General features: G+C 26.3%; 4 protein-coding genes across 6 annotated transcripts in view; 2 read left to right on the forward strand and 2 right to left on the reverse strand.

Moving 5' to 3' along the window:
- Positions 1 to 7,028: 7,028 nt before the first annotated feature.
- Positions 7,029 to 9,012, reverse strand: LOC145829975 (uncharacterized). The gene is made up of 4 exons (XM_082937865.1): positions 8,863 to 9,012; positions 8,449 to 8,590; positions 7,879 to 8,069; positions 7,029 to 7,467 (listed from the first exon to the last, which is right to left on the reverse strand). The coding sequence occupies exons 1-3, from the start codon at positions 9,005 to 9,007 to the stop codon at positions 7,934 to 7,936; spliced, it is 423 nt and encodes a 140-aa protein (XP_082793991.1). The 5' UTR covers positions 9,008 to 9,012; the 3' UTR covers positions 7,029 to 7,467; positions 7,879 to 7,933.
- An 11,097-nt stretch (positions 9,013 to 20,109) lies between these two features.
- Positions 20,110 to 40,726, reverse strand: LOC145850018 (pecanex-like protein 4). 3 transcript variants are annotated; one of them, XM_082955156.1, is made up of 17 exons: positions 40,416 to 40,726; positions 40,006 to 40,163; positions 38,499 to 38,792; positions 37,443 to 37,613; positions 36,914 to 37,063; positions 35,923 to 36,213; positions 34,612 to 34,771; positions 33,833 to 34,059; positions 32,521 to 32,690; positions 32,289 to 32,461; positions 31,938 to 32,086; positions 30,032 to 30,120; positions 29,517 to 29,840; positions 22,069 to 22,278; positions 21,657 to 21,798; positions 21,081 to 21,276; positions 20,110 to 20,670 (listed from the first exon to the last, which is right to left on the reverse strand). In XM_082955156.1, exons 1-17 carry the CDS (start codon positions 40,680 to 40,682, stop codon positions 20,410 to 20,412), a joined length of 3,432 nt encoding a protein of 1,143 aa, XP_082811282.1. In that variant the 5' UTR covers positions 40,683 to 40,726; the 3' UTR covers positions 20,110 to 20,409. The 3 variants fall into 3 exon arrangements, with proteins under 3 accessions (XP_082811282.1, XP_082811281.1, XP_082811283.1); XM_082955155.1 differs by having other exon boundaries at positions 36,914 to 37,087; XM_082955157.1 differs by lacking the exon at positions 38,499 to 38,792 and having other exon boundaries at positions 36,914 to 37,087.
- Positions 40,727 to 47,040: 6,314 nt separating this feature from the next.
- LOC145849715 (G-patch domain and KOW motifs-containing protein-like) lies at positions 47,041 to 58,365 on the forward strand. Its single transcript, XM_082954747.1, has 5 exons — positions 47,041 to 47,416; positions 53,094 to 53,202; positions 55,173 to 55,268; positions 56,342 to 57,021; positions 57,836 to 58,365. Exons 1-5 carry the CDS (start codon positions 47,169 to 47,171, stop codon positions 58,035 to 58,037), a joined length of 1,335 nt encoding a protein of 444 aa, XP_082810873.1. The 5' UTR covers positions 47,041 to 47,168; the 3' UTR covers positions 58,038 to 58,365.
- Positions 58,366 to 66,964: 8,599 nt separating this feature from the next.
- The window catches only part of LOC145828614 (uncharacterized), a 7,398-nt gene continuing 2,273 nt past the window's right edge, over positions 66,965 to 72,089 (forward strand). The window contains exons 1-10 of the mRNA XM_082936371.1: positions 66,965 to 66,968; positions 67,203 to 67,345; positions 67,509 to 67,610; positions 67,784 to 67,921; positions 68,500 to 68,693; positions 69,061 to 69,192; positions 69,504 to 69,720; positions 70,954 to 71,210; positions 71,592 to 71,688; positions 71,811 to 71,922. Of these exons, the coding sequence (XP_082792497.1) occupies positions 66,965 to 66,968; positions 67,203 to 67,345; positions 67,509 to 67,610; positions 67,784 to 67,921; positions 68,500 to 68,693; positions 69,061 to 69,192; positions 69,504 to 69,720; positions 70,954 to 71,210; positions 71,592 to 71,688; positions 71,811 to 71,922 (1,396 nt within the window). The remainder of the gene's footprint in view (positions 66,969 to 67,202; positions 67,346 to 67,508; positions 67,611 to 67,783; positions 67,922 to 68,499; positions 68,694 to 69,060; positions 69,193 to 69,503; positions 69,721 to 70,953; positions 71,211 to 71,591; positions 71,689 to 71,810; positions 71,923 to 72,089) is intronic.

Raw genomic sequence — 72,089 nt, forward strand, 5'->3', positions numbered from 1 at the left:
ATTTTAAGATTAAAACGTTATAAGAGTGAAGTATATACTATAGTTCAAAATATTATCATATTTAACTATTGATCTTGATCAAATTTTAGTATAAATCTAAATTTTATAATATATTGCTAATATAAAGATAATATTTAAATAAAAATTCAAAAATCTTATATTTAACACTATTATAAATATTTACTAAAATAAAATTGTTTTACAAATTGAAGTTGAATAAATATAAACCGAATAGGTATAAAATTAAAGCACCTGTTGTTTATAGATAAAATAATTAAGAAAAAGATCATATTATAAACTTAAACAATGGACTTATACTGACAATGTATTTTATACACTGATTTTTTTTTATTTAATTTAACCTATATATACTTTAAACCTTACATAGTAAAACTTAATTCTAGTATCACAAAAAAATATATTAAAGTTCGCGGAAAACATTAACAAATAAAAACACCAAGTCAAATATATAGAGTCTTGGAAACAAATTTTATACCTAAAATAATGAAACTTGGGAAAAATGGATAATTCATTCAATTTGAGAATGTGTGCTGAATTTTTTATTTATCTGGTTTATAATTATTAAACAAAATTATCAAAAGCAGTTTTTATAGTTATAATAATATAGATGGTTTAACTAGCAAATCACTAAATATTTACACTAAAAAAAGTTTATTTAAACTATTCAAAAATTCCAGCTTTAAAGCTACAGTAGACTCTGGACTATTTCAAACACATTCTTTGAATATATATTTTTATTTTATTCAAGCTTACATAAACCAATACTTTATTATTGACTCAATATTTTATAGAAACGATAGTTCTAATGAACAAAGATAAATACTTAAACCATGGGTCAGTAAACTGCGGCCCTATTAGCATAAATTTGGTACCAAATTTGTACATTTCTGCTAGAAAAATATTTTTTTAACTAATAAAAAAGGCTTTATTGGTAAAAACATTAATTTAAAAACTATTAAATGCTAGTGTTGTGTTAATGCTTATTTTACTACATTTTTGATTAAAAAATTAAAATGTCACTGATATATACTATTATTTTAAAACAACTGCAGCCGTTGGAAGACTTTTTTCTATACAGTGCAACCCGCAAACAACTTTTTCTAACAAAATTGGCCAGCGACTTATAAAAGACTGTCGATCTCTGATGTATATATATAAAATCAGACAAATATGAACTTATTGCTTAAACTTGTATCTAAGCATTCTAAACATCCTTTATGACGTTTGCACCAAATTGATATCCAAAAAACAATTTGAAACGGAAAAACATAAAAACAAACTGTAAAAAGTGTTTTTATACTTTCATTGCAATTATCAAAATGAATATATCAAGTGGTCAAAAGTCTTCGGATTTTCTGGATCAAATCATGAAACGAATGGACGAGACGATTGGGTCGATCGGCGAATCTAAAAAAGTTCCTAAAGTCGAAGAACTTCCTCAGGATGGACTTGAAGATCGTGAAAAGCTTGTTCTTAGGTTCTATCGTTTCGAAGGCCCAATTGTTGACTGTGCGAACGAAGAGGAGCTCTTAAAACAGCTTGAAAGAAGGTGCGAGTGGAAGGTTACTCTCCCGTCAGCTCTTCAAAACGATGAAGCCAAGGAAAATATCGAAAACGAAAAAACAAGTCTGATGAGATTATGTTTACCATGGACAAAATTTTAAAACCGTGGTCGAAGGCGAGCATGGAGAAGATGCGAATGATGAAGGAAAGAGAGCAGGCGGAGGTGTCGCGACTGCGCAGGCCGGATTACGGGTGCGACCCGGAGATCAAGACCAAAGAGAGCAGGTTCCTTTCAGACGCGGAACTTTTAAAACCGTGCGCGAGCACCACACAAAAGAAACGGGTCTCAAACTACTTAAAACCCGAGAAAGCAGGGAACATCAAAGCTGTGCAAAAAGAAGCGGTTTCTTCAAAAACTCCAATTGTTGCAAAGCGTAACATTTGCGGTTTTAAAAGGAGCAAAAAGAATCTTCGGGATTTCGTTGTCAGCAAGACTGGGTTTAGAAATTTCAATACCAACAGAAGCAAAGATTTCAACAACTTGAAGGCTTCCGCTACATCGAAAAGGCAGCTGGCTTACAAACACTTTCAGTTGCCATCTGACAAACAAAGTTCCGAGCAAGTAGACCGGCAAAGGGCTTACAAAAAACGTCGTTTCTTCTTAGAACAGAACAATCTGAACAAGCAGATGATAAAATATACAAGCTACCAAAATTCAAACAAGCCCGATTTCACTTGCCGGAAAAAAACGAGGCCTAGCTGTTTCAACCCACGAAAACGAAAATGTGAGTGGTTAAAAGAAAAAGCTGATAAAAAGCGTGCCGTTGAAATTAAATTCAATTCCCAGGCAAACGCCAGACAAGCTTCTACAAAACCGATCGATGCAAAATATGAGAAGAGCTTGAAAAGGTTTATGGACAACACTAAAGCAAATTTGGTCAAAGACCAGAAATCCTCGACAAAATTGATCGGATTCATTCCTCTGACCAATTCTCGCAAGCGAAAATTTGAGTCTAAGATCTGGTTCAGAAAAAACAAGTTAGTTAAAGCAAGTTTTTAGTATTCATACTTCACTTGATAAACTTAATAACAAAATTTGTAATTAGTAAAGTTTTATTTTTGAATTATAATTTATTTAAAAAAACTAATTTAGCTAAGTTAATTGTTTTTTAGTATCTTTTTATACATTAAACTCTAGTCTTTTGTTCAAAAAAAAAGAAGCTTTTAAAAAACTTTAGTATGGTTAAGGGTAAGTAGTTGTTGTAAGAAGTTTTTGGCATAAATAAAACATTATTTTTTCACTTGGTTTATCAATTTTATTTGCTTAAACAAAGCATATACTTTTGTTAAATACTTTAATTTGTTTTAGATAACCATTTTTTATGCTATTAGAATAAGAACTTCCATCAGGGTAGATTGAAAACTCTGTTTTTTTCAGCCAATCAGAACAAAATTGCTTTTGTCTAAATAGACTAACTCCCTTTTTTTTTGATATTCAAAGTTTGCTTAATATCACTTAAATTTTAAAACAACCAAGACAGCTTAAACTTTTAGTTATCGCTCAAATAATTATGTTAAACAACTCAACTAACTTTCTATAATTCTGAAAAAAAAAATCCTTCAAACTGCTTGTTAAGCACTAGTGTTTTATAATTTATTTTAAATACTCTTTACTATTTGTTTGAAATGTTTTATTTAATGCTCTGAAAACATCCTAAATATTTTATTTCTGGTTTGAGTGAAATATTTATAACATTTTTTTATTTGTTATATACGTTTTATTATTTATCAATTTTTCATTAAATCTTTGTTTCAAAAAGTTTAGCTAGAGTTAAGTTTATTATCGTTGATTGTTTTATAGAGGGTTACAATGAAAAATCAGTTTTTAAATTAATAATCGATTCGTTTGGTTATTTATTGTAAAAGTAATACTAATGAAAGGCATAGGGGAGGTCCACCTAGTAAAATACTTTTTAATGTTAGTGTCAGGTTATAAAAAGTTAGTTATTTAAACTTTTACAATTATATTTTTTAAACTCATATCGTTTAAAGTTAGTTTCAGGTTTAAAAATTTAAGGTTTTTTAAGTAATATCATTTAATGTTAGTTTCATGTTAATTTTTTAACTCAGGTAAACTCAGGTAAATTCAGGTGGTGAGGTTTACAATTTTGAAATACTAGTAAGGTATTTTAAAGCTGTAAAAAGTGCACACTTAATAACAACTGAAAATTACTAAGTATGCATCAACTAACTTAAACAATTTTTCAATTGTTATTATTTCCTTCACGTGGTCCTCGATGTAAGTAGAGTGTTAGAAACAAAGATTCAAAACATGAAAACAAATAGTTAATGTTTTTGGACTTGTTTTTAACATTTGAAACTAAAGTGCCTAATTACTGGTTTTATATTCTTAAAAGTACTAAGTTTAAAAATGACTCATCTTAAAGTGTTATTTTGAACTAAAAAAGGTATTACAGTAACCTCTCGCTTATATACGCATATTGTGTCCACAGAAAAAGTGCGTAAAGATACGAGAGGTATCAAATATACTTACTATAATGGCTGTTTTTTTTTAATTGTTCTAGTTAAAAGCAGACTGGGACTTTCCACTTTAAAAAATTTGTTTACTTTATTTTTAAATATGAAAACAAAAGAAAAACTATAAATTTAGTAGAAAAAAAAGAATTTAAATTTACATAAAATAACAATACTTGTAGATTAATTTTACTAATTGTAATAATAAGTAGATTTTATCTTTATCTTTATTTATATGTTACTTATTTGATACTTAACATTTATATTCTACTTAGAAAATTCGGTTTATAATTAAGCATTTGTTTGCAATTAAAAAATGGTGTGATGTCTATATACAGTGGTGTATTATTTATTTGTATTTTAAACTCTCATTATTTCATTATATTTTCATTATTTGACACAGTCATATTTCTTTCAGATATTTATTTTAATCTCTTATTGTTAACGAAATTTCTGGAATACTGAGGTATAACTAAATGTTTATCAATCAATCAAGAAACATAAGTTTACAAAGTCTTAAGATATAGAGAGGTGACTTAGCATTTAAAAACATAGTTCAATGTAAAAAATACTATAAACTTAATTTGTTCAATATTTAAAAAAATAATTATTTGAAGTTTTTAGAATTCTAAAATGCGTAACTAAACGAGAGTGCGTAACGTCAAGAGTGCGTAAAGATGCGAGAGGTTACTGTAATTATGAATAAGATAAACTTTCATCATACTCAAATATTGATAACCGTAGTTTAGGTTATCAGTTTGGCAATATGGACGTCAATTTTTTTTTGTAGAAAAAAACGGTTGGTTCTTTAACAAAGGCTTCAAGCTTAAACTTTTTATGAGTTTTTTTAAGAATAAAAAAATCATGAAATTTTGAGATATATTCACTTTTTTAATAATTTTAAATACAAACTTATGAATCATTGATGTCAATTTTCTCAGATATTTGAAAAATCTTTATTTTCTAAATAAAGATTTCAAACTTATTAGAAATGCTGTTACTTGGGTTTAAATGATTTACAAGACGTCGGCAAATTGTGACCAACGGGCCAAATGTAGCAACGAAATCAAACATACGCAGTTCGAATTTTTTAGGTTAGTTTCAGTTTTTGATTTGATATTTTTTTAAAGTAAATTATTCAGCATGAGATGTCTTTCTTGTTATTAGAAGTACAGCAGTAATTTTTATTTAGTTTTAAAGCACTGATGTATATATTTTGTCTTTAAAATAATATAGCATAATAATATTTGTCTCTAAAACAAAAGTCAACATATGCTGGGGTTTAATGCTGAGGCAGGGCTCTTTTAAAAAAGTGGTTATTTTTGCAGACTTTAATGAATGAGTCTCTAATTTTGAAAAAAAGTTACCCATGCAATTTAATTTCTTTAGTTATCATAATTCTTACTTTCAATATCAATAACAACACTTCTGGGTTTTTATAATGATTTAACTACACTAAAGAAGTGATAAAATTTTTACTTAACTTTTAATATTTTCATCAATAATTTTCTTATTAAAGACTTAATTTGTAGGGATCATATAGGAGTTCTGTCGATATACACACTATCACAGTGGCATTTGAACTTATGAATTACTTTACTTTTTTCCAGGTCGGCAGTAAGATTCTTATAAATTCCATTCAAAGGTTTTCTTGTAAAATAACTAACTATGCAATGCCCTATATACTTAAGACTGCCATATTTATGTAATGAAGCAACAGCTCTTAAAAAGAATGTCAAAAACACCGTCAACTCTACTTTTAGATCTGTACAGCTAAGAATTAGTCATTTTACATAAAAATCAAAATATTTTTGAATGAATCATGTCATATATGCAGTACAAAAATATTATAATAATTTTTTTTATAATAACTAACTTCATAACAAAACTGTTGTAAAAAATATTTTAGTATACTATATAATCACAATTACATAGATAAAACTCTTATAAATACAAGATACGAAAACTGTCAAACAAAACTAAGTAATTGAAGACAAACAAGATTTTTTTTCTTACGGTGTTTTATTCTTTATATAATTCAGTAAAAATTGTATAATTAGAAAATAAACTTATGGAAGTTATAAAAAACGTAATAAAATTTAAATTGAGACAAAAATTTCATTAAGAAACTACTTTTGTATATGAAATTAAGTTATTGAAAGTTTTTACTAAAATAGTCTATTTTTAAAAAATTTTAAACTTTGAATTAAACTTGAACTTTATAACTTTTTGGTACTAATTTAAACCAAATTAGTAAAAAAGTTATCATATACATGCAGTAATGAACTATATTTTACGAATCTAATTTAGTGTTGAAACAATTATTTAGTAAAAATCGTATAAATTTGTATTTTAGTTTATTTTTATCAGATAAGCATTTTTTTTATAGTTATTTTTTTTTATTGAAACTAAAAACGAAAAAAAAAAAACTTCTATAAGCTTTAAAAACAGTTATTTCTTCAATCTCATGTACAGAAGTTTCGCATATCACAGTGATTTATAATAAAATATATTTATTCAAACTTGGTTAATATTTGTAGAATTATTTTAAGTAAAATTTTTCTTAATCATGAAAATAATAAAACAGTTTCTTTTAACCTTTTTTAAAATTCGATGGCTTCTTAACAATTTAAAATAGAGCTTAACAACTTAAATTTAAAACAGTGATATTTTGTTTCTGGTAGTGTTAAATTTTAAAAGTTAAAAACACTTTTAAGTTAATGAGGTTTGTTAAAAGTCTTATTTAAAATAACAAGTTTCGAAATTTCACATTCACAATGAAAATATTTAATAAAGACATATAATAAATTTAAATTGAATCTTATTGTTATGTATTCATCTTTAACTAAAAAAACCTATCAAAAACTTAAACTTAACTACTTTAAACCAAGTAAAAAAAAACAGTCAATACCTAATATAACAAAAATAAACTTAAGTACTATCTTTATATGCAGCTAGTAAATAAAAAAGATCTAACAGAAAGTAAATTTTGAGTCATTAGTAAATTTAAATGTTAATGTTATGTAAATTCAGGAGATCCTAAGCAAATCAAGTTATCTGCTTGAAATACCTGAGAAAATGGTCAAATCTACATTATGCTTCAATTTATCTATCATTAATAACATAATCTTCATTTAATAGATCAGGTCATCGTGAAACAGTCGAAACTGTTGTAATTGGAGATTGGTAGATGTGATACCCCAACGGCTGGTCGGCGCACTGAGTCAAAATATTCCTGAATAATACCGGATGCGCCTGAATGCTCAGTCTCTCTTCGTCGTCGTTAGTGGCGTACAAGAGCTCGAAGTTCAAATTGGCCCAGATGGAGCGCACCACGCTCGAGCTGACGCTGGCGATGCTGGTTTCCACCTTGTTGTGACGCAACAAGGTTCGGGCTTTGTACTCGTTCTGTGATATATAAATATAATATGTAATATAATGTTAAGCTACCCTATAAAATAAGTCATGTATGAGTTTTAGAAAACTGAATGTACATAATGTATTATGTATTGTTTAATATAAGGGTAAAACATTTACCATATAGTTTTTAATTAATTAAAAATTCAATAGTAAAAATACATGTAAGTTTTTACTCTTCTTTTAAACAGGTTAAAGTAAATTTATAACAGCTACATTAGCGGACAATATAATAAATTTTTTACTATTGCTTAAATTAAAAATATGTAACAATTTTATTTTCAATTATATTTTAGACTCCAAAAAGATAATTCATAGACTTTAAAACAAATTCATACAAATGATAAAAATTCTAATGAAAGAAAAAAAGAAGAACCTAACAAAACATTAACTGTTATTTACCAAGTGTTTGTCAAAATAAACGGTAAATAGTTGACTGGTTCCACGTTTGATGTGATCACACCTGTGACGTCATAATGCCTACGTGATTGTCGACGTTATCATATTCTTCCAGATCAAGAAGAACATCTTCAGCTTTCGGATTGTCATCAGAAGCCATTATAACTCGATCGTACATTAGCTTCAGCGAATACCTGTCAGAACAAGTAACTAGTTGAGACAAATTCATACTGCGTTTGCAATGGTTTATATGAATAATATATATAAAACATTGCAATGTTTTGAAAATTATTTATTTAAAAACGTATAACAGAGTTAAATTTTTAAGTTAATTTCATATAGACCTCAACAATATAGGTTGGTAAATCAATAAAAACCCCTTATTAGTCTTACGGTAATGCGAAAGAACTTGCAATATTTAGTTAAGTTTAATATAGAAAATATTTTTAAAGTTAGTTTTATTTACCTTAGAAAAGTCATTACAAAAAGAAGATATATTTGATACGACAGTATATTTAAAACAAAAGTTTAAGTAGAAAAAAAAAACTTTTATACTTATCATTTAAAGAACACCTTAATGCAGTTTGTGAAAGTTGGAATATTTGAGGATAATTACGCATGAAAATTTCAGCTTGTGTAGTCATAAAAGTATTTGCTTCATCAAGAAATCCTTTACAAATGGTTTGAGCTGATATTTTTTCAGTGCCTATATTTGCTGCAAAATACATTAATCTATTTCCAAAATTAACTTTCAAATGTGAGTTAAGGCTCTCGTTTAAAATTTTTATGAAAGTAAAATGATATCCCTATTAAAATAAAATAAATTTACAAAAAAATGTTCAAGCTTTAATTTTTTGACCAAACAAAGTTTCGAGAATTGTTTTTTTTTTTACAAATAAAATATTAAGAAACTCTGCATTTTCTTCTTAAATTTAAATATTCAAAAAATAACATAAGATCCAAATTACGTAAAAATTTTTTTCAAACCTTGGCTTATCATAAGCACGTATGAAGTGAAAACAACTTTTTCAATTTCTTTTTTAATTGTGGCATCATCACATTCATTGAAGTTATCAAAAATTACCTTAAAATAATCATCGGGTAGTTGGAGCAGGCCCCGCTGCTCTTTCATTTCACTTTTTGACACAAGATCGTGCAAGCAAATTGAATTTTCACCATTGTTTGATTTTAATTCAACTGAAAAAAATTATAAAATTATTTATGTTTTATTATAAAGATTTAAATAATGTAAATGTTATAAATGTTTGTGATTAACATTTCTTTTGATCTTTAAACATTTATTTTAAGATTAAAACGTTATAAGAGTGAAGTATATACTATAGTTCAAAAATATTATCATATTTAACTATTGATCTTGATCAAATTTTAGTATAAATCTAAATTTTATAATATATTGCTAATATAAAGATAATACTTAAATAAAAATTCAAAAATCTTATATTTAACACTATTATAAATATTTACTAAAATAAAATTGTTTTACAAATTGAAGTTGAATAAATATAAACCGAATAAGTATAAAATTAAAGCACCTGTTGTTTATAGATAAAATAATTAAGAAAAAGATCGTATTATAAATTTAACCAATGCACTAATACTGACAATGTATTTTATACACTGATTTTTTTTTATTTAACTTAACCTATATATACTTTAAACCTTACATAGTAAAACTTAATTCTAGTATCACAAAAAATATATTAAAGTTCGCGGAAAACATTAACAAATAAAAACACCAAGTCAAATATACAGTCTTGGAATCAAATTTTATACCTAAAATAATGAAACTTGGGAAAAATGGATAATTCATTCAATTTGAGAATGTGTGCTGATTTTTTTATTTATCTGGTTTATAATTATTAAACAAAATTATCAAAAGCAGGTTTTATAGTTATAATAATATAGATGGTTTAACTAGCAAATCACTAAATATTTACACTAAAAAAAGTTTATTTAAACTATTCAAAAAATCCAGCTTTAAAGCTACAGTAGACTCTGGACTATTTCAAACACATTCATTGAATATATATTTTTCTTTTATTCAAGCTTACATAAACCAATACTTTATTATTGACTCAATATTTTATAGAAACGATAGTTCTAATGAACAAAGATAAATACTTAAACCATGGGTCAGTAAACTGCGGCCCTCTTAGCATAAATTTGGTACCAAATTTGTACATTTCTGCTAGAAAAATATTTTTTTAACTAATAAAAAAGGCTTTATTGGTAAAAACATTAATTTAACAACTATTAAATGCTAGTGTTGTATTAATGCTTATTTTACTACATTTTTGATTAAAAAATTAATATGTCACTGATATATACAATTATTTTAATACAACTGCTGCCGTTGGAAGACTTTTTTCTATACAGTGCAACAAACAACTTTTTCTAACAAAATTGGCCAGCGACTTATAAAAGACTGTCGATCTCTGATGTATATATAAAAAATCATACAAATATGAACTTATTGCTTAAACTTGTATCTAAGCATTCTAAACATCCTTTATAACGTTTGCACCAAATTGATATCCAAAAAATATTTTGAAACGATAAACATAAAAACAAACTGTAACAAGTGTTTTTATACTTTAAAAAAAGATATCAACCGTAGTTTAGGTTATCAGTTTTGGCCATAGGGAAGTCAATTTTTTTTTGTAGAAAACTTTGTATAATTTTTTTTTGTTGGTTTTTAAACAAAGGCTTCAAGCTTAAACTTTTTATGAGTTTTTTTAAGTATAAAAAAATCATGAAATTTTGAGATATATTCACTTTTTTAATAATTTTAAATACAAACTTATGAATAATTGAAGTCAATTTTCTCAGATATTTGAAAACTCCTTATTTTCTTATTAAAGATTTCAAACTTATTAGAAATGCTGTTATTTGGGTTTAAATGATTTACAAGACGTCGGCAAACTGTGACCAACGGGCCAAATGTAGCAACGAAATCAAACATACGCAGTTCGAATTTTTTAGGTTAGTTTCAGTTTTTGATTTGATAATTTTTTAAAGTAAATTATTCAGCATGGGATGTCTTTCTTGTTATTAGAAGTACAGCAGTAATTTTTATTTAGTTTTAAAGCACTGATGTATATATTTTGTCTTTAAAATAATATAGCATAATAATATTTGTCTCTAAAACAAAAGTCAACATATGCTGGGGTTTAATGCTGAGGCAGGGCTCTTTTTAAAAAGTGGTTATTTTTGCAGACTTTAATGAATGAGTCTCTAATTTTAAAAAAAAGTTACCCATGCAATTTAATTTTTTTAGTTATCATAATTCTTACTTTCAGTATCAATAACAATACTTCTGGGTTTTTATAATGATTTAACTACAGTAAAGAAGTGATATAATTTTTACTTAACTTTTAATATTTTCATCATTAATTTTCTTATTAAAGACTTAATTTGTAGGTATCATATAGGACGTTCTGCCGATATACACACTATCACAGTGGCATTTGAACTTATAAATTACTTTACTTTTTTCCAGGTTGGCAGTAAGATTCTTATAAATTCTATTCAAAGGTTTTCTTGTAAAATGACTAACTATGCAATGCCCTATATACTTAAGACTGCCATATTTAGGTAAAGAAGCAACAGCTCTTGAAAAGAATGTCAAAAACACAGTCAACTCTACTTTTAGATCTGTACAGCTAAGAATTAGTCATTTTACATGAAAATCAAAATGTTTTTGAATGAATCATGTCATATATGTAGTACAAAAATATTATAATTCTTTTTTTTATAATAACTAACTTCATAACAAAACTGTTGTAAAAAATATTTTAGTATACTATATAATCACAATTACATAGATAAAACTCGTATAAATACAAGATACGATAACTGTCAAACAAAACTAAGTAATTGAAGACAAACAAGATTTTTTTTCTTACGGTGTTTTATTCTTTATATAATTCAGTAAAAATTGTATAATTAGAAAAAAAACTTATGGAAGTTATAAAAAACGTAATAAAATTTAAATTTAGACAAAAAATTTATTAAGAAACTACTTTTGTATATGAAATTAAGTTATTGAAAGTTTTTACTAAAATAGTCTATTTTAAAAAAATTTTAAATTTGAATTTAACTTGAACTTTATAACTTTTTAGTACTAATTTAAACCAAATTAATAAAAATTATCATATACATGCAGTAATAAACTATATTTTACGAATCTAATTTAGTGTTGAAACAATTATTTAGTAAAAATCGTATAAATTTGTATTTTAGTTTATTTTTATCAGATAGAACATTTTTGTTATAGTTATTTTTTTTTATTGAAACTAAAAACGAAAAAAAAAACTTCTATAAGCTTTAAAAACAGTTATTTCTTCAATCTCATGTACAGAAGTTTCTCATATCACAGTGATTTATAATAAAATATATTTATTCAAACTTGGTTAATATTTGTAGAGTTATTTTAAGTAAAATTTTTCTTAATCATGAAAATAATAAAACAGTTTCTTTTAACCTTTTTTAAAATTCGATAGCTTCTTAAAAATTTAAAATAGAGCTTAACAACTTAAATTTAAAACAGTGATATTTTTTTTTCTGGTAGTGTTAAATTTTAAAAGTTAAAAACACTTTTAAGTTAATGAGGTTTTTAAAAGTCTTATTTAAAATAACAAGTTTCAAAATTTCACATTCACAATGAAAATATTTAATAAAGACATATAATAAATTTAAATTGAAACTTATTGTTATGTATTCATCTTTAGCTAAAAAAACCTATCAAAAACTTAAACTTAACTACTTTAAACAAAGTAAAAAAAAACAGTCAATACCTAATATAACAAAAATAAACTTAAGTACTATCTTTATATGCAGCTAGTAAATAAAAAAGATCTAACAGAAAGTAAATTTTGAGTCATTAGTAAATTTAAATGTTAATGTTATGTAAATTCAGGAGATCCTAAGCAAATTAAGTTATCTGCTTGAAATACCTGAGAAAATGGTCAAAACTACATTATGCTTCAATTTATCTATCATTAATAACATAATCTTCATTTAATAGATCAGGTCATCGTGAAACAGTCGAAACTGTTGTAATTGGAGATTGGTAGATGTGATACCCCAACGGCTGGTCGGCGCACTGAGTCAAAATATTCCTGAATAATACTGGATGCGCCTGAATGCTCAGTCTCTCTTCGTCGTCGTTAGTGGCGTACAAGAGCTCGAAGTTCAAATTGGCCCAGATGGAGCGCACCACGCTCGAGCTGACGCTGGCGATGCTGGTTTCCACCTTGTTGTGACGCAACAAGATTCGGGCTTTGTACTCGTTCTGTGATATATAAATATAATATGTAATATAATGTTAAGCTACCCTATAAAATAAGTCATGTATGAGTTTTAGAAAACTGAATGTACATAATGTATTATGTTTTGTTTAATATAAAGGTAAAACATTTACCATATAGTTTTTAATTAATTAAAAATTCAATAGTAAAAATACATGTAAGTTTTTACTCTTCTTTTAAACAGGTTAAAGTAAATTTATAACAGCTACATTAGCGGACAATATAATAAATTTTTTACTATTGCTTAAATTAAAAATATGTAACAATTTTATTTTCAATTATATTTTAGACTCCAAAAAGATAATTCATAGACTTTAAAACAAATTCATACAAATGATAAAAATTCTAATGAAAGAAAAAAAAAGAACCTAACAAAACATTAACTGTTATTTACCAAGTGTTTGTCAAAATAAACGGTAAAAAGTTTATTTAAACTATTCAAAAATTCCAGCTTTAAAGCTACAGTAGACTCTGGACTATTTCAAACACATTCATTGAATATAAATATTTTTTTTATTCAAGTTTACAAAAACCAATATTTTATTATTTACTCAATATTTTATGGAAACAATAACTCTAATAAAAATAAATAAATACTTAGACCATGGGTCAGTAAACTGCGGCCCTCTCAGCATAAATCTGGTACCAAATTTGTACATTTCTACTAGAAAAATAATTTTTAAAACTAATAAAAAAGGATTTTTTGGTAAAAACATTAAAGCTTTTAACTTAACAAGTATTAAATACTAGTGTTATATTAATACTTATTTTACTACATTTTTGATTAAAAAATTAATATGTCACTGATATATACTATTATTTTAAAACAACTGCAGCCGTTGGAAGACTTTTTTCTATACAGTGCAACCCGCAAACAACTTTTTCTAACAAAATTGGCCAGCGACTTATAAAAGACTGTCGATCTCTGATGTATATATAAAAAATCATACAAATATGAACTTATTGCTTAAACTTGTATCTAAGCATTCTAAACATCCTTTATGACGTTTGTACCAAATTGATATCCAAAAAACAATTTGAAACGAAAAACATAAAAACAAACTGTAACAAGTGTTTTTATACTTTCATTACAATTATTTAAATGAATATATCAAGTGGTCAAAAGTCTTCGGATTTTCTGGATCAAATAATGAAACGAATGGACGAGACAATTGGGTCGACCGGCGAATCTAAAAAAGTTCCTAAAGTCGAAGAACTTCCTCAGGATGGACTTGAAGATCGTGAAAAGCTTGTTCTTAGGTTCTATCGTTTCGAAGGCCCAATTGTTGACTGTGCGAACGAAGAGGAGCTCTTAAAACATTTTGAAAGAAGGTGCGAGTGGAAGGTTACTCTCCCGTCAGCTCTTCAAAACGATGAAGCCAAGGAAAATATTGAAAACGAAAAAATCAAGTCTGATGAGATTATGTTTACCATGGACGAAATTTTAAAGCCGTGGTCGAAGGCGAGCATGGAGAAGATGCTAATGATGAAGGAAAGAGAGCAGGCGGAGGTGTCGCGGCTTTGCAGGACGGATTACGGGTGCGACCCGGAGATCAAGACGAAAGAGAGCAGGTTCCTTTCAGACGCGGAACTTATCAAGCCATGCGCGAGCACCACACAAAAGACGCGGGTCTCAAACTACTTAAAACCCGAGAAAGCAGGGAACATCAAAGCTGAGCAAAAAGAAGCGGTTTCTTCAAAAACTCCAATTGTTGCAAAGCGTAACATTTGCGGTTTTAAAAGGAGCAAAAAGAATCTTCGGGATTTCGTTGCCAGCAAGACTGGGTTTAGAAATTTCAATACCAACAGAAGCAAAGATTTCAACAATTTGAAGGCTTCCGCTACATTGAAAAGGCAGCTGGCTTACAAACACTTTCAGTTGCCATCTGACAAACAAAGTTCCGAGCAAGTAGACCGGCAAAGAGCTTACAAAAAACGTCGTTTCTTCTTAGAACAGAACAATCTGAACAAACAGATGACAAAATATACAAGCGATCAAAATTCAAACAAGCCCGATTTCACTTGCCGGAAAAAAACGAGGCTAAGGTGTTTCAACCCACGAAAACGAAAATGTGAGTGGTTAGGAGAAAGAGCTGATAAAAAGCGTGCCGTTGAAAATAAATTCAATTCCCAGGCAAGTGCCAGACAAGCTTCTACAAAACCTATCGATGCAAAATACGAAAAGAGCTTGAAAAGGTTTATGGACAACACTAAAGCAAATTTGGTCAAAGACCAGAAATCCTCGACAAAATTAATCGGATTCATTCCTCTGACCAATTCTCGCAAGCGAAAATTTGAGTCTAAGATCTGGTTCAGAAAAAACAAGTTAGTTAAAGCAAGTTTTTAGTATTCATATTTCACTTGATAAACTTAATAACAAAATTTGTAATTAGTAAAGTTTTATTTTTGAATTATAATTTATTTAAAAAAAACTAATTTAGCTAAGTTATTTGTTTTTTAGTATCTTTTTATACATTAAACTCTAGTCTTTTGTTCAAAAAAAAAGAAGCTTTTAAAAAAATTTAGTATGGTTAAAGGTAAGTAGTTGTTGTAAGAAGTTTTTAGCATAAATAAAACATTATTTTTTCACTTGGTTTATCAATTTTATTTGCTTAAACAAAGCATATACTTTTGTTAAATACTTTAATTTGTTTTAGATAACCATTTTTTATGCTATTAGAATAAGAACTTCCATCAGGGTAGATTTAAAACTCTGTTTTTTCAGCCAATCAGAACAAAATTGCTTTTGTCTAAAAAGACTAACTCCCTTTTTTTTGATATTCAAAGTTTGCTTAATATCACTTAAGTTTTAAAACAACCAAGACAGCTTAAACCTTTAGCTATCGCTCAAATAATTCTGTTAAACAACTCAACTAACTTTCTATAACTCTGAAAAAAAATCCTTCAAACTAGTGTTTTATAATTTATTTTAAATATTCTTTATTATTTGTATGAAATGTTTTATTTAATGCTCTGAAAACATGTTAAATATTTTATTTCTGGTTTGAGTGAAATATTTATAATATTTTTTTATTTGTTATATACGTTTTATTATTTATCAATTTTTCATTAAATCTTTGTTTCATAAAGTTTAGCTAGAGTTAAGTTTATTATCGTTGATTGTTTTATAGAGGGTTACAATGAAAAATCAGTTTTTAAATTAAAAATTTATTCGTTTGGTTATTTATGGTAAAAGTAATACTAATGAAAGGCATAGGGGAGGTCCACCTAGTAAAATACTTTTTAATGTTAGTGTCAGGTTATAAAAAGTTAGCTTATTTAAACTTTTTCAACTTTATTTTTTTAAACTCATATCGTTTAATGTTAGTTTCAGGTTTAAAAATTTCAGGTTTTTTAAGTAATATCATTTAATGTTAGTTTCAGGTTAATTATTTAACTCAGGTAAACTCAGGTAAATTCAGGTGGTGAGGTTTACAATTTTGAAATACTAGTAAGGTATTTTAAAGCTGTAAAAAGTGCACACTTAATAAAAACTGAAAATTACTAAGTATGCATCAACTAACTTAAACAATTTTTCAATTGTTATTATTTCCTTCACGTGGTCCTCGCTGTAAGTAGAGTGTTAGAAACAAAGATTAAAAACATGAAAACAAATAGTTAATGTTTTTGGACTTGTTTTTAACATTTGAAACTAAAGTGCACAATTACTGATTTTATATTCTTAAAAGTACTAAGTTTAAAATTGACTCATCTTAAAGTTTTATTTTGAACTAAAAAAGGTATCAATTATGAATAAGATAAACTTTGATCATACTCAAATATTGATAACAGTAGTTTAGGTTATCAGTTTGGCCATATGGACGTCAATTTTATTTTGTAGAAAAAAACGGTTGGTTCTTAAACAAAGGCTTCAAGCTTAAACTTTTTATGAGTTTTTTTAAGAATAGAAAAATTATGAAATTTTGAGATATATTCACTTTTTAAATAATTTTAAATACAAACTTATGAATAATTGAAGTCAATTTTTTCAGATATTTGAAAACTCCTTATTTTCTTATTAAAGATTTCAAACTTATTAGAAATGCTGTTACTTGGGTTTAAATGATTTACAAGACGTCGGCAAATTGTGACCAACAGGCCAAATGTAGCAACGAAATCAAAAATACGCAGTTCGAATATTTTAGGTTAGTTTTAGTTTTTGATTTGATAATTTTTTAAAGTAAACTATTCAGCATGGGATGTCTTTCTTGTTATTAGAAGTACAGCAGTAATTTTTATTTAGTTTTAAAGCACTGATGTATATATTTTGTCTTTAAAATAATATAGCATAATAATATTTGTCTCTAAAACAAAAGTCAACATATGCTGGGGTTTAATGCTGAGGCAGGGCTCTTTTAAAAAAGTGGTTATTTTTGCAGACTTTAATGAATGAGTCTCTAATTTTGAAAAAAAAGTTACCCATGCAATTTAATTTCTTTAGTTATCATAATTCTTACTTTCAGTATCAATAACAATACTTCTGGGTTTTTATAATGATTTAACTACAGTAAAGAAGTGATATAATTTTTACTTAACTTTTAATATTTTCATCATTAATTTTCTTATTAAAGACTTAATTTGTAGGTATCATATAGGACGTTCTGCCGATATACACACTATCACAGTGGCATTTGAACTTATAAATTACTTTACTTTTTTCCAAGTTGGCAGTAAGATTCTTATAAATTCCATTCAAAGGTTTTCTTGTAAAATGACTAACTATGCAATGCCCTATATACTTAAGACTGCCATATTTAGGTAATGAAGCAACAGCTCTTGAAAAGAATGTCAAAAACACAGTCACATGGTTGCCACTCATCTAGATGAGAAAAATTTCCTGACTTTTCCTGACTTTTTCCTGACTTTTTACCAAAATTTTCCTGACTTTTCTAAATCAAACTCTTAAATTAAACTTATTCTAAAATACATAATCTAACACTTGAAACTATATAAAGCTTTCATTCTAGTTTTAATACAGGTTAAAAACAACAGTTTTTTGCTGAATTCTATCATCAAACTTCCAGTACATCACTTAAACCATCTGTGTATGATTGATGTTTGTAATAAGCAGCTCTATCAGCAAAATACTTGTATTATTACCTTAAAAACACAGCTTGTCTGAAAAAAGACACAAATTTTTAGCATTTACTAGCATGAATGTATCTAGGTAAACTAACAACATATAAGGAACTTTGTCATCTTTATATTTTTGAAAAAATATAAAGATGTAAAGTATACACATTAACTTGTTACATAAAATACTAAACTAACTGCTTAGTTATAAAGAACTCAATTATTTACTTAAACAAAAAACAATTTGATTCTAAAATTATGCTAGATAAACTTTTGTGTATATACCACAGTTTCACTATGGAAGTGTCCTTGCTACAGACCATCAATACTAAAAAGCTTACAAAATCTGCTTGTTCAAGTAGGGTACTTGTTTAATATGTTAATAGAAAATTATTGCAGTTTTATAAAGGATATTTTTCAAATTTATACCAGATGATGGCATTGGAAATAAAATTAAATATTTTTGTAAATTTCTAGGAAAATTTTGGAATTTTTTTTCTGACTTTAAAGGACTTTTACCATTTGAAGGCTTTGGAAAACAAGGAATTTTGTAAATTTAAACTGACAAAATCTGACTTTCTTTTTTAAATTTTATCAAATTTCCTGACTTTTCCTGACTTTTTTTCAAAACCCCCCATTTTTTCCTGACTTTTCCTGACTTTTGTGATTTTTTTAAATTTTTCCTGACTTTTCCTGATTTCCTGACTTTTCCTGACCGAGTGGCAACCCTGCAGTCAACTCTACTTTTAGATCTGTACAGCTAAGAATTAGTCATTTTACATGAAAATCATAATGTTTTTGAATGAATCATGTCATATATGTAGAACAAAAATATTATAATTCTTTTTTTTATAATAACTAACTTCATAACAAAACTGTTGTAAAAAATATTTTAGTATAATACATAATCACAATTACATAGATAAAACTCGTATAAATACAAGATACGATAACTGTCAAACAAAACTAAGTAATTGAAGACAAACAAGATTTTTTTTCTTACGGTGTTTTATTCTTTATATAATTCAGTAAAAATTGTATAATTAGAAAAAAAAACTTATGGAAGTTATTAAAAACGTAATAAAATTAAAATTGAGACAAAAATTTCATTAAGAAACTACTTTTGTATATGAAATTAAGTTATTGAAAGTTTTTACTAAAATAGTCTATTTTTTTACAATTTTAAACTTTGAATTTAACTTGAACTTTATAACTTTTTGGTACTAATTTAAACCAAATTAGTAAAAAAGTTATCATATACATGCAGTAATGAACTATATTTTACGAATCTAATTTAGTGTTGAAACAATTATTTAGTAAAAATCGTATAAATTTGTATTTTAGTTTATTTTTATCAGATAGAACATTTTTGTTATAGTTATTTTTTTTTATTGAAACTAAAAACGAAAAAAAAAACTTCTATAAGCTTTAAAAACAGTTATTTCTTCAATCTCATGTACAGAAGTTTCGCATATCACAGTGATTTATAATAAAATATATTTATTCAAACTTGGTTAATATTTGTAGAGTTATTTTAAGTAAAATTTTTCTTAATCATGAAAATAATAAAACAGTTTCTTTTAACCTTTTTTAAAATTCGATGGCTTCTTAATAATTTAAAATAGAGCTTAACAACTTAAATTTAAAACAGTGATATTTTGTTTCTGGTAGTGTTAAATTTTAAAAGTTAAAAACACTTTTAAGTTAATGAGGTTTTTAAAAGTCTTATTTAAAATAACAAGTTTCGAAATTTCACATTCACAATGAAAACATTTAATAAAGACATATTATAAATTTAAATTGAATCTTATTGTTATGTATTCATCTTTAACTAAAAAAACCTATAAAAAACTTAAACTTAACTACTTTAAACCAAGTAAAAAAACAGTCAATACCTAATATAACAAAAATAAACTTAAGTACTATCTTTATATGCAGCTAGTAAATAAAAAAGATCTAACAGAAAGTAAATTTTGAGTCATTAGTAAATTTAAATGTTAATGTTATGTAAATTCAGGAGATCTTAAGCAAATCAAGTTATCTGCTTGAAATACCTGAGAAAATGGTCAAAACTACATTATGCTTCAATTTATCTATCATTAATAACATAATCTTCATTTAATAGATCAGGTCATCGTGAAACAGTCGAAACTGTTGTAATTGGAGATTGGTAGATGTGATACCCCAACGGCTGGTCGGCGCACTGAGTCAAAATATTCCTGAATAATACCGGATGCGCCTGAATGCTCAGTCTCTCTTCGTCGTCGTTAGTGGCGTACAAGAGCTCGAAGTTCAAATTGGCCCAGATGGAGCGCACCACGCTCGAGCTGACGCTGGCGATGCTGGTTTCCACCTTGTTGTGACGCAACAAGGTTCGGGCTTTGTACTCGTTCTGTGATATATAAATATAATATGTAATATAATGTTAAGCTACCCTATAAAATAAGTCATGTATGAGTTTTAGAAAACTGAATGTACATAATGTATTATGTTTTGTTTAATATAAAGGTAAAACATTTACCATATAGTTTTTAATTAATTAAAAATTCAATAGTAAAAATACATGTAAGTTTTTACTCTTCTTTTAAACAGGTTAAAGTAAATTTATAACAGCTACATTAGCGGACAATATAATAAATTTTTTACTATTTCTTAAATTAAAAATATGTAACAATTTTATTTTCAATTATATTTTAGACTCCAAAAAGATAATTCATAGACTTTAAAACAAATTCATACAAATGATAAAAATTCTAATGAAAGAAAAAAAAAGAACCTAACAAAACATTAACTGTTATTTACCAAGTGTTTGTCAAAATAAACGGTAAATAATTGACTGGTTCCACGTCTGATGTGATCACACCAATCCTGTGACGTCATAATGCCAACGTGATTGTCGACGTTATCATATTCTTCCAGATCAAGAAGAACATCTTCAACTTTCGGATTGTCATCAGAAGCCATTATAACTCGATCGTACATTAGCTTTAGCGAATACCTGTCAGAACATGTAACTAGTTGAGACAAATTCATACTGCGTTTACAATGGTTTATATGAATAATATATATAAAACATTGCAATGTTTCGAAAATTATTTATTTAAAAACGTATAACAGAGTTAAATTTTTAAGTTAATTTCATATAGACCTCAACAATATAGGTTGATAAATCAATAAAAACCCCTTATTAGTCTTACGGTAATGCGAAAGAACTTGCAATATTTAGTTAAGCGTTAATATAGAAAGTATTTTTAAAGTTAGTTTTATTTACCTTAGAAAAGTCATTACAAAAAGAAGATATATTTGATACGACAGTATATTTAAAACAAAAGTTTAAGTAGAAAAAAAAAACTTTTATACTTATCATTTAAAGAACACCTTAATGCAGTTTGTGAAAATTGGAATATTTGAGGATAATTACGCATGAAAATTTCAGCTTGTGTAGTCATAAAAGTATTTGCTTCATCAAGAAATCCTTTACAAATGGTTTGAGCTGATATTTTTTCAGTGCCTATATTTGCTGCAAAATACATTAATCTATTTCCAAATTTAACTTTCAAATGTGAGTTAAGGCTCTCGTTTAAAATTTTTATGTAAGTAAAATGATATCCCTATTAAAATAAAATAAATTTACAAAAAAAATATTCAAGCTTTAATTTTTTGACCAAACAAAATTTCGAGAATTGTTTTTTTTTACAAATAAAATATTAAGAAACTCTGCATTTTCTTCTTAAATTTAAATATTCAAAAAATAACATAAGATCCAAATTACGTAAAAAAATTTTCAAACCTTGGCTTATCATAAGCACGTATGAAGTGAAAACAACTTTTTCAATTTCATTTTTAATTGTGGCATCATCACATTCATTGAAGTTATCAAAAATAATCTTAAAATAATCATCGGGTAGTTGGAGCAGGCCCCGCTGCTCTTTCATTTCACTTTTTGACACAAGATCGTGAAAGCAAATTGAATTTTCACCATTGTTTGATTTTAATTCAACTGAAAAAAATTATAAAATTATTTATGTTTTATTATAAAGATTTAAATAATGTAAATGTTATAAATGTTTGTGATTAACATTTCTTTTGATCTTTAAACATTTATTTTAAGATTAAAACGTTATAAGAGTGAAGTATATACTATAGTTCAAAAATATTATCATATTTAACTATTGATCTTGATCAAATTTTAGTATAAATCTAAATTTTATAATATATTGCTAATATAAAGATAATATTTAAATAAAAATTCAAAAATCTTATATTTAACACTATTATAAATATTTATTAAAATAAAATTGTTTTACAAATTGAAGTTGAATAAATATAAACCGAATAAGTATAAACTAAAGCACCTGTTGTTTATAGATAAAATAATTAAGAAAAAGATCATATTATAAACTTAACCAATGGACTTATACTGACAATGTATTTTATACACTGATTTTTTTTATTTAACTTAACCTATATATACTTTAAACCTTATATAGTTAAACTTAATTCTAGTATCACAAAAAAAATATATTAAAGTTCGCGGAAAACATTAACAAATAAAAACACCAAGTCAAATATACAGTCTTGGAATCAAATTTTATACCTAAAATAATAAAACTTGGGAAAAATGGATAATTCATTCAATTTGAGAATGTGTGCTGATTTTTTTATTTATCTGGTTTATAATTATTAAACAAAATTATCAAAAGCAGTTTTTATAGTTATAATAATATAGATGGTTTAACAAGCAAATCACTAAATATTTACACTAAAAAAAGTTTGTTTAAACTATTCAAAAATTCCAGCTTTAAAGCTACAGTAGACTCTGGACTATTTCAAACACATTCTTTGAATATATATTTTTCTTTTATTCAAGCTTACATAAACCAATACTTTATTATTGACTCAATATTTTATAGAAACGATAGTTCTAATGAACAAAGATAAATACTTAAACCATGGGTCAGTAAACTGCGGCCCTCTTAGCATAAATTTGGTACCAAATTTGTACATTTCTGCTAGAATTTTTTTTTTTTAACTAATAAAAATGTAGTAAAATAAGCATTAATACAACACTAGCATTTAACAACTTTTAAATGCTAGTGTTGTATTAATGCTTATTTTACTACATTTTTGATTAAAAAGTTAATATGTCACTGATATATACAATTATTTTAAAACAACCGCAGCCGTTGGAAGACTTTTTTCTATACAGTGCAACAAACATCTTTTTCTAAGAAAATTGGACAGCGACTTATAAAAGACTGTCTATCTCTGATGTATATATAAAAAATCATACAAATATGAACTTATTGCTTAAACTTGTAACTAAGCATTCTAAACATCCATTATGACGTTTGCACCAAATTGATATCCAAAAAATATTTTGAAACGAAAAACATAAAAACAAACTGTAACAAGTGTTTTTATACTTTCATTGCATTACAATTATTAAAATGAATATATCAAGTGGTCAAAAGTCTTCGGATTTTCTGGATCAAATAATGAAACGAATGGACGAGACAATTGGGTCGATCGGCGCATCTAAAAAAGTTCCTAAAGTCGAAGAAATTCCTCAGGATGGACTTGAAGATCGTGAAAAGCTTGTTCTTAAGTTCTATCGTTTCGAAGGCCCAATTGTTGACTGTGCGAACGATGAGGAGCTCTTAAAGCAGTTTGAGAAAAGGTGCGAGTGGAAGGTTACTCTCCCGTCAGCTCTTCAAAACGATGAAGCCAAGGAAAATATCGAAAACGAAAAAATCAAGTCTGATGAGATCGTGTTTACCATGGACGAAATTTTAAAGCCGTGGTCGAAGGCGAGCATGGAGAAGATGCGAATGATGAAGGAAAGAAAGCAGGCGGAGGTGTCGCGGCTTTGCAGGCCGGATTACGGGTGCGACCCGGAGATCAAGACGAAAGAAAGCAGGTTCCTTTCAGACGCGGAACTTTTAAAACCGTGCGCGAGCACCACACAAAAGACGCGGGTCTCAAACTACTTAAAACCCGAGAAAGCAGGGAACATCAAAGCTGAGCAAAAAGAAGCGGTTTCTTCAAAAACTCCAATTGTTGCAAAGCGTAACATTTGCGGTTTTAAAAGGAGCAAAAAGAATCTTCGGGATTTCGTTGCCAGCAAGACTGGGTTTAGAAATTTCAATACCAACAGAAGCAAAGATTTCAACAATTTGAAGGCTTCCGCTACATCGAAAAGGCAGCTGGCTTACAAACACTTTCAGTTGCCATCTGACAAACAAAGTTCCGAGCAAGTAGACCGGCAAAGAGCTTACAAAAAACGTCGTTTCTTCTTAGAACTGAACAATCTGAACAAGCAGATGATAAAATATACAAGCGATCAAAATTCAAACAAGCCCGATTTCACTTGCCGGAAAAAAACGAGGCCTAGCTGTTTCAACCCACGAAAACGAAAATGTAAATGGTTAGAAGAAATAGCTGATAAAAAGCGTGCCGTTGAAAATAAATTCAATTCCCAGGCAAGTGCCAGACAAGCTTCTACAAAACCGATCGATGCAAAATATGAGAAGAGCTTGAAAAGGTTTATGGACAACACGAAAGCAAATTTGGTCAAAGACCAGAAATCCTCGACAAAATTGATCGGATTCATTCCTCTGACCAATTATCGCAAGCGAAAATTTGAGTCTAAGATCTGATTCAAAAAAACAAGTTAGTTAAAGCAAGTTTTTAGTATTCATATTTCAGTTGATAAACTTAATAACATAATTTGTAATTATAAAAGTTTTATTTTTGAATTATAATTTATTTAAAATAACTAATTTAGCTAAGTTAATTGTGTTTTAGTATCTTTTTATACATTAAACTCTAATTTTTTGTTCAAAAAAATAGAAGCTTTTTAAAAAACTTTAGTATGGTTAAGGGTAAGTAGTTATTGTAAGAAGTTTTTAGCATAAATAAAATATTATTTTTTCACTTGGTTTATCAATTTTATTTGCTTAAACATAGCATATACTTTTGTTAAATACTTTAATTTGTTTTAGATAACCATTTTTTATGCTATTAGAATAAGAACTTCCATCAGGGTAGATTGAAAACTCTGTTTTTTTTAGCCAATCAGAACAAAATTGCTTTTGTCTAAATAGACTAACTCCCTTTTTTTTTGATATTCAAAGTTTGTTTAATATCACTTAAGTTTTAAAACAACCAAGACATCTTAAACTTTTAGTTATCGCTCAAATAATTATGTTAAACAACTCAACTAACTTTCTATAACTCTGAAAAAAAAAATCCTTTTAACTGCTTGTTAAGCACTAGTGTTTTATAATTTAATTTAAATATTCTTTATTATTTGTTTGAAATGTTTTATTTAATGCTCTGAAAACATGTTAAATATTTTATATCTGGTTTGAGTGATTAATCTATAATATTGTTTTATTTGTTATATACGTTTTATTATTTATCAATTTTTTATTAAATCTTTGTTTCAAAAAGTTTAGCTAGAGTTAAGTTTATTATCGTTGATGGTTTTATAGAGGGTTACAATGAAAAATCAGTTTTTAAATTAAAAATCGATTCGTTTGGTTATTTATTGTAAAAGTAATACTAATGAAAGGCATAGGGGAGGTCCACCTAGTAAAATACTTTTTAATGTTAGTGTCAGGTTGAAAAAAGTTAGCTTATTTAAACTTTTTCAACTTTATTTTTTTAAACTCATATCGTTTAATGTTAGTTTCAGGTTTAAAAATTTCAGGTTTTTTAAGTAATATTTTTCAATGTTAGTTTCATGTTAATTTTTTAACTCAGGTAAACTCAGGTAAATTCAGGTGGTGAGGTTTACAATTTTGAAATACTAGTAGCGTATTTTAGAGCTGTAAAAAGTGCACACTTAATAACAACTGAAAATTACTAAGAATGCATCAACTAACTTAAACAATTTTTCAATTGTTATTATTTCCTTCACGTGGTCCTCGCTGTAAGTAGAGTGTTAGAAACAAAGATTAAAAACATGAAAACAAATAGTTAATGTTTTGGACTTGTTTTTAACATTTGAAACTAAAGTGCCTAATTACTGGTTTTATATTCTTAAAAGTAATAAGTTTAAAAATGACTCATCTTAAAGTGTTATTTTGAACTAAAAAAGGTATTACAGTAACCTCTCGCTTATATACGCACATTGTGTCCATAGAAAAAGTGCGTAAAGATACGAGAGGTATCAAATATACTTACTATAATGGCTGTTTTTTTTAATTGCTTCTAGTTAAAAGCAGACTGGGGACTTTCCACTTTAAAAAAATTGTTTACTTTATTTTTAAATATGAAAACAAAAGAAAAACTATACATTTAGTAAAAAAAAAGAATTTAAATTTACATAAAATAAAAATACTTGTAGATTAATTTTACTATTCGTAATAATAAGTAGATTTTATCTTTATCTTTATTTATATGTTACTTTTTTGATACTTAACATTTATATTCTATTCTACTTAGCAAATTCGGTTTACAATTAAGCCTTTGTTTGCAATTAAAAAATGGTGTGATGTCTATATACAGTGGTGTATTATTTATTTGTATTTTAAACTCTCATTATTTCATTATATTTTCATTATTTGACACAGTCATATTTCTTTCAGATATTTATTTTAATCTCTCATTGTTAACGAAATTTCTGGTATACTGAGGTATAACTAAATGTTTATCAATTAATCAAGAAACATAAGTTTACAAAGTCTTAAGATATAGAGAGGTGACTTAGCATTTAAAAACATAGTTCAATGTACAAAATACAATATACTTAATTTGAAAAAAACGGTTGGTTCTTATACAAAGGCTTCAAGCTTAAACTTTTTATGAGTTTTTTAAAGAATAAAATAATCATGAAATTTTGAGATATATTCACTTTTTTAATAATTTTAAATACAAACTTATGAATCATTGAAGTCAATTTTCTCAGATATTTGAAAACTCCTTATTTTTTAATTAAAGATTTCAAACTTATTAGAAATGCTGTTATTTGGGTTTAAATGATTTACAAGACGTCGGCAAACTGTGACCAACGGGCCAAATGTAGCAACGAAATCAAAAATACGCAGTTCTAATTTTTTAGGTTAGTTTCAGTTTTTGATTTGATAAGTTTTAAAGTAAATTATTCAGCATGGGATGTCTTTCTTGTTATTAGAAGTACATCAGTAATTTTTATTTAGTTTTAAAGCACTGAGGTATATATTTTGTCTTTAAAATAATATAGCATAATAATATTTGTCTCTAAAACAAAAGTCAACATTTGCTGGGGTTTAATGCTGGGGTTTAATGCTGGGGTTTAATGCTGAGGCAGGGCTCTTTTAAAAAAGTGGTTATTTTTGCAGACTTTAATGAATGAGTCTCTAATTTTGAAAAAAAGTTACCCATGCAATTTAATTTCTTTAGTTATCATAATTCTTACTTTCAATATCAATAACAACACTTCTGGGTTTTTATAATGATTTAACTACACTAAAGAAGTGATAGAATTTTTACTAAACTTTTAATATTTTCATCATTTGTTTTCTTATAAAATACTTGATTTGTAGATATCATATGGGACGTTCTGCCGATATACACACTATCACAGTGGCATTTGAACTTATAAATTACTTTACTTTTTCCAGGTCGGCAGTAAGATTCTTATAAATTCCATTCAAAGGTTTTCTTGTAAAATGACTAACTATGCAATGCCCTATATACTTAAGACTGCCGTATTTAGGTAATGAAGCAACAGCTCTTGAAAAGAATGTCAAAAACACAGTCAACTCTACTTTTAGATCTGTACAGCTAAGAATTAGTCATTTTACATGAAAATTAAAATGTTTTTGAACGAATCATGTCATATATGTAGTACAAAAATATTATATTTTTTTTTTTATAATAACTAACTACATAATTAAACTGTTGTAAAAAATATTTTAGTATAATATATAATCAAAATTACATAGATTATACTTTAAATACAAAAAAAATTCTTGGTAATAGTTTGTTCAAAAAACCTTAACGAAAATGTTTGTTGGAATATACAATAGTAAAAAAAAATTTCATACCTTAATACTACTTAACTTTATTTTATTTATTCAACTGACGAAATTTTCTATGTTTTAAACAACTAACACAGTTCCACGAAGTTCTAGTAAAAATAAGTACTGCAAATGGGTAGAAGACAAAGAAAATAAATATGTGTATGTACAATTCAAAATTAATCGTTCGTTAATAGAGATCCTAGCGAGGCAAGTTCACTGGAATATATAACAACAAATGTTACTACTAGTTATTAATCTATAACAATTATAGCTTTTATTTAGTAAATACATATATTCATCTTCTATTCTTTTTGCAGTATTTTTTTTCAGAACTCCGTGGAACTGGTTCAAATGTTTAGATTGAATACAAAAGCAGAAATTAACAAATTGTACAAAAAGTAATAAAAAACCTCAAGGCGTAATTTAAGAACAGGTACGAGACAACTAAGTCTTTTGCAGTATTTTTTTTCAGAACTCCGTGGAACTGGGTCAAATGTTCTAGACTTAATACAAAATCAAAAACTAACAAATTGTACAAAAAGTAATAATAAACCTCAAGGCGTAATCTAAGAACAGGTACGAGACAATTAAGTCTTTTGCAGTTTGTTTTTAAACAAACAAACTGCCAAAGTCCAACAAGTGATTAAGAAATGCAACTAAATTTAAACTGATTGAAATTTAATAATGACTTTTGATATGCCGACAAGTAGGCATAAGTTCTTTCTACTAGTTTAATAAGTTTTTGTCCTTCAACAGCTTGAACAATAGCAGTAGCTTCTTTTATGCACAACACATTTTATAAACCGCATTGTTGGATAGGATGTAGGCTGTGCTCTGTTTTAAATACCCTAAGTTGTTTTGAACTCAATATTTTAGCACATTAAGCTACAATCGTACTTAAAAGTATCATTTGTTCATCTACTTTACAGTGCATTATTATTCTTAATCAACTGCTGCAGAAGCCAGATGCCAATACTTAAATTTATTTGTTATAATTGAGATGTACAAGATATAAATATACTTGAGTTAGTTTATGTTGCTCAGCACCCCTATGAGGTCATGACGCTACGCCCCTGCTTGGTAGTTTAGTTAATTTCAAAAGTTCAGCTGGTCAATACAACTCTGTACCAGAAAAATTTTTGTTATTTTACTTCGCGAAAAAAGCAAAATATTTCATATCAACTATTATTTAATTATGAATATATCCAAATTCATAAGTTCTACTAACAAGTTTCAAACGCGTCTTCTTTTCGTTCTGTCAAAGCGGGGTCTTCAAAAACTTGAGTGTTGCTCACAACCGGAAGCCCAAGATGTGTGACGTCGTCAAATGCAGTCTCGTTGGAAGATGACGTAATTGCGTCCCAGAAATCATCGTTGGCAGTGACTACGTTCGGAGGTGGACTCTGTGGAGTGGCAACTCTGGAAGGGGTAGCAGGAGTAGAAAATTGTTCCGGAAAGAACCATTTGTGCCTGTGACGCAACAGCAACCAAGCTAAACTGGTGACGTAATCGATTTTGAAACGTTGCATAGCGTCAAGGTTGTTGATTATACCTGAAAAAAAACTGAGTTAAAAAACTCTGATGACTTTTTCAGCTAAACAAAATTTGTTGAAAAAACTAAAAGTATGTAGTACTTTACTAAAAGTATACAAAACAGCGAATTAAAAAAAGTATTTTATTAAACCAAACACTATTAATAGTAACTTTAAATTAAGTATATGTTTAAGGCATAAAACTAATTACCATTTAAACTTGTAGTGGCATCCGTGTAACTTTCTAGGTCAAAATTGTCTAACAGCTTTAATGCTGACATCAATCCATGCTTGTTAAAACTGTTAATTTTTTATAGTTGATGAAAATTAGCCTTAATCTATTTACAATGAGAATAAATCTTTTAAGTACAGCTAGCAAGTTGATAACTCAAAAAGTTTTTACTAAGGTTGTTAGAACAAAACTAAAAAAAAGAAGTTCAAGTGTCAATTATTTGCTTTTTAAAAGAAAAAAATATTTATAAGACAATAAAACTTTTCAGAAATCTAACAAAAAGCGCATTTTGAACTAAATTAACTCAATAAAAGACTTGTATTAACTTTGCAACAATTTAATTAAAACATATAAATATTAAAGATTATTTAAGTGGTAAAAACTAGGTTTTAAAGGAATGAATAAAATTAAGGCTTAATAAAAAACATATTTAAAAATTATTATTAGTAAACGTATAAACAGAGTTAACAGGTTTTTTTTTAAACTTAATTTGGTAATAAACATAAAAAAAACATTTACTATTTTAATCTATTTTTTGCATTTAGTTTGATATTGGAATAAGATATTAAAGAGAAAACAAGCGATTGATGTATTTTGAACCAGTGAATTATTTCGATCTTAATGCTTAAAGAGCATTTTTTATTGAAAAAAAAACTGAGGGTTGCCATACTTAGGCAAAAAAGTGAAAAAAAGTTTGCATAGGTTCATGGAAAAATTTTGAAAAAAAAAAAGTCTAAATTAAAAAAACTACTCTTAATCAGGCTAGAATACTTAAAGCAATTATAATAATAATAAAATTGGTCTAAAATACAGAAAAAACAAGTATTAAAAAAAAAGTTTGTTTTGAAAAAAATATCAGACTTAGATTAAGGTAATAAATCAAAAAAAAGTATCTAAAATTTTTATATAACCTGAAAAACTTGTACTAGCCTAAGTATTTCTGTAATATTAAACTAGTCTGAATGTGTGGCAACCCTGAAGCTAATAATTTAGAAATTAAGATTTATGAGACTACTTGTACACCTAACTTAAAATAAAATTCAGTTGCGATATTATTTGACCAAAATTATTTAGTATAACAATAAAATCAAACAAAAATGTAAAGTTTTTTTTTGCGAAACAGGACCTTATATGAACTATAAAAAAAAGTATTGATAAAAAATTTAGTAATTTAAAACAAACACAAAGTTGTTGATAAAATGTTTTTACTGAAAATAAAATGAAGTTTATATTAAAGTAAAATCTCTTGAACTTTACTGTAAATATTTTACATTATTGGAAAAGATATGAGTATTTTGAAAAACAATTTCACACTAAAATTAGTTAAATTTAAACTATTTTATTTTGTAAACAGATTACAAAACTATTAAAAAAATTTATATAAAATAAAATTGCCTGATCAACAAACTTTAACTGCTTTTTTGAAGCATTAAATATCAATTATAGAGTGTGAGCTTAACTAATTTATACTTGAAACATATTAAGTTAACCAAAACCCATAAAACTATATACTTCAAAAAAATAAATTAATTAAAAGAACAATATTTAATAACAAAATTGTTCTGACTTATATAAAGTTTATTTAATCTGTTCCAAAATTACCAGTAAAAAACCTACTGACGCCCTTTTAAATTTACAACTGTGCAAAACGGGTGGATAGCACTTTTGCACGGCGTCACTTTGTACGTATTTATCCTGACCCTGAACCTAACCATAACTGTAACCTTAACACTAATGCAGACCCCAACCCTAGCCCTAAGCCTAGCCTCTTGCAAAATTAACAGCCCGTCTTCGTGTAAAACAGCATCAAAAAATATAACTGTTTTAAATCTACCAACCATCCAAGTTTTATTTGATTAAAGATTGTTTTACAATAGAAACCAACTACGATGTTTTGACTCGATCATCTGATTGGTCGAAAGCGAGAGCGCACAAATCATCAACTTGAGTGATTTCAGCGGCATGGCAGCTCGTTTCTTCCAATTCCAAACCTTTGCAAACCATTGTTCTGTAGTTGTAACCACCTTCTAGCATCTACGAAAATTTATAACCTCATTCAGTACACACAATTTACAAGGCAGATACAATTAGCAATGAACAAACAGTTACATTTTAATAAAAATATTTGAAAATTTAAACATTATAATTTGTTCTAATCGTTCTAAAAATACTTCAAGCTTTATTAGATGTGTAAAAATTAAAAACACTAACCTAATAATAAAAATACAAAACTAACCTGAACAAACATGGTACGCTGTTGGGAGCGCAGTAAATAAAACTGCAGGTTGGTACATCCTGATATAAAAGGCACGTAAGCTCCATAACTTTCACCCTTAACAATTTTGTTCTTGACGCCGCGAAACATGTGATCATAAGTTGCACTTTCCCCGCTCACCAAACTTTGCTGGTCTAAAATATAGAAAATGTACTTATACCAACAAGTAGATAAAAAAAACAAAGTGTACTACTTTTCTTTGTTGATGGCCAAAACTTGCTTGGTCGTGGAAATGCTAGAGTGAAAATGGGAAGGGTGAAAAGGGGAAGCACCGAAGTTGAAAGCGCAGCAGCTACAGCGGCTATGCACAGAAGAAGCGGCGAAAATAAAATGTTCAGCACGAAAATTTTCAAAGAACTTTTTCTGTAAATTAATAAAATGTGAACACGTATTTGATTTCACACTTCAGACACCGAACTCAATAATTAAATCAAATACATAAACACAATAAAAGACTCTATTTTAAACTAATCTTACAGTGTAGTTAGTAGAAAATAATAACTAATAAATATGTAAAAACATTAAGTAGGAAATATTTAATTTGTATTTTTAACTGATAGTAATTTTTCTTTATTTATTTAAAGAGGGTTTATAGAACGATCACTTTTGAAAAAAATAAACGTAACAAAAAACTTAGTAACCTTATAATGTTTATTTATATTTATTATTATTTATTTATACAGAGTTTAAACTCGCTTATGAACCAACCTGAGTTTATGAGTAACACTAGATAAATAAATTTTAATTTGATTAATTAACTTAATTTCGATAAAATTTCTAAAAAAACTTGAACAATATTTAACATTTATTGAGAGCAATACTGACAAAAAGTGACTACATTTACAAAACCGCTAATAAAAACATGACTTAGTTAAAGTGTAAATTAGTTTCACGAATTAAAAAAGTTGACATTAAATAAAATATGTAATAACAAAACAACTGTATAAGCATTCATTAGTCAAATTCTAAAATAACAGAACTCTTTTAAAACATAGCTGTGTTAAGTGTTATTTCGTAATAGCTCACTAGCTGTAGCTTACATTAACTTCAGTTGTTTGATTTAACAACAAAATTTAGTATGAAATCTTATTAAAAAAAGTGTTTAAAGCTGATCATTTATAGGTGTTAGTGGAAATAACACTTAGTTAATAATTTAGATTCAAATTCAATAAAATATAAACAGTACAAATGAGATAATCTTAATAACTAACAATAAAATTATAGGCTCTAGTAGAAGATTAAATTGTGTTTTTACAATTAAAACAAAAAATAGCCTGATATTTCCTAAAAATTCAAACTAGTAAAAACTAGCATTAGGGAGTAGCAACCCTGTAATAAATCAAAAAATTATTACTTTTTATTATTTAATGAGTGTTGTTTTATTAAACTCGAGATGTATTACAACTAAAAACATTCGCTATATTTTTAAAAACTTCTGTATTTATTGCTTAATGTAAAAAGATATTATAAGTGGTAAACTTTAAACATAATAAAATTTAAGTAACCTTTTTAACTTTTTGTCAGTATAGTTTACAACAGTCATGTTAATCATGAACCAAATGATTTCTACAAACTTTACAAGTTTGTCTAGCAGCAAGTCTAACAAAATAAGTAAAAGACCAGGAGATGTGCCTGTCCACCAAACCCAATTTACAAAATTGTTGCTCACGATCAGGTCTATAAAACTAAAAATGGCCAACATTGATAATGCGTCTTTGTTTCTTTGCCATATCTGTAAAACTTTTTGTTTGGATTTTTTCATGGCATATCAATCGTAAACAATATATTTTAAATATACAAAACAGCACAACAGTTCGTCAATTCTAAAATTTATTGAGTTTTTAATGTCTGCAAAATATTTATAATAATCAATGGAGAATTTATAAATACACAAAAAAACAGGAATCTTTTAAGTTATACAGTAAAAGTATGTGTTACATTTAGGTTAGTATAAATTACGAAAATAAGCTAATTGAAAAACATTATTTTAGAAATTACCTCTAAATGATAATTTAAAAAGGCTTTTCAAAGTCACAGCTTCTATTCTATATTTATCAAAATTTCATGTAGAGATGCGTTTTTTTTAATTACCTTTAATAGTAATTTGTTTTATAAGTAACAGTTTGAACGTTGCAGAATTATCAAACACAGTATACTAATTATTCAGTTTCGTTGTAAAGTAAAAAGTTAGATTGAAAATGGTGACTACTTTAATTTGGTAAAATTTTACAATTAATTTTTGAAACGATAAATTATATTGAAAATACTGAAAAACTAAACCTACCATCCTTAAAAAATGTGTAGCATAAAGAGCTGTAGTAAAACTTGGGGTAGGGTTGTCAATTGTGATCACATACAAACAACCATATGACGTCATAATTATTGGGTTTAGCACCATGAAAAATAAGTAATGAAAATATCCACATATTTTTAGTGCGCTGTACCTGTAACCAAATATAAATGTTTTACGTTTCAATAGATTCTATTTGTATTACTACTCTGCTTTAAAAACACTACAGTATGCTGATACTTTGTTTAAACAGTTTAAAACTAAAAATCATGCACGATTAATTACAAAATGTATAATTTTTAATACTTACAACAGGATACTGAAAGTGTTAAAAAACTTTAACTGGATAGAAAACTTACAATTTAACAATATATCGCCAAGTTATAACTTTTTCAACAAGACTAGTAAGTTTTTATTATATAATTTATGTTCTTAAATACTATCTAAATGTCTTAAAATTTAAAAAATTCAAAATTAACTTTTTTTATTTATTTTGTGGATAAATAAATTTACTACTTTTGTATTTAAGCATATAGAACAACCGAATATATATAACTTTAGACTTAATATATTTCTTTTAGTCAATATTTTAAAAATATAATTATTAAGGGCATAGATGTGTCCACCTTTTTTTACAAATTGATTTTATTTTGTAAAAGTTTATTTAAGCTATCAGAAAATTTTAGCCTCTTAACATAAGTAAAAGTAGCTTTCGAGGTATGAGTGAACAAAGTTGGTGAGCTCAATAGAAAGCAAAAACTAAAAACGCAATGAAATTATTCAACTAAAAATACAGGTCTTCAAATTAAAAAGTAAAAAAGAAGATTAATTTTTTGCAAATTTCAAAAATTTTCAGAGAAAATAATAGATAAAATATTTCAGTCCATACGTTTTTTAAATGTCCATATCTTAAAAGTTGTTTAAAATTCAAAATTATATAAAAACTGACTTATAGTTTATACTTTAAGCTTTCATATAAAAACCAATGTTAAATTCTGTAAAAAAAATGTTCATACCCCCATATTCCCTTAAATCAATAAAACTTAAAAACTAGTACTCTTAATAAACTTGTAAAAACTATAGTTGAATTTTTTAAATCAAGATTTAATTAATGCTTTTTCCTTAAATTATTTTAATTATATTATGATCAAATATAATAAAAAAAACTTATAACATAACTTAATCGAATGATTTAAAAACAAAGGTTTATGAATTTAAACGTGGTTTAAATTTTGTAGACGTTTTATATATACTTTAAATAAAACAAAAAAGCTTAGAAATATGTACGTAATACAAAACGCTTACTTGGTTGAAATCTTTTTTGAGTTTTCTTTCTTGTAAATATTATTTTTGATTAGACCGAAGACAACATAAACTTTTTGAACTTCTTGCAACAAAAGAAAAACAACAAAAGTTATAATAAAAATAATTTCATATGCCAGATTTAGATTGCTAGAAACGATTGTTTTTTGGTAAAAACTTAATAACCCAGAAACAACTATTGACGTTACAAACATTAAAACCAAAAACAAAGATTCTTTCAACATCAAACTGGATTTAGTTTCAATTCCATTGACGTCAAACAAGGATATTTTGCTGCGAGTCATTTAATAATTTGTTACTTATAACTTAATGATTTAATTGCAATTATATAGCTACTTTAAAATTAAAGCTTAATAAATATTTTTAGAAAAGTTTGTATGCAAAGGGAAATATGCAAAGAAAATTTATTAATTAGCGTGGAAAATTTTTACTTTAACAGATATTTTTAAAAGTATTAAAAAAATGAAAAGCTTGTGGGTTTTCTATTTTTTAACTATAAGTAAGTTTTTAACACTTTAATTTCATACACTAGAAAGGTCGGCAGGCCAAACAAAAGAACGATTTTAATGTGCTTACAATTTTTTTATTAATGCTTTTTGCACCAAAAAATTTGGACGATATATTAGCTTTTAAAGATAGCACTAAATTTTTTAATATACTTTTGAAAACAAAATTATATTTAATTAGTTGAAACAAAATTTTGAACGCGGCCTGCAGATAGCAGTTTGCCGACCCTTCCACTAGTGACTATAGCATGATAATCAAAATGGTATTGCTGCACTAGAGTACACATTTACATTAAAAAATACAAAACATACTTTAGCTACTTTTGTAAACTTTGTTTATTTAATAAGGCTTTTTTATTCTAAAGATAGTTCATAAAATTATTATATAGATAAAAGAAGATAGTTTACATTTATCAACAGGTCATTTTTACTTTTATGATTAAAATAAAACTATAAAATAAACAAACTTTTTATTTCCAAACAGTTGTTTTAACTTTATTACAACAGTTTTTAATATTTCAAGAAAATTTAAGCTGAGTAAAAATGATATCCCAGTTGTGTAAAGTACAAGAGATAAAATTGTAGGCATAAAACATGCAGGTATAAACAATATTCCACTTAAAACGGTAGATAAAACAATCCTGCAATTTATTACTATTTTACTAAAATATAAAAGTTAGTTTGAAGCATCTTAATAAAACTGGTAAAACTTACATATTTTAGAAAAATTACAAAAAACACTTATCTTAAATAAAAATTGAGAAACTGTAGTTATCGAATTAAAATCTAAATCAAAGCTTAGATAGCAAAAGATTTAGATGAAATAATAAGCTGAAATAGAAAAATTTTGAAACTAAAAGTGGTTAAAGTTTTACTTTTTTGTCATTGATTATCAAAATAACAAACAAAAGTTCTAAAATAAGGTTACAAAACTATAAAAATTTACGAATACTTTTACCTTCATAAGCTTATTATATTTTATACTTTTTAAAACACCTTTTACTTGTAGCCATTGGACTTCCACCAAAAGCAAAGACAAGAGTTTGTTCAAAGATCCACAAAATAAAAGGCTCAATTGTTGGAATAACAGCTATAAACCATAAAATTGGTAAAAACAAAAACAACACGTGAAAAACTTGATTAGCTGTTTGAAGCTCCGAATAAAATCTGAAAGTAAACAAATTTTTGAAAAAGTTTAGTTTAAAGTTTAAAACCATAGGTTGGAAAAATCGAACATAAACTGATTTGGTTATATATATTTTTTTTTGATACAGTGGAAAATTTATTTATCATAAACTTTTCAAATTTTGAAAATAAAAGTACTAGTTAAATGATAATTTAGTGGTAATATAAATTAAAAATCAGTTATACAGATATGTCAACACAAATTTAAAAGTTTGGATTGTTCTAAAATAATTTATACTTAAGTTTTTTTTTTAATAGAATTGTTTAAATACTTATTTAACTGTTTTATTGTATAAAGCAACCAAGACCACAAAGTTAAAATAATATAACATACTTTATAATACAAAAAACTAGAATATACTTGCATTGTTTTATAAAAGTTTTACACGTGTAAACTTCCTCTTAATTACTGTACTAGTCTTAATAATTAGATAATTTAGTTGTGAAATTAGTAACTTTATAAGATAAGAACTTTGCTTCTAGCATATTAATATACTTTATACTGATTTACATATTTTTCAACTATAAACCTAATACTAATTAAAAATTAAACATATATGCCAAATAGTTTTTTTTTACTTTTACATACAAAACAAACATCAGACTAAACTATTATTATTATCAATTATTAGACGTATAACTATTTTATAAATAATTTAAAGTTTTTGTTTTTTAATTTATAGTAATTTTTAAGTTAAACCTAATACTTGATCATTTAAAAATATATTCCTTTGGTAAGTGCAACTAAAAATAATATAAATATAAAACTACAAACTTAATAAAATGCAATTGTGTTTAGAACTTTATGTGATGTTTTATGAAGTTTGAAGTTATTTTTTTAATCAATATTTAATACTTAAAACTAACTTCTCAAAAAGATGTAAGGAATAGAACAAGCAAACATGAAAAGCTCTTGAAGCTGCTTCAAGTTGAAAACCATCTGCTAATCTATATGTGGCAGTTTCAGTAAAAGAACCACCACTCACAACTAATGGATGTAAAGAAACTGCAAGTGTCACCCATGAAAAAATTAAAACTAAAACAACTGGCACAACGCTGTTGTTAAATAAAAGGTTGAGAGTAGATGGATGTAGATACCAAACTGAAAAGCCACTGACTACACCATACATCAACGAGTGAAATAAAGTTGTAATATGTTTTCTGTTTGCAATTAAAGTCTAACTAAGCTACTAATGATTGAATGATTGAAATAAAAATATATTTATCTTTATTGAAGCATATGATCACATTTTTGCATGAATAACATGTTCTAAATGTAACTTAAAGAAAAGCAAATACAAAAAAAAATTAATAATAGAAACAAATACGAATATAATTACAAGAGTTACATGTTTTGTTGTTTTTAAGCACTAAGAGCTCTTTGAGCAAAACACTAATTGCATATAAAAAAACAAATAGTATAATTACATTAAATTACAGAACATTGAAAGATCAGTAAGTTAGAAGTAATTAATTTCTACTAACTATAATCTTACATAAAAAACCTACTTTCAAAAAGTATATTACGACTTTTTTGTTGGTAATAACAACAAAAATGCAAATTTAATAATCTAAATATACATATAATTGTAAAGTTAATAATTTTAAAGGAGAAAGCTATGTACTTTGTAGAAACTTGAATTAATTTGGAAAATATATTACTTTTGAACTTTCAACAGACTAACATTTAATTAAGTTGCTAGCCTTATCAACAGCAAGAAATAAAAGCTTATTAAAATTCTACAAATTCAAACAAATTACTAACTCTTTAAAAAAAGTGAAAAGACGTACAACTTACTGACAAAACTAGTTTTAAGAAATTTTTTTAATACTCAGTGAAGATTGTTTTTTTGTTAAGAAATGAATAAGTTAATAAAGCAGTTATTTTAGATTTTACTAATCTTAATTTTCCAAAAAAAAAACTTTTCAAGCACTTAATTACCAAATCTTTTATATTTGAAAATATATAACAGTAAAAATATATGGTACCTAAAAGATAAAAGTCATAGATTAAGGTCAACTTGAAAAAATCTAAAAAGATACTCTATATTACATTTAATAAGTATTGCATAAAACTACAAGCATAGCATTTATAAAGAATAAATAATTTCTCTAATGGTTTGTTGTGAAACTTATTTAAATGTTTATGAATTATAGCATTTTTAACACTAACTTACAGTTTTTGAAATTATTATACACCAAGTATATATAGAATACACATATATCTGATAATTTTTGACTACTAACAGACGTTATCTAAATAAAAAAATTACACTAATTAGTTTACAAAATATTCTACAAAAACAAGTCATCAATTAACACTTAGTACCTTAATTTTGCTATTTAAACAGATAACTTTAACAAAATATCTTACTTTTTTGGTGGAATAATGAAACTGTAAAAATTGTATGATAAAAGTGAAGTAAAATCTATTATGTTTTCTTCTTGTATATTGAAAACAGTAAGTTTTGTTTTTTTGTCTTTTTGTTTAAAACCAACTGCATTTTGGCGCTTTTTTATCAAGTGAAATAACTGAAAATTATGCAATATTTATATCAATAAACCCATAAAAAAAATATTATCAATTATTTTTTTCATGTACTTTTCTTTTAATCTTTTATAAATTAAGTAAACTTATTTAACTAAATTAAGTAACTTCTTAAACTAAAAAAAAAAATTATGATATTAGGTATTTAATAAAACTTTACAAACCTTACAGAGAACATAATTTAGTTATAAAAATTTTAAAGGTTTTAAGAACTATCAAGTATTTTTTTAACTAACCTGTGAAAAAAGCATACACAAAAAATTCAATATTCCTACTGTAATAGAAGCATATAAGACATCCAAACTAGATAATTCTGAGACAACAACAATTGTTCCAATGGTTATAACTGGAAAGATCCATACCATAACTTGAAAAAAGTATACATAACTAGGGACTTTGTTTTCAAACTTAACTTGAAGACCACCCAAAAAAGTTTCAGTTAATCTTTTTAATAAAAACCTCTTTTTGTACTCAGAAAGTACAGGTACTTTAGTAGATGACATGTACTTACTTCAAATCATATTCTCTATATGTTTTAAAATTTAACAATTCTGAAACAAAAGTAAGTTAATTGAAAATAAAAATCAAACAAAAGTTTTGACTATAGTATATTGAACACTTAAAAACTAGAAATATGAATTTAGATAACTGTTAATCAATTGATTTCAAATCTTCTTTAAGTTTAAACCTTAAACATAAGAGATTTCAAGTTAAATAAAGCTAATTTCATAAGTTAAACATAAATAACTGTGTCCTCTTTTAGGGTTGTCACTATTTGAGGCAAAAATACCTAGTCTGATTGATCATTGTAGAACTTTTTGGATACAATTTCTAGGCTAACATATTGTTGTTGAGTGAATAAGATGCTAATATAAGCTTGCTTTTAAAGTTTTTAATAGTTAAAAGAGACATCTTTACTAAATAAAATAAAACTTTTTATAAAAAATATACCAAACAATTTTTTATGCTTTGTGTATTTGAAATTGAACTGGGTTTAACATTGCAAGATTGAATCAGGGTGGCTACTGGTTTTTTAGAATTTCCTTTAGATTTTCTGATTTTCTTTCAAATTTTTATAAGTCAAAGTTTTCTTTTTTTTCTGCTATAAATTTAATTTAAGTTAAAAATTTATTAAAAATTACTGAAAAGTAACTGTATTGTTACTTTAAAGGAGTTTTATATTTTTATTTATATAATTATATTTTATAAAAAAAAATTGTGGAGTACTTATCAAATCTAAACTTTATTATTTAACATGCAAAATTGTTCCAATTTCAAGGTTTTTTAAGGTAAAATAATAACTAATAATTTTTTTCAACACTTCAAAATAGCAAAAATCATAAATTATATTAACTTAAACCCATTGAAATTTTAACAATAATTAGCATGAGTTTTTCCAAGAAATCTGAAAACAAATTAAAGTTTAAAAATGAAAAGTTGTAATAGATTGTGTCCACTTTACTTATTCAGAAAACCTTAAAATAGTTCAAACTAACATGAGTCTGTGGCAAGAGCCAAAGTTTTTTCAGCCTATCCTCAAATAAACAATTTTTGCAACTTTTTTGAATCATTTTAATTCACATACTCAAATCCTTAAAACATTAAAAAACAAATAAGATCAAAAAAGTTACCGATTGAGGGTAAGGGTTAGGGGTAACAGTGATAAAAAAAACCGAAATTAAAAATTAGTTATTACATACATTTAAAAAATAAAACAAAATTACCAATAGAGGGTAAGGGTTAGGGGTAATAGTGATAGTATAAAGAAAAATAAATAAAAGGGATTTGTTTAAAAACATAGAAAGTTGTAAGCTTAAAAGATTTTTGAAAAGAGATTTAGGCTCATTAGAAGAAGTTTATCGAAAAAAAAGTATAGTTTTAAAGTTAAAAAAATACTTTTCCTGACTTTTTTATTCATAATCTACAAATCAATCAAAACTATTTTGTTTAAAAATATAAAAAATTGTCAGAATAAAAGATTTTTGTAAACACACGTTTTTAAGATATTTTTTTATTTTTGAGGATGGATTTTAGAGGCAGAAAAGACCTCAGTTGTTGCAAGGCTGTTCTATGTAACATAACTTCAATTTAACTAGGAGCATGAACTTAGCTTGACAGCACTTTTTAGGAATTTTTAAAAAATGTCCAAACTTTAGACCCAATTATTTTCCTTATCTTAACTTAAATGCTTTTTTTTTTTTAATTCTAAAGAACTCTCATTTGCCTTTAATTTAGAAAAAAAATCCATTTGATTGGGGTTTAAACTTTTGAATGGGGCCCCTTTAAAAAAATGTGTTTATTTATGAACTTTCACGTAAAGTAGCTGAACAAAAAATTATTAATTTTTCTTATATTTTATTAATATGTTAATATATGGCTAAATTTTTTTTTTTACTAACTGTTAAAATATTGTGCAGTTTGGCCTTAATCAAGGACACCAAATTTTTGAAGACTTTGAACCTTGAGTGTAGCTATTAACAATAATTATACTTAATAAAAAAAATAATTAAACTATAATTGTTATATTTAAACAACTTTTAACTTTTTTGGCTAATTTGGCTAGTAACTTTTATTAAGTTACACTACTTAGTGGTTTATTACCTAAATTACATATTATATGTTTTGGTTGAATAAGCACTGACAAAGTCTTTGACCAAAACTTAGCTTGTAAAATAAATTCTTGAAGGAATAAATCCAAATTACATATGATATGTTTTGAGAAAAGTTTTGTTTATATAGATACCAAGAATAATATGTACTTTCTCGAAAATGAGAAGACAGTAGTAGACAAACAATATAAATTATCTTTTCAAAAACTAACTGAAGTATTTTAATCTAAAAAAGTGCTTTTTTAAAAAGTTAAGAAAAGTGTTTACTTTTCGTAACTAATTTATTTTTACAAAAATACACTAAAAGCTAAGGCTTTAAAACTTTTTGTACTTGTTTTTGCTTTATATGCCATGTTTTGTTGATCAGCTTTTAAGCATCTCAAGTAGCACGCACAAAGCTGAACCAAACTAATAATAAAAATGTTTTTAAGAGAGTAATTGTGTGTTTTTGTTTTTGAAGTATGTTTAAAAATGTTGTTTATTGAAACTTTAAGTTAAAGTTTATTGCATTAATTATAACTTTAAATTAAAACACTTAGATACAAAACTTTTAAAATAAAACATTAAAGTTGATACATTAAGTTTAAAGCTTGTCATAGTCAAGTATTTTTTCAATTTTTGTCAACTAAATTTTGCCAATAATATAAAAGTAGTTTTTATAATTTATCAAAAAAATATAAACCAATACTTAAAAATCTGCGATCCGTGACATTTTTTTTGTGTAAAACGTCTTTAAAAACAACATAAAAAAGTTTATGTGGTAAAATTGTACATCTAGGCTTTTAACTTATTACTTTTTTTAGTTTTTCAGTAATTGACAACTGCTTGTTTTTATATTTTTTGTTTTTGAATAATAACCTTATGGAAATTCAGATTACTACAAATATTTTATTACAACTGAGGAGTGGACCGCGAGTAACGTTGCTTTTAAGAAAACTGGCCCATTATGTATAAAAAACTACCAACATCTGATTTAACACACCGATTGAAATTAAGTATACGAAGTTTTTTACAATTTTGATGTACTTGTCATCAATCTTACAGCGATCTATAATGTTCTTTATATTTACTCTGTAAATTTAGCACAAAAAAAACCATCTCAGTGCTGGAATATTGAAATATAAATTCACAACGTCCTAAAGTCCTAAAATTTTTCGGCTAACTAAGTTTACGAATTCAAATGCGTTGCCTGTTATACCGTGCAGCAGGCACGTAGCTTGGTACGTTTCTACAAGTCTGCAGAAACGTATTTGCTTTTATCTCAGCTTGAAAAGACTCTGCTTTCTTAGCTTTTGGTATTCATTTATATGAAAGATAGTTTTGAAATATATGTACTCTTTAGCACTTTTATTGTCGTAAAAACTAAACGAGTTAAAAACATCTAAATTGTATTCATTTAGCGCATTAAAGATTTACTTTGTCAAAAAGCTGCATTGCAAAATTGATTCTAATGAAAGCTGTAGCTTTTTCTTCAAAATCATACATTTATGTTTCAAAAATTTGCGTAATTTAATGTTGTATCTATTGACTACATTAAATATTCGATTTTGAAAACGATATAAATGTTTTTGATTTGAATTGTAATTTTTTTATACTTATATTAAATGAATATTTTATGGGTTTACACAAAGAGTCATAGCGGTGTGGAGTAAAATAAATTGCCTTGGTACAGTTATCACTCATACTTCAACATTCCATTTTTGAAGTATTTACATAAATACATGTTTTCATAGTAAACTCAATAACATTAGAGGTAGTTTAAATTGCTGTGTTCCCGCCAGGACGTTATCTCGCGTCATTTCAGATGTTTAAATTTTTGCAGAGTCATAACTTTTTTTGAGCTAGCTACGTCCCTGCAGTGCAGGAATACTCTTCGGTTTTAAGCACACGTGTTCTTATTAGTAAAACTTTCCAATAATTTAATAAACTGTTATAAAATTGGCAAGTTGACAAAGTTGCACTTTTTTAGTAACATAGGTTTCCGGAAATACAGAGATGCACGTTATCAAAACCGAGATATTCTACTATATTTATAGCTAGAATAAATATTGCCTCTTTTTTTTTTAGCTTTTTCAGCTGAAGGCCCCTTAACACGTTTACATGGACTTCTTTAAACGATGTAATTGCTAAAAAGCTAACCAGCAATTGTTCAAATCAAAAATTTTTTTATTATGTAAGATCCTCTAAAGAAGACATGAGTGGTGTGGTAACGATCTAGAAAGGTCTGGTACAACCGTTTTGAACAAACAAATTATAAAAATAATTAATTACACAAAATATTGACGCGTGAAATAATTTTAAAAGGTGCTAGTCGTTTTTAATCTGTTTACCGAAACAATCAGACAAGGAGCTATATAATCTTGATTAGTTCAGAACGCATTAAACGATAACCGAAAGGTTTTTTCGGGCACCAGGTATTGGACCAAATATTTTGCGCTTCTTTTTTTGTTGTTCAAAAAACAAAAATAATAGAAAACTCAACTTTTGCTTTGAAATATATTCATATTAGGTTCATAAAATATCTAAATGAAAATGCAAACACTAACAAAAGTTTTAAATTACAAAATTAAGAATTTTATAAGTTAAACAGTTTTTAATGTAAATATTCTTTTTTTTTTAATCTAAAAAAAAATTATATGGAAGAAAAATTAAATAAAATTTGAATTTTCATTGGTTGTTTATTAAGTATATGTTATATTTCTGCAAAGCAACTCAGCAATTTAAATAAGATTTTTTTTCTTTTTCTAAACTTGATTTTTCTTTTTTAAAGTTTAAAAGTTTAATGTTTTGGTTTCGAATTTATATATTTTAATTCAGAAAATAAGACTGATGTTTTATGCCTAATGATAATAAATAAGACAAATAGTTTTTTTGTAGGAGTACCTAAACTTTTTTGTTACAGTAGTTTTTAATTAATTTTTTTTAATATTTGTTAAATATTTATTAATATAAAAGAATACTTTAGTTTTTTATCTTGGTACAGCATTTAAAATAAAACGGAATATTATTTTTCTAAGATTGCAAACAAAAAATGCGTGTTTTTACAAGGTTTTCAAAGACAATACAATTCTTCTACAAAACAGTTGATTAAAAGTATTAGTTAACAAGTATACAATAATCCTAAATTAAACTGTAAAAATTATTTAGAATTGTTAAAACAAGATCACAGCATTTGTTAGATCGTCAATAGTAAACTTTTTCAAATGTTTCTGTAACAAATTAAAAAAAATAATATATTTAATAGCAAATTAATAAGTAAATTACATATACCGAAAAACTTGATTTGTTTTATATAAGCATATTTTTATAAGATGCTTGATTGGCAGGGTTGACCGAATTCTACAAACTTAGAATTTTGAATACTAAACTAAGTGTTTTTATTATAATGTTATTCAAGAGAAATTTAATGGCGATTTCATTTTAGAAATATGGTAACTATATTAGTTCAAACTGTATTAGACAATAAATAAATAAGTATATTGAATACGGAAACGAAAACGCTCAAATAAGTTTTTGTTTATAGCCTAAAATACCTCTCGGTCATCCAGTCATACGTCACAATGACATAGATTAATTATAAATAGCAAAAAAAAAAAAACTTTTTTACTTTTAATTATTAACCTCTGAAGAAATAGAATTACAGTTAGTATTTGATAAAAACGTGACAAAATAGGTAAAATAAAATAAACTAAATGAGACAATTTAGTTAACCATAAATATAATAATTAAAAAATAATTAAAAAATAAAACAAAAAGTCATGTAGACTATCAATACTTTTTGGAAATATGTCAAAATGTAGACTGTAACAATTGAAAATTATATAGTTTTAGATGTTTTGCTCTGGTACAGATTTTTAACATAATTCTTTTGAATTTTAATATTTTGTGCGTATTGAAGCATGTAATAACTAAGGTTTATGATTATTTCAGCAGTTGAAAATTTGCAGAGCTCAATTTACTAACTAAGTTAAATAATTTCTTTTTAAAGCTGTATGGCTGATGAAAAATTAACTGAAGCTTTAGAAAAACTAATCCAAAACACAAGCAGTTTGTCTAAAATAGTTTGCAATTTTGAATCATCTTCACAACCAGTGCTAAATTCTACTATAAACAACATTGTGCTTGGCCTAAAAGAGGTTGATGAATTAAAATCTCACTTTTCTGAACCAAAACACCAACTACCTAACGAAGTTTTCAACTACATTGACCAAGGCAAGAACCCATCTTTATACACTAAAGACTGTGTAAAAAACTCATTGCAGAAAAACGAAGAAGGAAAAGGTAAGATAGAACTGTTCAAGCAGTTTAGTGATAGTCTTCTGAATCAAGCAGAAAGTGTTTACCCACAAGAAGTAGCAGAATACAAAAAATCAAGAAACAATGGATACTAATAATGAAAACAGTATGTCCAATACTAACCATACTACATCTAAGGAGTTGGTTAATAAAAGTGAAGATTTAAAAAGTACTTCTGGAACAAAAATTAAGTTTGGGTTGAAAAAGAAAGAAGTATCAAAAGTTGACCAAAACAAAGTTATACAAATTGAAGAAGAACCTAATACTAATGATGGACAAGCATCAAGTGAAGAAAAGGAGATTAAACCTATACCAATGATAAATAGAAACAGGTAAGTAAGAAGAATTTATACTATATATAGTTATTGAACCTAAACTATATGTAATATAATAATTGTTTATTTATAGTATTCTAAAGTATAGTAAGGTCATCAAGGTTTAATGACCATAAGGTATTTCTCTACGCAAGTCCATTGATCATATTTGTTAGAGTTAACATTTGACAGTATCTGTTTACAATATTCAAACTGTTTTAATAATAAAAAAATGCTGAGTTATTTAGAAGTAGATTACCTCACACTTGTCAGTATTTTATTTTCTAAAGATTGTAAAAAATTATCAAGTTCTTATTCTTAAGTTATAACCTAACAATTGATTGATCACGTAATTTCAATTATTACAGTTTTATTTACCATAACATTACAATAATGGGGTTTTAATTTATTTTAAAAGAGTTAAAAGATCATAGTGCAGGCTGTTATTTATTTTTTTACAAATATTACAACTTACATTAAATCTTAACAAGGTTGTCACTTTACCTGGAAACCTTAAAAAACCTGGAATTTGAAAATTTAGGCAAAAAAAAACCTTGAATATTGAACAAAAATCACTAAAAAACCTGACAAAACCTGGAACTTTAACAATTTTAACATGTTCAGTAGTAAAATTTCAATTTGACTCATAAAATCTATCATAAAAAAAAATTTCATCATCAAACATTTTTTCTGTTAAAAAACACATTTAAGTATATTAAGCTTTACAATATATTTTTAATTTTTTAAACTATTGAACTTAGTTTCCTTACCTTTAACTTAACTTTAAACTAAATAGACCCAAAAATGTGTAGTTTTAAAAACCTGGAGGAAATTTAGAAAACCTGGAAAATTTTTTGAAAAAACAATTGGCAACCCTGTCTTGAAATATTGAATAAACACAGGGTTTCCACACGCTCAAGATCTTTTGAAACTTATGAAAATTACAGGATGACTCAGGATATTATATATTTTTTAAAAACTCAGGATGGCTCATGCCAGTTTATTTATTTTTTAATCAGAAAAGTTTAAAAATTTTTTGAAATCTCATGAATTTTTTTTATATATTTTATATGAGATTAAGATGATTTATTTTCAATGTTTTGTTATTTTATAACAAATTTTGTGGAAGAATCTGATTTTTATTGATTTTGTTGAGTTAAAAAATATTTTAAAGGATTTGAAAAAAATTAGGATGACTCGGACTGTTTTTTGGCTCAAAAATGATATCCCTGTGAATAAGATTGTTTAAGGGTATAGGTATGGTCCACCTTGTTTTTTACAAGTTGATCTTATTTTGTAGAATTATTTTAGCTACCAAAAAATTTTAATCACAGGGTTGCCTCACACTCAGGTTACTCATGACATTTTGTAGTTTTTGAAAATTTTGGGACAACTCAGGATATTTTGGATTTATTAAAAATTCAGGCTAACTCAAGATTTTTTTTTGTTGAAAAACTCAGAATAGTTTTTGGTTTTTTCTCAGGAAAGATGTTTTTCAAAAAATAAACAAGTACCTCCTCATAACTTTCAATGACGCACAATGTATTTTTGTCATAATTGCCGCATGTAATAAAATCTAGCCTCTAAGGTTGCATTTTTTGGGTCTACATTGGGGTGGTTTTCAGAAAATCAAAGTCTTAAAATCATCTTAATATGTACAGGGTGTTTTTGTGATAATTGCAAAGTGTACAAAAATTTCCAGCTGAAAATTTAAAGGTCTACTGTATTTTTAAGTAACCTAATGTTTATATATCAAAAGCTAATAAACTTTTATCTATGAATTTATTCTTTCAAGACTTTATTTTACAAACTAAGTTTTGGTCAAAGACTTCGTCAGTGCTTAAATAAATGTTATTCAAAAGAATATTCAAATATTTATTTAAGCACTTACGAGGTCTTTGACCAAAACTTAGTTTGTAAAATAAAGTCTTGGAAGATTAAATTCATTATTTCTCCTCTAGTAGTTTAGATCACTTTATTTGTTTTATAAAATCATAAGTTATAAAACTTTTATCTATTTTAAATATTAGAAAAACTGACTCTTATAATTTATATTTAAAGTTTTAATATAAGATCTAATGTTAAACTTTAAAAAAATGTTCTTACTCCCCTATGTCCTGAAAAAGTTATTAAAACTACAATAATATTGTGATATTTTAGCACTACTAGAACAATCTTTAATTTAACAATATTTTCCTTCATAACTTTTCATACAAAAATAAAACAAAACGCATTTAATTATTATTATTTCTAATCACCTATGACCAAGACCTATGAAAAATTGTATTTTAGTTAATTAAACTGACATAAAATTATACTGTAGTCAGAATATTTAAAGTTTATGAAATATAAAATAACATAATAATCTAGTGTAGTATTAGACTTAAAAATTTACAAAGTGCTGAAGCTAAAAAACCCATTACTGTTTACTATTAAAACTTGTTAGATTTAAAATCAAATCAAATTGGTTAATTATTACTGTAAGTGTACACTGTTGGTTAATTTTAGTTTTATTTAAAATCTAACAAGTTTTAAAAGAGTTAAAAATAGATAAAATTAAGTATTATATACTAACTATTTATTTCCTCTTATATTTTATTAGCATTTTTAAATAAGTTTTCTCCTTCTAATTAATATAAAACTTAATATATTCTGTATAAAAGAAAGTTTTAAAGCTTTAAATTGAAATATATTTGCTTTTTTTTCTTTTGTTTTTGTCATTAATATTTTTTCAACTTACAAAATATATGTTCTAATTGGTTTTTTAAGTATTGCAAAATATATATTTTAAAATTTAAAGTCTAGCTTAAAAATAAATTACAAAGTAGATAAGTTTGTGTAAGATATTAATTTTATAAGATAGTTAGCAATGAAAAGTTGTAGTCAATAAAATTTGTTTCCAAAACTTTTACAAAGACTACTTTATCTCAAAAGGTCATTGAAATTATTTTATTATATAAAATCTAACTTATAATTCATACTCAAGCTTTCAATAAATTTAAAAGCAAATCTTAGTTTTTGTAAAAAAAATCTGGACATATCTATGTCAATAAATAAAGTTACATAATATATATTGCAGGGTTCTGTTTTATTGAAACTCAGTATTTTTGTGTTTTTTACTTCAATTGGTCAATTTTTATTTTTACAGTTTTACAAAAGGCACATCCTTCGTAGTTTTGCTTAAAAAGTTTTACTAAAATGTGTCCAATAATGAAAAGAAAAGCTTATAAAATTATATTTTTAAATAATTCTCAGCTGTAAATATAAGAAAATCTACTTGCTTTCTTAAATTTTAATTTAGTTTTTGATTTTTAAATATTTTACGTAAACTAAGGCTAGTTCAGGCCACTTGTCGGTTACTTCTGCAATTTTTATGTTGTTATGAATTTGAATTTATATACATATTTTTATTGATCCAATTAAGAAAACATTTGCCAATAAGGTACAAATTAAAAATTTATCTTTGCTTCTTTCCTTATTTTTTCTATAGTAGTTAGAGATTGTTTATAAAAGGTTGTAAAACTTTAAAAACAGTAATAGTGCTAATTGTGATAGTTAGTAAACTTCTTGACTTTGCTGATGATAGCAAAATGATTTTCATTAAGTTAGTAGCTGATAAAGTCATGTATTAACTACAGTCTTTTATTGAAACCAACAATGTCAACAAATATGATGAGTTATAATGTTGCATCAACTTTTCTTAAAAAGTGGTTGCTTAATTGGTTAAGTAAGTGCCAGTCTAACCCGCTTGGTTAGACTGACACAATGGTTCATTTTGAAAATGCCTTTTTGATGAGTCTAATGGGGAATACCAGGTCACATATGTTGCATGGATCTTTGTTATACTGAAATTCAGTTTAGTGCTAAACCTTTATGATATAGGCTAATTAATTTTTGTAAAAGTTCTAGTATTATAGATTTGTTGGAGCTTGATAGCATCTTTAGAGATTGTCTTTTATCAGAGGACTTTTTGTTATAAATTTTGCGTAATATTTTTAATGAATGTTTATGAAAATTTAGTTTCTTTAAAAAATAACTTAAATCATACTTTTTCTTTTTAATTTGAATCTGTATCTGTTCTGATTTTAGAAAAAGTCAAGATCTGGCTAATTCCTTGGTCTTAGCAAAAAAGGCCTGTAGTTCTTTTAACTTATGTAAAAATTTCAAATTGTTTGTTTAGTATAAATTTTATTTTGTAAGTCTAGAACTATTTAAAAGTGTAATTATTGTAGTTTATTAATAAAAACGCATTTTTGTTGTTTTATATCTATTTAAAAATATATTGACAAAATATAGAGTAAACTTCTTAAGATTTTTTTAAGTTGCATTGCAAATTTTGGTTTCATTGCACAAAATTTTTTTGACTTAATGACATTGTTTTACTACTTCCAATCACCACTAACAGTTAAATTTTTATAAACAATTTATTTTGTTTTGTTTATAGCAAGCCAAAATGTTGACAATTCATAGTTACCTTGACCCCAACATACAAACTTTTATATTAGTATACAAAAGTACTTTTGAAAAAAATATAAGAAAATAAATAAAAAGATTTTCATGTTTCTTACTATGAGTCTAGTTTTACATTAATACTATAAAACTTTAAAAAAACAAACTTGTTGTATGTTTGGTTTAGAGTTTTGTGTACATTGTGTAAATACATTCTTTTTAATGTTTAAAGATATAAAATTATTATATAATTATAAAAACAATAAATTAATTTAATTGTTATTAAGGCCATAGGGGGGGGGGGGGTCCAACTTTTTTTTTTTACAAAAAATAACTTTGGCTTTTATATGAAAACTTTAAATACAAACTACAAGCCTGTTTTTATAGAATTTAAAAATATCATTTAACTTTTGAGATATTTTATTTTTTGTAAAAAGTTTCCGATGCAAAAGTATAGACCGCAAATTTTTCGTGGTCAATTTTCTCGGAAATTTTAAAACTTACTAAAAATCTATCTCCTCCTTCATTTTTTGACCTAGAGACTTCAAATTTTCAGGAATTGTTCCTTTTAATATTTTGAAGAATCTGAATGTTGGAATTTTTGAAATTTTGAAAAATAAAAATTTTATCCACAAAAAACTAAAAAAAAGGGTAGTTTTTTGACAATAATTTTTTTTTTACTCAAAATTAAAAATTCCTACAATAGATCTCTTTAAAGTTTAATGATACACATTCTGTAAAAATTTGAGAAAGATTACTCAAAACATGAAGGAGGAGATAGATTTTTAGTGAAATAGTCTTTTTTCCCATTTTTAGTTTTCGCCTTCCATAAGGAACCTATTGAACGCCCTTTCTTTGATCGCTTATATCTCAAAAGTTACTTTGAGTTTTTTTAAGCGGTTAAAAGTGTCTGATAGCTCAGATTAAATTCTACAAAATAAGATCAAGTTGTAAAAAACAAAGTGGACCCCCCCCTAAACTAAATAATTAGTTTTTATAAGAACTTTTAAGGTTTACTATAGTGTAAAATTCTTATTTATCACACGTTTGCCACACACTCAGACTACTCAAGGTTACTTATAACTAGTTCAAACTTTTTTGAAAAACTCAAGCTGACTCCAGCTTGTTTGTGTTTTTTTTTGCAAAGCTCAGAATAGTTTTGATAATTTTTGTAAACTTTATGCTAGTATATTATATTTATATAAAAGATTTATTAAAAAAAGTTTTAAATGAATATTTTTAACAGGTACAAAACAACAGTTGAAGATTCCTTAACCGATGAATTGTCAGCTGAAGCAGCAGCTGAAATAAAAGCTGAAGCAAAGAAACGCTTAGAAGCTCCTACTGAAGATGAGGTGTTTAAACAATTGTTTAAAATCTTAAAGAACAATTGAAAACCATTTTTGACTATTGACTAATGACTATTTTTTCAATAAACAATTTTCTAAGATATTGTCACAAATTACATTTTTTTTAAATGTGTTGGAGTTATTAGTAAATAGTTGACACTGACTTTTAAATGTTTACATAAAATCTTTATAAGACTTGTTTACAGGCTTCATTTTTTATTCTTTTAATAGTACACCATTAGTTAAGGCTTAATATAAGACACAAGCATATATAAAACTTATTGTGCTTTTTAATGAGTTTATTTATTACCAAATTGTTCCTGCTTTTATTGCTATATCCTCTATAACAGTGGTATTAATTATTTTTCAAAGTTGTCAAAGTAAATTACTAAAAATTAAATAGTGTGCACACAAGACTAAACAATCCCTAAAAATTACGTTTTTTGCTTGGTGATTGAAATTTGAAAGCCAAAACAGCGAAACCATTTTTTTTTAATTAAAGTATTTGTAATCTCAGTACAAAAATATGAGTCTGTTGCCCAAGTAGCAGATAAAAATTTTCCCTATCTATATTAAATACAATTTATCTGAAGTTTGCTTATTTAACTAAAACTAGAGATTAAAAACTCTCGGACTTCTTTATTATTTATCTTTTGTAAACCTCTTATTAAGATGTGCTTATAAACGTTTAATGACATATTTTATCTATGTACCTTAAAAATATGCTCGTAACGTTTAAAATTTATTGTATTTTTTGATAATTTCCCTATAAATTTGCTTTATTTTATGGATTTCCCTATATATATTTTTAAAGTTTTAGTGGGAACCCTGTTTAAACTTAATTAAATAAAAATCTAGTTGTAAATTTTTTAGTTTCATTTATAGTTGTATAAATAAGTTGATATAAGGCCAAGGGGGTATTGTCATTAAGTTAAGGGAAATAGAGCTTTTTCACAATTTAGTCTTATTTTATTGAGTTTTAAATAAGTTGATTTTTACAGATTTTTAAAACTCAAAATAACTTTCAGAGATATTGCCAGTCAAAGTCGGAGATTACAATATGTTCCTTGTGGGAGGCGCAAACTAAAACGGCAAATAACTAGATGTAAAGAATTTAAAATTAAACATTTTATGACAAAAAAAAACTTTTTTTGTTTGCTTTTTTAATAACAATATTATTTTTTATTTAAAAAAATTGTTCTGACAGAATTTTCTATAAAGTGCAATAAGCATTTCTCAAAAGTTTGAGGTATTTATCTCAAGAAGATATATTTTTAGTGAAATAGTCTTTATTCCGTTTTAGTTTGTGCCTCCCATAAGGAACCTATTGTTGCCTCCGACTTTGACCTACTATACCTCAAAAATTATTTTGAACTTTTAAAGTTTTTAAAAAGCATCTTGTAGCTTAGTTAAAACTCTATAAAGTACAATCAAATTGTACAAAAAGTGATTTACTCCTATATTCCCTTAAAAAGGCTATATGGGGTATATATATAAAGTATGTTGTATTTTGTTTTTAAAGCTTCAAATAGTAATTAAACGTAAAAAACTACGTAAAAACGTTTACATCCACATAAGGCTTTTGTTATTAATAAATATTCTGAAACTTTTAAAAATAAATGTAAAAGCCCTGTAGCTATATTATTAGAAGAAAAAGTCCAAGGTAACATTTTAATAATTCACCTGTAAATTAAGTTTTAATCAAAACTTTTGTGTTATTAAGGCTATTTTTTCTCAAAGATCAGTAATACAATAGTTACTATTTTAATTTCTTTAAATTTTTGTCTATCACTACTTCGCTTAGTTAATACTTTGTAATTTTTACTTACAGTTATTAGTTTTTTTGAAGAAAATACAATACTCTTTATAATTTTAAAACTAAGTTTCATTAGGATAATATTTTATCTCTGTTCTTTATTTTACATATAAAGCTTAAAATATTGGAAAACATGCAGTCAATATAAATTTTTTTTTAGGAATTAGATTTAACTGTTCCAATACTGCAAAGAAACAAAGTTCCTGAAGGCTTTGAAAATGGACGACTCCTTGATGTTTCAATAAGGCCTGATAATGTAAGTTTAAGTTGGTTTTATTGTTTAAACTTTAAACCATAGTATGTACTTGAAATAAAAAAAATCAAACAGTTTTTATAGCTATAATTCTAAACATCTATTGCAACTTATTACTATACTTCTAGAGAGCATAAACTAAGGGCTAAATTTTGTAGCTTGACCCAAGTTAATAGTTATAATCATACTGATCATTATAAAAAATATATTTAAAGCTTAAATCTTAAATAATTTAATTTTCAAAGTTTCATAAAATGGTAGACTAATGGGTCAAGTATAACTCTTTAATTGATTTACATTGCTAAACTTACGACAAAAAACCTTATTAGCAAATTATGTTGAAACTTTGACTGTTTTATAGTTTTAGTTTGTCCAAATAAAACAGTAATTTATAATTTTATGAATGTGTACTTTTTGCTTCTCATTCTAAATCAAGCAGTTGAAAAACTTGACAGTTTCAGCTAAAAATAAATTTGGTTTAAAACTAAATAAGTCTAGTGAAAGAAGCAACTTTTGTGTATAATTATCTTCTGAAATTATTTGTTTAGTTTAAATTAGTACTACAAAGTTTTGTCTAAGAGCAAAAGTTGTCATTTGTTTTATAACACTTTATTTTTAAATTAAGCTTTTCATCTTCGCTAAAAAGAGTTTAGAATAGAGTAGAATAAAAAATTATTTGTAAATTTGAAATAACTGCCTTTAAACTTTTTATTATATTGAAGAGCACTGGTTATTTAATTTATAATCATATAATTAGTAAATTTAAAGTATAATGTATTGTAAACCTGGTTTAAGGTAAAAAAAAAACTTTTAAATATTTAGTTATGGCTGACAAAAACTTTATTTTCTTGAAAAATTTGTAAACATGTAAAACAAATCTATCTAGCACAATAAGCAAATTCAGAAATACATAGAGGGGTTGTTTGCTAACACTTTTTAGTTAAAATCTATAAATAAAACTGTTATAATTTTCACTTTATCCTGAAGCTTAACCTATTTAAAGTTGGTAATACAATATTTAAACATTTTTTATTTTGCATTAAATACACAATAACAATCATATGTCGTAACTGTAGCCCGACGAAAACGATTACAACCAAGTCAAAATAGAAAACTTCGGTACTGCGCTGCTGCTTGGCATGGGCATGACCAAAGACAAGAAGATCGGGAAATCGTTCCAAGAGCGAGTCGTACCTGTGGACGTTCGCAAGAGGCCCGCGGGACTCGGACTCGGCGCCAACGCTGCGATGAACCCCGATTCGAAAGGCAAGTTGCGGAAAGAAGACAAGTTGAACGTGGGAGACTTCGTTCAAGTGGTGTACGGGATAAACAAGGCGAGTTTCGGGGAGGTGACGGGGTACGATGCCGACCTGGGAAGACACGACGTCCTCCTACTGCCCCACCCTCGCAAGTCCGCTACCGTGAACGAATTTTCGTTGAAAAAAGTCTCCAAAGCCGACTACTCGAACGAAGAAAGAAGGATAGAGGAAGAGGGCAAGCCTAAAGTGGGCGAGAAAGCTGCCAAGAAGCGCAAAGACAACGGCCACGCTCACCCTGTTTCGTCGAAGAAAATTAAGAAGGAGCGGAAGTGGGTTGAAGCTGAACTGAGAGTGAGGATAGTCGACAAGAAGCACGACTATTACAAGGAGAAAGCTGCTGTTGTCGATGTTCAGTACGATGGCAGTTGCACTTGCAAAACTAAAAACGGCCGCTTGATCGATCTTCACGAGTCCCAGCTGGAAACTGTCATTCCAAAGTTAGTTTGAAATAATTGTTTTTGACTTTTCAATAAATACTTCGTGATTTTATTAAGCATAACCAATTAGTTATATTGTTTATTAGTACTATTTTAATTGATCTTGATAACTTATTATAAATCGAAATTGATACGTGTTTTATAAACAAGTATGAAATAATGCCAGGTTTCATACATTAAATAATTACTTGAAAATAATTTTTTTTTGTTTTTATAAAAATAGATTTTAAGCAGTTTATGAACTTTATATGAGTTTTTATCTATAAAATAATTTAAATACTAAAATCGTTAAGCAGAAGCTCTATAAAAATTACTTAAATAAACAAGTCACGAGCTTTTTTGTACTAAATTTTCATTATTAAAAGTTTTTATTGTTTTCTTAGTTAAATTAATATTATAATAGAAATTAGATTAACCTTTTTTAACCAATAATAGTTTAATCAATTTAAAAAAATTTAAACTTTGCAAGTTTTATAGCACTAATTGAATGTTTAAGTTGATCTATTTTTTACTGACAATAGTTTTTTTGATGTACATAGAGTTAGTTTCACGTTTCTAAATTCTTTATATATTTTAGTAATTTTTTATATTAAAAAAAATGTATCAAAGTTTTTCCTATAAAAAAATTATATTTTATAAAGTAAGCTATCACTGAAAATTTTATTGAAATTATTGAACTACTTATTGAAAAAAATTATTGAACTACTATGAAAATTAAAATTAAGATGTACTGCTCAAAATGTGTACTAAATGAAGATTTTTCTTATTTTGTATATAACTTGAAATTTTATGCTGATAAAACTTAATTTTTTAGATCATCTGACAAAGATGTGTATGTCAAAATAACCGGAGGCAGCCGATCTTCTAGAGGACGTTTAGGAAAAATTTTAAGCAAAGACAAAAGAAAAGAGAAGGTAAATGTTCAGTTATTGGAAGACAGAGATCAAGTGTTAACAATTAGTTTTGATGATGTTTGTGAATATCTTGGTAGTGTTGAAGACCATCATGACTATTAAGTTTCTTTTTTTTTTACTTGTGTGTTTTGTTTTATCCGTACCAACTTTATTAAAATTGTACATAGTTTTTTGAGTTTAGTAAAATTGTAATTTTCATGTCAGTTGATGTAAATATACATTTTGTTTATAATAATAATATTTGATATATCTCAAATTATTCTAGTTTTGAAATGTTTTTTTTTAGCTAAGTTTCTTTTTCAAAAATCTTATTAAACTAATTTTATACTAAACTACATGTTGAATTTTTTTCATGTTCTTTACAACTGTTTCCTCAGAATTATAGTAATTTAAGTAGATAAAAAGTTTTCAAAGAATTTTTAAGCACATGTCTATGTGTTCATTAGTTTTCATAAAAAATTTATTTAAAGTGTTGAATGGATTTAAAGTTATTTTCACACTATTATAATAAAAAAGTAGAATGATGTCTAAAATAGATATTTCCTTTTAAACACACTAGTAGATAAATTCTCAATTATGAGGTGTTATAGTCCAAAAAAGCACAGGAATTAGTAATAGAAAATATGGGACTTTATTTTTTATTTTCAAGGAATGACTTCAAACTTATATTCTTATCATTAAATTTTTGTTTTTACTAAAAAAATTACAGCTAGTTATTCACAAATTTCAACGATAGCTTAGATATAAATGCAAAGTGAACTATTTAAAAATTATTGGCTATAAGTTAAATAAAAAAATAACGTTTAACAAATTTTTAGTTTTATAGTTTTAACTCAAATTTAAAAAAAAAACGTCGGCCTTCGGCATTAACGCAGGCATATCTCGTGTTATTTTTGTATTGGTAAAAAGTAGCAATTATTTTGCGTAAAATATACCCTTGCTACATTATTTAGTAATCTTGCCCTCCATACCATGTTTGTCTATAGTATTAATATTTAAAAATTACTAGCTAATAGTAAGTACAGTTCCTAACGAAACCAGCTCGTTGGAATATACAATAATAACAACAATTTTTCTTTATTTAACCAATGTACGTTTCTCCTAGTTAATTGAACTTTTGACAGCTCTGTGAAACTGTGTTAACTGTTTTACACAGAGAAAATTACATCAGTTGAATAAAGAAAAGTACTGTGCAATATTTGTTATTTTTATCTATAGTACTGTTAAAGTATTGTTTTCAAATTATATAAGTAAGAACACGTTACTTAAGAGATAGTTATGTGCATTAAAAATTGTTAATAGTAGTTTCGTGTTAAATTATTTTTATTATGTTTAAAAGTTTTTATTACCTAAAAAACTATTAAGAAGTTTGAAATAAAAGAATTTTACATGTTAATCTATATATTGTTAACAATATTTGGTAAAAAATAAAAGTATTCTACCGCCAGTATTCAACTAACATGCGTAAACTTTCAAAATAATTGTTGTTAAAAATGTATATAAAGTTTACCAGCAAATTATAACGTAACAAGGCGTTAAATTCCAGAGATCAAAAAAATCAGAGTAATTAAAAATCAAAACAACTGTATGCATTTATTATATTGTCTAACGCGTTTCTCTGCTTTGGAAATATAAACTGCTCTACGGAGTCTATAAAAGATTAACGTACATTTAAATAAGCATGTGAAAATATGTGTTGAAAATGTACTCTATTAACATATTTTTAGTAAAAAAGCAGGCTGTAATATTTGTCTATACTGTTTTATCCTATTTATTTTATTAAGGAAAAATAAAAAGATCAAACTAGACTATGGTGCTATTAATAGTGATGCTCATACGAACACAATTAAAATAAGTTAATGTTCGTTTTTCCACATTTTTTATCTTACGACTTTTTTTTACTCCCAGATGAATGTTTATAATATACATACTTGATAAATAAGCATATAACTTTCATGCTTTTTTAATATATAAACTTTTACCGACTCCGTTGAGCTCTTAATATTTTATGAGCTTTGATCTATAAACGCTGTTTTTATTCTTTCCAAATGTATATTATTTTTGGTATATGGCCTCTTCAACACTTTTTAAGATTTTGAATTCTCGGAACTTGAACTGTCATGAAAACATTTAGTTATTCTAATTATGTCTTAGAGTTGTCTGGAGCTATTGTTCCAAGTTGTCAAAAATAAGAAGATAAATTAAAGTTTTTGATTAGTTGACTTTTTATGTTGAAATTATTTGGTAAGCTCGTTTATTAACATATACTAAAATAGATCTTCAAATCTGTGTCAGCTGCATTTTAAACAGATAAAAATTTTCAATACAAAAAAGTTGTAAAAAAGCATAGTTCTGGAGCTGCATCAAATTTCAGCACCATATAAATTATAAAAGAAGTTTCCGAATTTATACATTGAAAAATGTACTGGATGTAACGTTTACCCTCTGTGTTGAACTTTGTAAGATCAACCCAGTGGTCAACACATATACAAAGAAACTTTCGAAGCCAAAAGTTTTAAAGGGCATTACTTTAAAAAAATGCAAAATCTTATATGCGATTTATTGACAATTCTTTTAGTAATTATTCATTAAAAATTTAAACATCTTTTTTACATATGATTGTTTATTTATTTCAGGATACCTTAAAGTATCTAAAGAAAATGAAAGCTACCTATCTTATCTACATATTACACTAGAATTTTTTTTTAAGAATTAATTAACTTTGTTTTTTGATGTTATTACTATGTAAATAAATAAAAATGTGCAAATTATTTTTTTTATTTACTACCAGGTTTCAGTGGCAAAAAAAACGACCTTTTCAAGTGTAATAGAATATTTAATTTGCACATATTTTATTTGAATAAGCTCTTTACATTTCAGTAAATTGGGCAATACTTTTTAGCTAAGACAAATAATTATATACTATTTAAATAAGAAAATATGTAGCTAACAAGTTACATGCAAGATTTAGATTTACTGATAGCATAAACTGTGTAAAAACTTTTTATAACTGAAAAACACTCATTATAGATAAATTTAGCATTCACTTAGTAAGTCAAATTTTACGCAAAAAAATTTGATACGTGTAAAAATTAAAACTAAGGTGAGATCATCTTTTATAAATTAAGGTCATGGTAGATGAGTTTTTAGAATTTATTTTGTAAATCTTTAACCATGCTACAAGTTCGTTTTTATGATTTAAAAATCTAAACTAACTTTTTATATAAGGCCAGTGAAAGTAAGAGACTACCATAGGTCTCTTATTGGAATAAAAAACACAACAAAAAACTAAAAAAAATCACTAAAACTTATCTCTTTTTTAATTTATTTAATCTATTAACCTAAAAGCTTCAGGAAGCGTTCCTAAAATTATTGAAAAAGTTGTAACAAAAATTTTTTTTGAAACTAAAGTTTTATACTCAAAAACTAAAAATTTGTTTCTAAAAAATCTTTAAAACTTCATATGCTTTGCTGAAAAAATTTTGTAAACATTTGCTTAAAAATGAGGGAAATTATAGGACTTTGGTAAAAGAGTTTTGTTGTTCAACACCTTCTATAAGGAACCCGTTGTACTCTTCAACTTTGACACAGCTTAAATTTTGTTTAAGTTTTAATTGTTAAAAGCAATTTGTAGCCTTGTTGAAACTCTAACAATATACATGTCATAAAGTAAAACGCCATCTGCAGCAATCCTTAACAAAAAGACCACGCGACGCCACTGTATAATACTTGAAATGTTTTTTTCAACAGTTAATTTATTAAATTAGTTAATATTAAAAATAATAATTTAAGGTATATAATTATTTAGTTAGGAATTGAAAAGTTTAGAAGTATCTTTTTTTTAACACCTAGGCAAAAAACTGGTGCAAAAGTACAAAAGTCTTCAACTTACAGATTATAATATTATAAGATTAAATATTAAAAACGGTTTTTTGAAATCATTTTATCAATTTTTTTTACTTAAAGTATACTTTAAAACTAATAATGTAAGACATTCATGATAATTTTTATAATATACATAAACTAAAAGATGATTAAGTAGTTGTTTTTGGATACGCCATATATTGACATAGTTTATCAATCTCACCATTATATGGTTAATAGCCCATGTCACCGAGTAGAGGTAAGCAATCATGACATGGTTTACCATTTTTAGTGGGGGCTCACATAGGCTCATGTTATTAGTATGCGCCTATGTAATAAAAACCACTTATCAGTGTGACCTCTTAATTTAAAAAAAATATTTCAGTTAATTTTTAAGCACAGTTATTTTGTTTTTATTTTTAGTAGAGGTTAAATTTTTGATAGAGTTTTTTTAACAAAAAAAATACTTACAACAACTGTATACCGATAAAAATACTAAAAATGCTAAAAAACAAAAAAAAATGTTAGAAATTATGAAACAAATTTAAAGAAAAGTAACAAAAAAAATCAAATTAGGTATGTTTTTATTAAACTGTATTTAAATTTTTATGACTAAATAAATATAAACTATATTAATAATTTTAACAACTAAAAAAAAGTTAAAAACCTGTTTTAATTAATTTTTCTGAACCAGATCCTAGACTCAAATTTTTGCTTGCGAAAATTAGTCAGAGGAATGAATCCGATTAATTCTGTCGAGGATTTCTATTCTTTGACCAAACTCGCTTTAGTGTTATCCATAAACCTTTTCAAACTATTTTTGTATTTTGCATTGATCGGTTTTGTAAGAGCTTGTTTGACATTTTCTTGTGAATTGAACTTAGTTTCAACGTAACGTTTTTTACAAGTTCTTTATTTTTATCGTTCATATTTTCGTTTTCTTGGGTTAAAACAGCTTGGCCTCGTTTTTTTCCGGCAAGTAAAATCGGGCTGGCTTGAGTTTTGGTCGCTCGAATATTTCGTCATATGCTTGTTCAGCTTATTAAGTTATATGACGAAACGACGTTGTTTGTAAGCTCTTTGCCGCTCTTCTTGCTCGGAACTTTGTTTGTTAGATGGTAACTGAAAGTGTTTAAAAGCCAGCTGCCTTTTCACTGTAGTAGAAACTTTTAATTTGTTGCAAACTTTGATTATGTTGGTCTTAAACTTCCTAAACCCAGCTGGCAACAAAATCCCGAGTTTGCTCTTAATAATAGCTCTTTTTGTTACTATTAAAACCGCAAATTTTACACTTTGCTGCAATCGGAATTTTTGAAAAAAACACTTTTTTTTTTGCACAGCACTCTTATTCCCAAAACTTTAATCTTTACTTCCTCGGGTTTGAAGTACTTTGAGATCCGCTTATCTGCGTGGTGCTCGCGCACGGCTTAAAGAGTTCCGCGTCTGAAAGAAACTTACTCTGCTCTGTCTTCATCTCCGGGTCGCATACGTAATCCGGTCTGCACAGCTGCAACACCTCCGTCTGCTCTCTTTCCTTCATCATTCGCATCTTCTCCATGCTCGCCTTCAACCACGGCTTTAAAATTTCGTCCATGGTAAACATAATCTCATCAGAATTTATTTTTTCGTTTTCGATGTTTTCCTTGGCTTCATCGTTTTGAGGAGCTTAAGGGATCGTTACCTTCCACTTGCATCTAGCTTCTCTTCATTCGCGCAGTTGGTAATTGGGGCTTAAAGTGATTCCGAGAGAACCTAAGAATCAGCTTTTCTTGGTTCTTTAGAGGAAGCACTTCCATTTTAGGATTTTTTTAGTTGCCAAATCGACCCATTCGTTTCATGATTTGATCCATATAAATTTGAAGGCTTTGGACCACTTGACATGTTCATTTCAATGCATTGTAATGAACATGTTTTTCTTTTTAAAATATGTTTTGGTTAAACTAAATTTGCTCAAACGTCATACAGAAACTTAATATACTTTTTAAATGCTTAGTTACAAGTTTAAGCAATAACAAGTTTTTGCATGATTTTTTGCATGGTTGATACATCAGAGGTATGGATCTCTTATCAAAGGATAGTTGACCATAAAGTTCGTGTGACGAAGTCACACGAAGTATGGAGATGAAAATTCGTACACTTACTAATGACGACCAAAATCTATACATTAAAATTTTTTAAGGCGATCCGTTAAGTAATTATGACGTCACGACGAAGTTGACTTTTTAAGCAGTATGAAGTTCGTGTGACGAAGTTACTGCATGTATGGAAATGAAAATTTGTACACTTACTAATGACGACCAAAATCTATAAATTAAAATTTTTTAAGGCGATCCGTTGAGTAATTATGACGTCACAACGAAATATTATTATTAGTTTAAAATAATTGTAGTAATCAAAATAAAACTACTCTTTTTAATCAAAAATGAGGTAAAACAAGCAGTAATAAAACACTAGTAATCAATAATTATAAAACTAACTTTTAATTATTAAATAAATAAATAATAAATTAAGTATGTTTCTAGCTGTAAAGCACTTGGTTGCTTCCAGGTTTATGCTTGAGTTTGGTCCGCGGGCAGTAGTTTGCCGACCCCCTGGTTTAGAAACTTGTTTTTAATGATTAGAGTTAGTGTTTGTATAAAATATTAAGTGGTAGGTTTATTGTAAACTTCAATTTAAAAGATACATCTAAAAAGTATGTTTAAAATAGTCCAGAGTCTTTAAAGTAATTGCGACTCGATAACCGAAAGTTTTTTTGTGCACCAGGTCCTAGCACCAAATATTTTGAGCGTATTTTTTTGTCGTTCAATAAAGTATGTATTCAAAGGTTAAAAATAAAAAATTTTTAAAGAATAAAAATGAAATGTAAATGATAAAATCTAATTTTATTTGCATTTATACATATATATATTACCCACAGCTGTCCGCAATTGGAAATTGAAAAAAAAGCTGTTATTTAATAAAACTATGAAAAACTAAGTATGTATAAAAATAATTTTGTTTCTTTTTAATTAGTTAACATCAAAGTGTGTCTTTAACATTTTTTTATTTTGTTTTATTACTTTATTTTTATACAACAGTATACAAAAAGACACTACTCATTACAGTAAAACTAGAGAAGTTTTACTCAATTTTCATCAGTAGTTACATAGCAATAAATATAAAAACAAGTTTCATCTTATAAAGCCTAATCGAAAAAATCAAACCTTAACATATAAAAACTTCGAGCGTACTTGGTAAATTTTATGAAAAAAAAATTGTACCAACATTAAGTTATACTAAACTGTACATAATCCTTCCCTATAGAGTAAGATTATAGTTTTAATTTTCTAAATGCATTATTACAGTTAAGTTTGCTAATTTATAAAAAATCTTAAGCACAAAGATACTTTAAAGTTTTAGCATTAATAAACTACTAAAATCTGATTAATTAAAAATTTTAAGCTTGACATTATAACAAAAAGGATAAAAAAAAGTTTTTATAGTTTAATATTTTATAACAAAATAGAAAGTTAGCTGATATATGTACATTTGATACATGTCAAACCTTAATTAGAAATTTTAATTAACTATTCAAATATTTTACCCACTGTATCATATTTTATTAAGGACTATTAAACACAGGAAGGGGAAGAAAAAATTAGGCGAGTGTTTTTACTTTTATAACGACTGTCCTGGACATGACGTTAAAAGGCATCCAAGTGGTGTACAACTCGATAACCAAAAGTTTTTTTAGTGCACTGGTCCTGGGAGCAAATATTTTGAGCGCTCTTTTTTTGTCGTTCAATAAACAATATATATATATATAATAATTCACAATGTTTCAGGTGTTTAAAATAAATGTATTTTTATAACAAATATAATTACTAATTAAACAGATATTAATATTTATCATAAAAGAAGTTTGATCAAGTAAGAAGTGCTTACTTATTTATAAAAGTGCTTGAGTTCACATTAAAATAATCTTTGGAAAAAAATTGTTTTATAAATTTACAAAAAAAAATTGAACGATAGTTTTATAATGAATCACAACAATTAGTTCATTTAGGTAAAACAAGAGACAAAACAAACATTTTATAAACTCTCAATTTAAATTGTTTAATTACTCGCGGGCCGGACTGTATAAAAAAGTTCTTCCGAGAGCCGTAGTTGTTTCAAGTTATTTGAAATAATCAACAAAATAAAAACTATTTTAGACTGAAAATGTAAAAAAATAAGCAAAAATCGAACATTAGTAATAAGAAATTATTGATTTAAAAGACTAGTTTTAAGCTATTAGCAGAAAAAATTAACTTAAAACTGACCGAAAAACATTCTGACCTTGTCAAACATATAAAAAAAGAGTGAAACCCTAGTTTTTTGTTTATGTTTTTACGCATGATAATTTTAGTTTTTAATGTATAAACAACATTGATACATTGCAGTCACTATTTTGTTATATATTTGACTAGGTCAGAATGTTTTTCTCACCGAAACCGGTAATAAAAACAAGGCTGATTAGCAAATTTATTATTTATTATTATTAAAATAAAAGTTAACCAATCTATTTCAAAACTAAGTTTAACAATTAAATTTTAGTATGTCAGTTAGCAAATCATCTTTTTTGGTATGGCTTCTAGTGCTTATCTAAGAGTTCAAAATATTTATAAATTATTTAAAACATTGCACATCATCTAAAAAACTTGATATAAATACATCATTTCGTTTCTTATATTAAGGGCAAGATGAAATGATAAGGCGTTTGTTCTCATAACGAATGTGATAGAACCGGAAGTTTTTCTATGTATTACTCTTTGAATCCTTTTTCAAAGCATATTGCATTTGTAAATGTAAACTAAAAATAAAATTAATTGTTTATCCACTTTGTTTAAGAAATTGTATTTTTAACTTGAAGTAGTACTGTAAGTTATGTTAGAAAGAGATGGTGTTTATAAAAGTAATAAAACTTATTTTGTTTAAATTTTTTAGCATGTTACTAGAAATTATTATATTTTTGATAAATATATTGTTTTCAAAATATGAAGAGAAGAAAGTTATCTGTTGTAGCAACTATAGACCATGCAATTTTAGAGGTAATATTTTAAGCTATTTGTTTTTTTATTAAACTACGATTGAATTTTCATAAAACTAAAATAAACAAAACTTTAAAGCTTTAAAATATATTTATAATGGGTGGGTGTCACAGTTGCACGAGGGGACACTTTTTCACAAAGTAAGCACTTAAAGAGGTACGCATCAGCGTAAAGTACGGTGCGCAGTTAACGCGGGTGCGTAGCTCTTTAAGTGTGTACTTTGTGAAAAAGTGTCCCCTCGACTTAGTTAATCTTTTTATTCTATTTATACTTATCTAAAGTAAAAACTATCTATGTTATTGAAAATAAAATTAAAATTTAGAATTAATTATAGGTTTTGAAGATTTTGAGCAGCCAAATATATTGCGGTCTACAAATGGAGTTTTGAGAGTAGAACTGAATGTGCAAGTAGCTGAAATAGAAATAGATTGGATGAAAACAATGCGAAGAACTTACAATGGAAAACTAAACTCTGATGTTTGGCTCGTTCACCGTAATGATACTATTCTATTAAAAATTGTTAGTATAAAAATATACTTTTGTATAAAGTTTTTAAAACTTTGCATTAACTAAATCTTTTTCTGCCTTCAGTACTAGATATTTAAAAGTTTGAAATACTGACAGTCGAGCATTGTAACAGGTGAACCAGCTGGGACTACCTGACCCAGCAGCTCCTTTGAACTCATACAGATTTCCAAACACGACAAATATTCATACTCACGGTTTACACATCGATTCACAGGTAGATTATCAATTTCTTATTATATTTCATCTATAAGAAAAGATTAAAAATGTTTTTAACTAATGTTTTATTCTAAAAAAATTAAAAAAATGTGCTGTATTAGAAGTTTGAAATGAGCGTAATTTAATGCAAGTATAACACAAAAAAATAGAAACTAAAAAATTCTTTTTAAGGACCCACAAGACAACGTGTTCCGCCAGGTGCCGCCGGAGAGTATAGCTAAGTATGAGTACAAAATAAATGCTTTACAACCATCAGGAACTTACTGGTACCACCCACACTTTCATGGCGCGACTGCATTGCAAGTACTTATTTTGTAAAAATGAGCCGCATGTTACATACAATGAAGTATACTAAGAATTGGCAGCCTTTAATATGTAATGGACATAATAGAAACTCGTAAAATCTTGATATTTCGCTCATTAAATAACTTGTTAAAAACAGTATTTCGCAGTCTGCGGAATTTAATGAGCTTACATTAAAAATATGCTCTAAAGTAATGTAAAAAATATACAATTATAAAATAAACTATATAACTTACTACTAATTTTATTAGCGATAGACCAATAAGTCTTTATAAAGGTATTAATTAATCATCAAAAATGTTTTTCACAACTTTTAATAATAAAACATGTTTCTGACTGAATCTCGCCAAACACTGTTAGCCTTACTTATTTTTAAGTATTTATAAACTATAAAAAGTTTAAAAAGTAGATTATTACAGTTTAAAAGCATCTTCTTTTAATTTCAACTATCAAAAAACTTTATTTTTTTCCTTAAAAGATTTGCGATTAATAAAAGTTTTTTTGTGAATTAAAAATGTATAAAGTTTAGATTTAACAGCTCTATGTAGAAAACTAGCTCACAACTTATCTACTTAAAGAGCAACGGAGGTATGGGTGGGGCAATCGTGATATCGGACGAGAAAGAAGAAACTCCGGTCTACTTATGGGAGGTTTCATGTCCGACCAGTTGCCAACATGATATTATTCTTATGCTGCAGCCAGTCCTAGTGTATGCGGATAAGAATGGTAGAGGCTATTCACAGATGCAGAAAAAAATTAACGACTCTTTACTTTTTAGGTATAAACGTTTTTTGACTTAAGTACATAAAACTTGTTTTTAAACTGTTACAAAACAGTTTTTCAAGAAAAGTAAAAGAATTTCAATCAACAAAAAAATATGCGAAAGTCTACGGAGCAGAAGCCTGCACTTTCGTATACCGTGAGACAAGCTCAAGTTTAACAAAAGGGTTGCTCATACCAATTCGATCATCAGACCACAAGCTTTGGTAGACTGAAACCGGTTTCGTTCTCTCGGTCTCAGTCTACCGAACCTAATGTAATTAAAAAAAATATATTAATCTAGTTTTTTTTAACTTATTTAATACATGTTTAAAGGGTTAAAAAACACTATAAAAATGTTTAAAGACAATCGTTTTAATTCACAGGTTAAGTCAATACATAATTTCAAAAGAAGAAACCTTTGAAGATTATGCTGAAAAGAACATTAGACACTACACGACTAATGGGAAATTATGGCCGAAGCTAATTATCACAACAAATCAAAGGAAGCGTTTTCGGTAAAACTTTTTTTTATTTTATATTTATTTTTTATTTATTTAATCTGTAAATTATTAGGCAGTTTATTTCTAAGTATAAGAGGTGTACATAATTTTTTTAATATATAGAAACGTTGCTATAAAAACTTAAATAAGTGCAACTTTATTCGCTTAAAATGGTATTTTTATTAAATCTAAATTGAAATTAACAACTTTAAGTATTTAAAAGTTGAATATGTTTTCAATATTTCCTAAATTAAATTGAATAAAAATGTTTAATCCGTCTATCATAACAAATAATAATACATTTGTAATAAAGTTTTTTACATTAGGTTTATAAACGGTGGTGGAGTTGACGTCTTAATATTGCAATTGTTTCGATTACGTTCCGGTCACTTGAGTCCAAGTACGAACTGCGCTTTGTACGAAATAGCAAATGATGGAATCTACTTTGACTATCCAGCAAAATTGCGTTTTAACAAAACAGTTTTGCCTCCAGGAAGTAGGGCTGACTGGTTAATTTCTTGTAAAAACCCAGGAGTGTATGAAGTTTGTTTAGATAGTTGGATTTTTTAATAATTGAACTTGTAATTAAATATAGTCCGACGTAGACAAAAATAAAATTTATGCAAAGTCTCTAAAAATTTCTCAAATGATCTTATTTATTAAAAATAACGATTGATTAGTAAGTAAAAAAAAAGTGCAGTAAACAATAAGTACGTGAACCAACAATTGTCAAAAACAATATTAATTACATTAAAATATAGTTTTTACCTATAACAAATCTAATTAATCTCAGTTTTTGTGTTAGTTTATATAAAAACGTGAAATAGTTTTATATTTTCTTGCTTAAGTACACATAAAACTTAATTTTAATTGTTTTTAATTGAAGGTTTACCAAAACTTTCTAATCTAGACATATAAGCATACATAAGCTATTTTGTTTTTGATTGTAACTTAACCTTAATTCCATTAGTTTTAACTAAATAAAAAACTAGTACAAAATATATTTTGAGGTTAAATAATAAAAAACTATTTTTAAGAATTTTTCTGCAGTAAGTTTATAATACTTTGTATTTAATGTAAGCAAAAGTTGCCTTAAAAAAGTTTCAGTAACTTTGAAAGTAATAAATTTTAAACAGTATTATACCGGATAAAGTTATCTATTTTGGATCTAGCCCTAACTTAATTTAAATTAATTTTCATCTAAAGTCAATATAAAACAGCATATTATAGTAACACTCCCTCAAAATTTACTATATTTAAATATCTACTTATTTTAAACATATTTAATACGCATGGACATCATTAAATATATATTCAAATTTTATGTCTCTTACATTAACAGCACATCTCATTTAATGACAACCAAACAAAAGTAGTGATAATTCTTCAGAAAAAAAAGTGTTATATGTAAATATTTAGCCGGATGTCCTATGTTTTTACATTTTAGTTAGTTAGCACTTTGCTCTTAAAGTTTTTATTTTTAAAAACAAATATAAGTTTTGTTTTTAATTTTTAACTGATTTTGAAACTTAAAAACTGATAAACTCCAAAAAAATCTTTACAGAGTTGCTTATACTGTTTATTAAATATCTAAACTAATGTTTTAAAATGTCTTTTTAGCTCAAAACCGATCCCTATACATCTTGTCAAACCAAATTTAAATTGTTTTCGTTACTAACTTGTAAGTTATAAAACAACGTTTTACTCTGCAGTCATTTAAAAACCTATTTTTAGTTGTTTTAAATCAACTTTATTTCACTCCATCTTGTTATATAGATTCATGCAGTAAAACAGACTGAGCAAGAAGACTACTCGTTAGGAGGAATTTCAGCGTATCAAGGTAGGATTCTCAGGCTTCTTGTAAAACACAACTACGAAAAAACGGATCTTACCAAAATAAATGGAAGCTTACCATTACGACCGAAATTCTTACGTGATCTATCAAAAGATGAAGTTAATTCTCAATTCATTGTTGAGCTGAGTTCCAATCTGAGACTCAACCGTGAACAATTTGTAGATGCAGTTAACTATAAGTAGGATTGTTTGGAGTCCTTAAAACTTAATTTCCTTTTTAATTATAATTAATTAAACTCAAAAGTTTTTGTGATTACGTAGTAATTACGTGAAGAAATATTCTAATAAATTTTTACTGATTTATAAAATAACTATAAAGCTTCTACTAACTAGCTTTTAAAAGCTTAAAAGTATAAACAAACTTAAAGTTTTTACTTATTTAAAACATTAAAAAATATATATTTAGACGCTAATATTAACAATAAATAACATAAAAAAGTTAGCTAAATTCGCTACTAAACTTCACAAGTTATAGATGTATATGTTTTTAATTTAATTACTCAATTAGTGTTTGTGGTTGCTTTGTTATTGTGAAAACAAACAAATAGCTAATTAAATAGGTTCGCATGCGAAGAAGGGAGTGTCCAGGAATGGTTTCTGGTAAATTCTGCCACTGATGCTGTTCACCCCTTGCATATGCATGTCAACAGTTTTCAAGTTTATATTTTTATTCTTTTAAAAAAATTGTTATTATCTACTTTGTAATAATAAGATTAATAAACATCCTCCAATGCATTTTTGATGTTTAAAATACTTCTTTATGATAATAACGTTTATAGATAATCGGTTACAACAAATTTAATGGACCAATCAACAGCAAGAAATCAAACGCCTTTTTTGATTTACAAAGTCAAAGAATGTGTGAAACCCAATATACTGGATTTGAAAAAAGTCTGTTTTGTTAAACACTATTCTAATTTTTTAAAACTAAATTGTTTCAATTAACTGAAAGTTTATTTACTACCAAATAAACTTATTTATGTATATAATTCTAAAACTAAATCAATATTTTTAAGTCAGTAATTTATTTATTTTCAAAACTAGTAGCTAAGGTTTTT

The sequence above is a fragment of the Thalia democratica genome, chromosome 2, assembly GCF_965202585.1.
Source record: "Thalia democratica chromosome 2, ktThaDemo2.hap1.1, whole genome shotgun sequence".
In the NCBI taxonomy this organism is placed as follows: Eukaryota; Metazoa; Chordata; class Thaliacea; order Salpida; family Salpidae; genus Thalia; species Thalia democratica.

Excerpts from the sequence above, each read along its gene's own strand:
- LOC145829975 (XM_082937865.1), bottom strand. The coding sequence starts at position 9,007 with ATGAAAGAGCAGCGGGGCCTGCTCCAACTACCCGATGATTATTTTAAG. Across the intron at positions 8,591-8,862 it reads CGTGCTTATGATAAGCCAAG|CAAATATAGGCACTGAAAAA; the intron begins GTTTGAAAAAAA and ends TGTATTTTGCAG. Across the intron at positions 8,070-8,448 it reads CTTTCACAAACTGCATTAAG|GTATTCGCTGAAGCTAATGT; the intron begins GTGTTCTTTAAA and ends TTGTTCTGACAG.
- LOC145850018 (XM_082955155.1), bottom strand. The coding sequence starts at position 40,682 with ATGTCATCTACTAAAGTACCTGTACTTTCTGAGTACAAAAAGAGGTTT. Across the intron at positions 30,121-31,937 it reads GATCGAGTCAAAACATCGTA|TTTTAACAAGCATGGATTGA; the intron begins GTTGGTTTCTAT and ends AAAAATTAACAG. Across the intron at positions 21,799-22,068 it reads CGTGCTTATGATAAGCCAAG|CAAATATAGGCACTGAAAAA; the intron begins GTTTGAAAATTT and ends TGTATTTTGCAG.
- LOC145849715 (XM_082954747.1), top strand. The coding sequence starts at position 47,169 with ATGGATACTAATAATGAAAACAGTATGTCCAATACTAACCATACTACA. Across the intron at positions 47,417-53,093 it reads CCAATGATAAATAGAAACAG|GTACAAAACAACAGTTGAAG; the intron begins GTAAGTAAGAAG and ends TATTTTTAACAG. Across the intron at positions 53,203-55,172 it reads AAGCTCCTACTGAAGATGAG|GAATTAGATTTAACTGTTCC; the intron begins GTGTTTAAACAA and ends ATTTTTTTTTAG.